General features: G+C 39.3%; 1 protein-coding gene across 2 annotated transcripts; it reads right to left on the minus strand.

The window, feature by feature from the left end:
• Positions 1-3536: 3536 nt before the first annotated feature.
• On the minus strand, positions 3537-58507 carry LOC108930507 (small conductance calcium-activated potassium channel protein 2-like). Of its 2 annotated transcripts, XM_029255191.1 has the most exons (11): positions 57978-58507; positions 57237-57593; positions 34074-34523; positions 30641-30736; positions 29071-29489; positions 15770-15911; positions 14662-14772; positions 12679-12806; positions 11771-11779; positions 5563-5632; positions 3537-4450 (listed from the first exon to the last, which is right to left on the minus strand). In XM_029255191.1, the coding sequence occupies exons 1-11, from the start codon at positions 58485-58487 to the stop codon at positions 4166-4168; spliced, it is 2577 nt and encodes an 858-aa protein (XP_029111024.1). In that variant the 5' UTR covers positions 58488-58507; the 3' UTR covers positions 3537-4165. The 2 variants fall into 2 exon arrangements, with proteins under 2 accessions (XP_029111024.1, XP_018601302.2); XM_018745786.2 differs by lacking the exon at positions 11771-11779 and having other exon boundaries at positions 57237-58507.
• Between the last annotated feature and the right edge of the window lie 13582 nt (positions 58508-72089).

Here is a 72089-nt window from a genome sequence, read left to right on the forward strand (position 1 = left end):
TTTATGCAAAAAAAAAAAAAAAAAAAAGCACAAAAGAAAAGAAAATTTCACAATCTTTGTCATTACACTTGATTTATTCCAGTGCTACTAGATATGCATAATGTGGCAGTGTATACAAAACAGTGATTATACATTTGAAGTATTTATTAATCCATTTTTCTTTTTTAAAAAATTAGAAATTATCTTATGTTCCTACTGAGAAATAATATAGCCTAACAGATACTTACTTGCGTCTTCATTGTTGCATTTTGAATGATTTATTAATTCATTAAATGTTTTACTAGAAATATCAATATTTGTTTTCCTTTCCATACATTACTGTGAATTTTTGGCTACTACAGAAGAGTATGACAAGGTCCTCAAAATCTTTTGTAAATGCCAGGATGGGGCTGGGAAGAAAAAGGGGAAAGGAGAACTGGGAACAAGAGGAACAGAAAAACCAGGAACTAATGTGTCCAGCTTGCATGTAGTATCTATGATACACTCAAGCCCCACTCTCCTGTTACGCCCTCACTGAGGGCATACTCACAGGACTGCAACTTTGTCATGGTTCCAACTGCACTAAACCCACGCAAAAACTGTTTCAGAACACCATGGTGCAGAAAATACCAGACTTGTGTGCAAATGAAAAAAGGGAGACTCTTGCTCTGACTTTTTGGCGCTCTTTTGGTTAACTGCATGTAGCGCTGACTGCAGCACCACATTCCCATGTTGGTAATAAAAAGTTGAAAGAAGTGGCACTAATTTATTATTAATATTAAGGACTGAGAAGGTTTTGGAACCTCAACAGATTCAAATGTAAACAAAGCCCAGCTATTGCTACGTATGGAAGATATACTCATGAACTACAAATGTTAAGAGACAAGAAATCATGTCACAGGTGCAAAAGGTTATTTGTTGGAAAGCAGTTGATAAAAGAAGGCTCCCATTTCCGTAACAGTTACAAGACTGCCACTACATAAACAGACCACTTTCAAAGTGAAAGGCTTTCAGGATTTACATGGAAGAATATTCATGTTTCGGAGAGCTGTTGCAGAACAATTATCAAATATCTTGCAAAAAAGAAAAAGAAAAAAAAAAAAAAAACTATATAATTTGCTAAGAAACAGTATAAGACTCAGTGGACATTTTCCACAGCATGCGAGTTCAAAATGCATTTGTGTGGAGCTGGGACTGTTGCTCTAACATGAATGATATAGGATGTAACGGCAGATACCACTTGCCCTTGTGCTGATGGATTTGTGCACCCTTGGTACTGAACAGCCACATCAGAGATACACAGACCTGTCCAGATCAGAGGGTAAAACCATTTCCCATGTCAAACGTTACATGTCATTTGCAATGGCTGAAAAAACTAAATGGTTAGCTGTAAGAACTATGGCAAGATTAGATTCAAAACTAGGGTAATCAAAGGCAAAAGCTGTTTTTATGCAGCACTTCCCAATTAGTTTAGGCCTTGCACTTACCCCCTTTTAATCTAACCACACACTATATTCCTGGTACATTAATTGTCTTTAAAGCCTGGCCATTCCTCCATTCACTATCATTTTTTCTTTTGCTTAAGTGCAGCCATTCTTATACTAAGTCAAGCTCCATTTATCTGATCATGTTGGTTTGAATGGTGGAAAACTTTGATCAGTCACTGAGGCTTTTTAGACAGGGCAATAATGCCAGATTTAGTGATGGTATTGATTGAGTTGGAGAGTAACTCATGAATAGTGGTGATAACTTCTAAAAAGTTGGTGGTGATTAATGAACTAAAAACTCAGGATTAACTGGACTTTGCCCCGTGTAAATGGTCCACTGAAACACAGCTCAAACACTGCATGGAGTCATGATGCAAAGTCGTGACTGGGGGGAGGGGGGGGGGGTTCTCGTTCTCTGAATGAGTGGGAGCCATGGTGTTTTGAAACAGTGCTTGTCACCTTCTTTGCAGCAGACATAAAAATGTTGCCACTGCAGAAAAGGATCTCAGAAGACTGGCTTTGAATTCAGTCGGTTGAGCCTTTCTCGATAAGGCTCAACTCCTTACATTATTCCATCTCGGCTCTGAGGCCTACACAACATCGTGAACACTCATAACGTAACATAATGAATAACTTGAGAGCATCTCAAATATAGTCACAGTAGTAGAGCGACCACCTGTGATGGTCAGGAACAAACTCAAAAATTAATGTCTTTCATAAGATCACCGACTTTGTAAATGGTATTACAGCTTTTTTAACGAGGCTAGGGTAAAAAAATAAGCTTTTCTCTGAGGCCCATTAAAAAAGGGAAAAAAAAAAAAAATCACATTCATCACACTGACATTTTAATCATAAATGTTGAAATGGGCACTAAATCAGGGACTCCACATTTCATGATAAATTTTTCATATTTTTCATGTCTGTTTTGTGTACTCTGCATGTTTATTTTGTCTGTATATTCTTGTCACATAAGCCATTGACCTAGGAATGCATGTTTCATCTCTTGCCTGCCACTCTGTTGTAACATTAGATGTAACCTACTACCTATAAAATTTTTTAGGCAAATAATAAAAATCCTGTAAAAAAGAAGGGGAAAAGAGAAAGGGAAAAAAAAAAAAAAAACAAAGCCACCACAAAGGTTGGCTCCATCAGTTGCATTTGAACATGCAAGGGGGTGGGGTTCGTCTCTCAGTCCTGCCATAAGGACACCCTTGTCCTGTCGACTCAATGTCATGGCAGAGGAGCGCACTACCGGGTCTCTGGAATGCCAGAAGATCTTTGGAAGCTCTGATGTGCTCATAATCCTCAAGGAGATTAGAGAAAAGATTCATTTTTGCAGTTTTTTTTCTTTTTAACTTTTTTTTTTTTTTTTTTTTGAAAGAGACATCTAATGTTTTTTGGCCTTTAAAACTGAAACAACTTAAAATGACAGCAATGCACTATATGCTGTTTGGAAAAGGCGTAAAAGAATTTGGACTCTCCTGAAGTATGGCAATGTTTTCTTTTGCTTAATATTTCACATAGGAATGTATTTGAGGAAGGAATGCATGATTTGTTTTTGTGACCTGCCCCAGCACACAAAAAACCAGGGCTGGGACCATGGCAGTTTTATCACCACTGATGTACTTTTGTCTAAGGGTCTGATGTCACAATAATATGATGAAAGGAATAATCATATAAATCAGGTGTGATGTGAAAAGTATCTTGCCACAGTATTTTCCGTTATCTCTCTGAATACATGTATGTGCAGATTGTGTTGCTTATACTTATTTTATGGAACTAGAATCAAGAAGACAGAGAATTGGATTGTATATATAAACCTTTTTAAATGTTTTATTTTTATATCTTGAGGAATTAAAACAATTTTATGTATCAGTCCATTCATTGGTCCCAACTGATCTGATATATATATATATATAAATATATATATATATGTTCTATGTATGTACTTATGTCAAAACGACACTTAGTGGCACTTACTGCATATGACACTGGAAATAACACACCAACCTTTATCACAAAAAAAAAAAAAAAAAAAACTGCTTTGATAGTTTTTCCTGATGAATGACAGACAGGTCTATGACTGATCTGCACTGTTTATATACTGTCAGCATTTTTTTTTTTTTCCCTACAGCCTGGGGGGAAAACCACGGCTGTCCCCTGTCCCTGGAGCCATCTCTCCTTTTTATTGCGTTCAGAGAATAGAGTGAGTATCAGAGCTTCCAAAGGTCCCCTCAGCCATTACTAGAAAGAAACCTTTGACACCTGTCATATGAAAGCGGAAGTCCATAGTTTTTTTTTTTTCCCGTTCCCAACTTGGGGCCATAATTCTCCTCAGTTCACTTTCGTGCCAGCAGACCATTGTGGAAAACACTACTCGTCGAGCAGCAGCCTCAATGGGCAGTTTTTTTTCTGTCTTGTTTAAGGACTCTCCGGTGATAGCCAGCTTCACCCCAGCACCCTGAACTCAGTCAGTAACTATACAAGGGCTTTACAAAAAAGCTAACTTGAACAGCCATACAATGGCTAAACATAAACCATATCTCTACCATTTTTATATTGATCTTTTTTTGTCTTTTTAGTTTTCATTCTTTTCTTGTGACTCTGTGTCAGTCTGCACGGGAACCTGGGCAGCGTGAGGGTTGGATGGCAGAGGTGCGGTGCGGCACAGAGGGAGGAAGAGGGAAGGGAAGGGGGGGCTAGCCGCTGTCAGAGGACGTGTGCGGTGCCGTTGAAGGCGAGCGTCGTCTCCGCGTGGGCGTCCACGAGCGCTCCGAACCTAGTGAAGCAGGCCGGAATCGGTGCGCAAAGCCGTCCAAAAAGTCCCGCTGCTGCTGTGTTATGGCTTGAGAGAGGAGGCCGGGCAGTGCCTGCAGGCTGCCCGTGATGGAGTCCAGCTTGTCCTCCAGCGTGCCAATCCGCTTGTCTAGTTCCTCGCTGCGCTCCTGCAGCTCTGACACCAGGTCATACATCACGTTCTGGGTCTGCAAAAGGAGGGAGTGAGCACACACAGTAGGAGCACACCATCCGGCCGAACGCGCAGGAGGGAGGTTCAAAATGTATCCAAAGTGCAAGAAAACGTCTCTCCTTGATTTAATGTGCCACCAACTAACAAAGAGTTATTTTCAGCATCATGTTTCAACATCAGAGATAACATTAACATGTCCAATCAAATTGCTGAGGTATAAGATCTGGTTTTATATAAGATTATTACACTTGTATTGGTTATTCGGTTTATTCGGCTGATAACACGACACAGTTTGTTGGAAGTCGCTTTGGAGAAACGCGTCTGCTAAATATGTAAATATACATAATGTATTTTACAAATGATTATACCAAGGGAGAGATCCAAAAAAATAAATCGTAGAAACGGAATGATATCTAAGAACATGAGATTCACATCATAAAAATTAATATTGTGCTTTGTAAGTTATAAATGCACCTGGTAAACAACACATTTGAGGACTTTTAGGTACTCCTGTGATTTAAAAAAGTAAATAACAGTAAATTCTGTTTAAACATATCATTGGCTAATATGACATTTTACTGTTTTCTGATACCAAGTTATTTTCATTAAGCTTTTTATTTATTAATTTTATATTTCTTGATAATGACAGGTACTACACAGAATACTGCAATGAAATTACAGTACAAGGCTGTGCAGAAGTACAGCAAAACCTCTGAAATGAAAATTGACCTTTGTATTAAAAACTAGAGTGATTCTACACATTATACAAATGAAAATATAAATAACAAAACAGTCTTAATTTTGATTCATGATCTTGAACAATTACTGGGAGCAGATAACATTTCACAGCAAAACATTTTACTGTGTGGTTTGCTCCATTTAACAAGCCATTATTGTCTACTTCAAATAACAGCTTAGTGTGGACATAGTGCATTTAAATGGACTATAGGGACCACACCACAACAGTAACTGATGAAGGGCAGAAAGCAGTGCATAATTCTTACTTGCAGCAATGGTCCAGCAGTTAGTCATTTTTGAGAGTCCTGATTTTTTTGTCAAAAGTTCAATAGTACAAGGTAAAATGGAGCTGATTATTTTATGTAAAAAAAAACACAGCACATCACTCACCTTAGCCAAGTCCACCAGAGTATTAGCCTGGTCATTGAGTTTCCTTTGCTCCATTTTCACACTGCGCAGTCTGTGGAGGGGTGAGGGCAGTAGGGGGTTATGGGTGTGGAGTGAAACGGCGGGGGGGGGGCAGAGAAAGGCAGACAAGAGGGAGAGCAAACAAATTCCCATCAGCTGAGCTCCCCTTGAAATGCGGAAGAATAGTGTCCCACATGCAGAACGCAGTCCAGACTATCAGACCACACATGCAAGCCATACTGGCTCCTGGACTCAGAGAAAGTGAATTAATGAGAAACACGACCCGCCGGCGCACGCAAACACTGCACTGCTCTCTCCATCTGCTCCCACACCCACACAGGCTCGCTTGCTGGCAAGCTGTCAGAGAGCCACGCAGGCATGCCATGCCATGCCGTGCTGTGCCGTGGTGCGCCACACCGGCACGTTTGGGATGAGGGTGGCGGAGGTACAATGATGGAGGCATGGGTGATTGAAAAAACGGCTATATGCGTGTGGCGCAGTAGACAGGTGAAGTAGGGGTGGGATGGGACCTGGGGCCTGGGGCCTACCTCTCAAACAAACCCAAGTAAGACTACTTTGAACTTGAGACAGATATACTTTCCCTAACAAAACAGGGGACATCTGGTTAAATAACACTGGCTAAAGAAAGGTTTAATAGTCCCGCTGAAAAATTATTTTAAAATACACTGGTTAACAAATATAATTCGTATATCTTTTTTCCCCCCCCACAGGTATACAGAGACTATTTTGAAGACAAGACAATGTGTCTCTCTACTGCTTGGATGTGTATATGCATCCAACATTTTTCAGCCAAACAGCATTCAAAATTTTGAATCAAGGTAGAAAAGGAGTGCAACTGAGCTGAAAGTGAAAAGTAAAAAGGTCATCCCATTTATTTATTCCCCCAAGTCATAAATTTAATGCATAATTTATGACATTGCTGAAGAACAGCATGATACTGAATAATGCCTATCGGAAAGTAAAGGAAATTCTGCCACAATTTTACTATGGCACTGTATTACAGAAGTAGGGATTTTGATTTTTTAAACAAAAAATGTTTAAGCAAAACACACAATTCATCATTCCTACTTCAAAACTGAGTTTATAATTAAACATTTCGCAGCAGGGTATATGTTCACAGTCATAGGGGTTTCACTGGGAAGCCCAATAAGCTGGGTCACATCACCAAAGACCACAAAAATAATGCATTAAATACATTTTCTCCCAAAAAAAAAAAAAAAAAAAAACCTATAATTTCAAAATGGTCTTAGGGATAACTATTTTGGGAATGGTGCTGCAATAAAAACTGATTTACTGTCTCAGTATCAAATTCCAGTGACCTCTAACAGTAATAAAATTAACAGAAAAATATTTAAGCTGAACAAAGATTTAGTAGCAGCACACTATATGTGATTATTTATTAAGTTTTTGCTTTTTTGACAATTTCATCCAAAGCCAGTTGCACTGTTTTACTCGTTGGGTATTTTACTAGAACAATTTTAGTTAAGTATATTACTCAAAAAGTTCTTTAGTAGTAGTCAAGAGTGGGTTTGTACTGGCTACAGATTACAAGACCATATTTTTGCTGCATTACAGGTTGCCCAACCGCTGGTGTAATATTCAAAATTAGGCAGTGTAACACACTGCAGTTCAGGTACTAATTTACTAATATATAACAGATAAAACAACAAACGATTTTGGAATGGACTGATGCAGGGTGTAACCCTGCCTAGCACACAGGCTCAGAATCATCACAACATGGACAAGAACAAACAGTTAATGAGTGTCAGAAAGCCAGAGTGAATAGTCGAGAACTGACCAATTAAATAGAGTGGGTCCTCGACTTATGAACTTGAGCAACAAGCTTTTTGCCTTTTTTGGGAATTATTCAGTAATTATTTTTTTAATAAAAAGAGGTAGCCTACAAGTCAAATCACTCGCCAAAGCTTCACCCAATTTGCTGATACACAGTAAAGTGTGTGCAAAAAAGTCAGCAAACACCAGTTTTTTGAAAGAGTGGAAAAGCAAAGAGAGGTGACCCCTCAGGCTTCAGCATCTACCAGTTTTGAGCTGACAGTGAAGTGTCACCTCTTTGTCATTCTCCACCTCCATGTAATACATCCAGCTCTGGGCTAATACACACTTATTTCCTGCACAAAAGAGGTGAACAACATACAACTTTTATAAATTAGAAAAAATAAATTAAAAAAAAAATATATATGCTTTCATTTATCATCATTACATTTGTATTGGGTATTTGTGAATTTTGTGTAATGTGTATGGTTTAAAAAAAAAAAAAAAAAACGGAGTGAGGTATAACTTTCTTGTAACTCCGGCTAAAGATTTTTTTTTTTTTTAAAACCCAGTGTGATAAATAGTCCTGTAAAGGGCCTCAAAATGTTGAGACACATACATAAGGCAGGTATGAGAGAGAGAATGCAAGTTCAGTGCGCTGCTCCGTTCACATCTGAAGAGCCTTGCACTTTCAGCTCCCCCAGAGATGTCCAGGTTGCTGATATTTATATTACAATAATTTCTGTTGCAGACCCTGGTCTTAACTGGTGACTTGTAACTCGGTAAACAAAAGTGCATTTCACCAACAGACCGAGAGATGAAGATCGACACACACGTCAGATTATAGTCACGTAGTAGAACTGAATAAGAATTAGAACTGACAAGCCTCTCGCTCGCTCTGTGCTACATGTGACTGAAGATCTTTGAGTAACAAACCAACTCTCGGTCACAATAAAGACCATTACAAGGGGACCAACTGTATTGCATTTACTAAATTAGTAGTAGTCACATTTTTGCCTTGACCTACTTTTGGAGGATACTGAACCCAACACAGCTTGAAGAACTAGTACAAGCAGCTACGCCTGTTTTTGAATGAAGAAAGACTCATTTATGGCAAAACCTGGAGCAGAGATCTTAAGGCAAAAGGTGCAGGAAAGTAGGGTGTAATTCAAGGCTATTTTACAAGGCTGCAAGGATCTTTTCATGACGGGGTCAAGTCTTCCTGACCACAACTTAACACTGAGCTTTTTCATCACAGGATTATTATAGTAGGCTAAGAAGTCCAGACAAAAACAGAGAAATACAAGTACAATTCATTTAACATAATTTAACTAACTATATGTAGCTTATTGTCAGGGTTAACAGCAAGCACACAGACGTGGACAACTCCAGATAATGCTCAAAAGCAAATTTTGTGCGTTGCAACTAACAGTCAAGTTGGCATACTTTTTCAGCAAAGAGCGGCTCTCAGAACAATAAAGCACTAAATGAAAAACTGGATTAATATATTAATGCAACACTCAAATGACCTGCATGTATGCATTTATTCAAAAAATTAAATAATCAAAGACCCTCCATCAAACAGATTAAATTCTGTACCGACACAATCTACCTTCTACCTGAGACATTTATTACCAAGAACCTCATCTCTGAAAAGGGATGGACATACTGACTGGCAAAGGAGAATTCTGAACGCCTTGGTCTAAATTCATTTGTCACACTGCAAGTAAAGTCAGCTGAGAGAATCACCTAGGAGTTTCCAGCCCACTGATTCCAAATGGAATTTCTGAATACATGTTAAATGTGACATTATAAGTGGTCAGAAAAAGATCCACAGGCCCCATAGGTTTGCCTAAAATTCTGCATAGCCTATTGTTCTCAAACCTTGATTTAGCAGATTTGCTATAGCTGTAATCTTGAAAGCCTTCCAGTGCTTGCAAAGACTGAAATACTAGCAGAATTTGTTTTGTGGAAGTTGCATTTCATCGTTTTCGCCATAAGGACAATAGAATCACAACGCTTGCGGGGAAACCTTTTTCGGATGTCAAGATGTATGAAGAGGGCCCACAAAATCATGACCAGAGTGTTCTCCTGTGGACTAGATCGAGACTGCATTCTTGTATTCAAAGTCTTTTGGGTTTTTTTTTTTCTTTTTTAATAAAAGCTGATTTGAAAAGACTTGGTGCAAGTCACTTGTTGTGTGCCACCTCCTGTGCAAAACAATAAAAACAACAGGTCTGCAGACCTTTCTAAAACGGCATCATACTGAACTGAACCACTGGATTTCCACCATAGGGGTTGGCTTATATAAACTACCTACTTTGCCTTAAAAAAGCAGAAAACACTAAAGGGGGGGATGGGGGGTTGGGGAATTAACCCTTCTTTTAATACAGATTCTTCCTACAGCTTATTTTATCAGTAAACTAACAGCCACATCTGAGTCCTTGCAGAATTTCCCAAATAAAAAAAATATACATATCCTGAATGTTCTTTCATATTGTATATTAAAGTAGTTTTTTTTTTTTTTTTTTTTTTAAAGAACCTTCTTGAATAACATTTAGTGAGTATCTTTCTCCCAGGTGATTTACAAAGCTAAATACAATACAGTAAACTTCCTACAGTCTTTCACACATTTTATACAGCAGTGCAATGTAACACACACACACACACACACACACACACACACACACACACACACACACACACACACACACACACACACACAGGGCAATTTAGTGTCACCAATTCATCTAATATATGTTTTTGGATTGTAGGAAGAAACCAGAGAATCTGAAGGAAACGCATGTAAAAATGGGAAGAACATGCAAACTCCAGACTCAAACCCACATCCAAATACAGAGCTCGGTTGCTGTGCTACACCAGTATTACCCTCTTAACCACCATGCCAATCATTTCAACGTAACTGGGATTTAGTCCTAAATACATCTTCTACATGGTGAAAGCAACTGAATTGTATGCTACTACTTGTCAGTTATCCATTAAATATAATTTACTACATATACAAAAGATGGTGTGCCAAAAACAGGGGTTACATTTGTTTATTTTTTGCATTATAAAATAAAACATAAATGAATACAGCAAATATTAAGCACATTACTTTCATAATAAAACTTGTAGAGCGGGGTAAAGCATGCAACTAGCTGAAACCAGCTCCGCAAAGGCAAAATGAACTGATGCTCACTGGAGTGTGGCACAATGCCAGAGCAATTGAGAGAGAGCATCCAAGAAGTATGCAATTACATGCAGCAGTGCAATCGCAATATAGTGCCACCATTTACCCCCCTCCACCCCACATCATTTACTTGATAATTACCCAGAGGTAAGAGTACTTCCCAAGTGTATCTGCCAACACAAGCATCAACCACCAGCCTCTTCCTTGCCATACCATCCCCTCCATGCACACTGCTTAAGTACACAATCCAACCACTCCATTCACCCCCTCCCCCCCACCAACCCCAGCCTCATCCCTCCCACCCCTTGCTCCTCCACAGTGTTTTCACAATGAGCTCCCAAAACTCCTTGCCGGGTTTGGGAGGGCCAGAATTGGTCAGCATCTTGCTTGAGCCAGATCTCCATAACATCTTGCATTTAAGAATTGCCTGGCACTCACAGCCACACAGTGATCAGACTGCGTGCAGGTCACAATAGGGAGAGCGCAATATCTGAAAGGTGTGGACTTGTATTTACTTAAATTTACAGACATATGCATTAGGTTAAGAGTTTTTTATGGGCTTCCATTACACTCAAGTCCAAATGTACTAAACCTAAATTGATGTTTTCAGCAGAACATTTTATCTCCAGTCAAAATACACAGTGTTATAGCTGTCAGGACCCTCAGCTATGAGGGAAGTTTAATGATACGGAAGGAATACTGTAAATCCATTTTTAAGTGACCCTTCAACATCATTATCGGTGTTTTATATCAGATTTTATGAATGATTGAAGGCTCTGTACCAGGCAGATTCTTCTACTGTAAATGATACTTTCTTTGATCAACACATGGACTTTGAGAAAATTTTGGAATAGATTTTCATTTGACAGTGGAATACTGGTCAAGGGGTGGAGTTGGACTATCAATGCAATTTGTTATGGAAATCTGGAGAAGCTTGTTGATGAATGGATTCTGGGAGCAAGCTGACACATTTGAAGCTTAAAAGATGCTATATCTTCTTTCGCTCTCATTCAGGCACCCTATTACCATCACATGAGTTGTATTGTTGTCACTTTCTCATTCCATTCAGAGAATGGAATTCATAGAGATAAAAAGGCAGACTTTCAGTCAGCATCCAGCTTCAAACCTCATGCAAATTAATCATATCCGGTTCATAGAAACAAAAGAAATAGAGAAGAGGAGAACAGAAAAGACGCAACTTACTTCTGAGCTCTGCAGTGATTGAGCACAACAACAAAGACAGAACACAGTACAAGTTTAAGAACCCACAGCTTACACAAACAAGTTAACTATTACATTTTCCACTGCACTTGAGAGAGTTTATAAGGAAGGAAGAAGACTGTATATCCTACAGTTCAGGTGGGAAGTGTTAGTGCAGTTTCTAAAACACAGATTTGGGTTCAAAATCCATTCAGGTGCGTAACTCGGACAAAGATTTTAGTATTTGTCTGCTACAGTTCTAAAAAAGGAGCTTATTTGTGCATCTTCAAACAATTCCTCCTATATAATTACAGTGATGTTTTTTGACAAGCATCCTGTGCAGCTGCTGATCTTTTATACTGGACTGTCAATAAAATTACAGATGTGGCATATAGCTTCAAATATATTCCTTTGCCAAGTTCCCTGAAGTCACGTAGATGTGGAGGGAAATATTAGTCACAACAGTACAGACACAAAAATAACACCAACCCATAAACTGCACAGAACATAGTAGGTGTCAGAAATGAGCTTGCACGGCAGAAACAGACAATCCCTAATTGCACATCTTGAAATAACTCACAAGAGGATATATAAACAGAAAAACTACAATTTCAAAAGGTCTACATTTTATAAAACCCAAAATGAAAAGGCTCTGCCTTGTGAATTTAAGGATGGCACATGCTATGAATTTAAGAGGTCATTTATTTTCTAAAACAACTTAATCGTTGAAATATAATACACAATTTCATAAAAAAGGTCATCAATGCCAACAGATTTACTACTATGATCTCAGGAACATTACTACAAGCTAAGGTGTTAAAGCAAAGCTGAAATGTACTGAGTAATTTATCAAGAAACCTCCAGTATTCACATGGATGGTTGACAAGGGCATCTTGGCTCATGGTACTTACTGGTGAATGGCCTGCAGAAACTTGCGCTGGTGTTTGCGCACCTTGGCATGGTCGATCTTCTTTACCAGCTTGGTGTGTTTGTAGATTAGCCATGTTTCCCTGAGTACATTAGCAGCCGTGTTTTTGACCTGGGTCCCAGCGAGGAAACACATGTACATTAATAACAAGCAGCAGGAAGAGCTTTGATTATAGCAGCTCTCTTATAATCTGAAGGTACCCTGTTGGAATCTTTGCTCCAGCTGTTCAAGGTAGCTACCCTGAATTAATACAGTAACAATACCGTGCTGTATAAATTGGTAAATTTTAAGTTGCCCAGCAGGTAGTGTTATAAAATGCTATGGTAAAAGGCATCAGCTAATTAAAGATATAATATAAAGACTAATATAAACTGAAAAGTATGAATATTTTGCATTTAATACACACACACACACACACACGTTCAATGCAATCTATTTGTACAAGGATAGTATATTACGTATCCACCAACAATAAACATCAGGGAAAGAAGTTTAATTCTATGATGCATCTTGTCATCTAACTCCAAATGTAGTAAATGATGTAAGTACTCTGCTAGATGTATAACTGTTCTTCAGCACTTACTAGTATGTCAGACTGTTAATGATATAGGAAAGCAGGATAATACTAGGATATTATTTGTTTACTATGTTGTAGCACAACTGGCATGTTCAAAATGATAAAAGTCAATAAAATTACCAGGTGAATACTTTGTTGTTTAAAGTGAGAAAATTATATATTTTTTTGTTTTAACAAGGAATCTAAAATAATGTTAATAAAGGCTATTTAAAAAAAAAAAAAAAAAAAAAAAAAACTTATTGTACCAATTGTTAGCGTCATTTTCGAAGTTAACGACAAACTGATAACACCTACTGAAAAATTAACAAATGGAAGTTTATTCAAATTAGTAAGAAATGGAGTAAAACATTTTCTCAGCAAATAAGATGTTTATTTGCCATATTTGAATGCACCTACTCTGTCCTCCATATGTTCTGCATGTAAAGATGGTTATGTTACTGCTATGTTACTATGAGGTGAACAGCCAATATCTTGCTCAAGTATGGCCTCACAGGGTCATCAAAGAACAACATGGACTAGTTTTAGTGGACAATCACTGACATTTCCCATCCAAATAGCTCCTCCACCGTAATACGCTGATTAATACAAAGTGTAAAAGTATAATTTATGACAATTTCATGACTCAAATGAATGTTGAGCTTTAGGCATAAAATTACTATTTTCTTTACTAAACTGGCAGCTTTTCCCAAGAAAACTTAAAATGGAAGATTTGTCCAACAAGCTACTTAAGATGATCTACAGTTTTCTAGAGCAGGGCATTTTTACTTGAACAAGGTTTTCAGTTGTGGTGGAATGGCCTCCCCCTCTCACTCAGAATTGCTGATTTTCTATCTACAGTCTGTCCAAAAGGGTCTTAAAACTCACCTTGTCCATGATCTCTTAAGTTCATGTAAGGTGTAACAATCATACACTATAACTTTAAGATCATGCTGGGATAAATCTTTACGCAGCTGCTCCTGTAATTAACACAAATGTTTATATGCATTTCCAAAAAAAAAAAAAAAAATTACCAGGAAGGTGATCAGGAATCGTGGATATTCTGATAAAGTTTTATGCAGCTACTCATGTGATGAACATAGTTACTTTCTGCCAAATGAACCAAACTGCACTTAAGTATCACGCATCTGCATCTATGTCTCTCTTTCTGCCAAAGGAATGCATATATTGTATTTTATATGAGATGTATGTTGCTTCGGAGAAAAGCGTCTGCTACATGAATACATGTAAATGTAACAATTCAGGTAAGTACCTCGATCAAGAGTACTACAGGACGAGTCAGGTTTAGGCTGGGATTAAGATTACAAGGCAGGGGCGCTAACCTCAACACTACACCACTTGGATCCATGTGTCTATTCTTCTTTGAAAAATAAGGCCAAGATCTTTACTCACTCGTTTGCAGAGTTGTGTGTCCATCATAAAGTTGTGAACATGTTTCTCGGCCTTGGTCAACTCCAACTTCCTGGCCACCACGGCAACCACCAGGGCAGTGCAGCCAGCCCCCTGAGTGAGAGATAAGGTGGTCTGGTATTCTGTAACCCCTCACCTGTGCTTGACCTGACCAGTTCATACCACCTTAGGAAATGGCAAACAACCAGATTCTCATGTAGTGATGTTTCTGTGTCTTATGCATTGTTACAAAGAACCCCATGGCTAAGGAGTCCATTATATGGCTCGGTACACTGGCAGGTGTTCCTGTCACTATCAGAGAAGCAGTGGTTGGTGGGTTACCTGTCACACAGCAAATCAGCTATAAACAATGGCTCAACTACAGGCATTGATTCGTTTTATACAATTGCAGTTATATTCCCACAATTCTTCTATTACTATTATTACTATTACTGTTAAGTTCATGTCCTTATCCAAGGTGCTTAACTCCATCACACCAACATTAAAATATTGTCCTGAAGACATTAACCTTAATTTCACACAGGGATAACTAACATGATACAATAATAATCAGTCCTAAGCTCTTTCAATTACTTTGTTTACAGAAAGGACTAATAAAATGCCAGAAACAGTCAGGTGTGAGCTGGATCATTGGATTACTGCTCTCCTAGAGTTTTAGTGTGTAATGTATTCTTCCAAGTGTCCCTAAAAGTCCTATTGCTCGTTCTTCTGTTCCAACAAGCCCTCGTCTGTATGCCATCTGGATATATCTTCTTAATTATTAATCCACCCTTATCTGATTTTATAACAGGCCATGAAACAGTACTATAGCCTACCTAGGTAATTTAACACCAACAGAACAGCTGGAAAGTATAACACAGCAATTACTTCTTTCAAAACTGTTCCAGTTAGCATAAAACTCCATAATTTTTCTATCAAAGTAGCGCTTACATACAAACTCAACCAGAATTCTCCTGAAGAACATCTTCTCAAATACAACAGTTCTTTCACCTGGTTTTACAACTTCTAGACTGATTGTGAGATTAAACAGTTGTCAAAACAACATTTTTCCATTTTGATCACATGGAGTGTTAAGAGATAGAAAACATACCATGATTCCAGTAAGCAGACACACACCCTTTCCACAGTATGTGTGAGGCACCATGTCTCCATAGCCAATTGATAGGAAGGTTATAGAAATTAGCCACATAGCTCCAAGAAAGTTACTGGTCACTTCTTGTTTGTCATGATACCTAAAGTGGTAAAAAAGAGAAACAAAAAAACCCAAGTCAGAAAAGTATCACATCAATGACAAATGACAGAGTGGACTACGACTTTAGTGTTATGCCATGGTGGAGACCACGGTGGACAGGAGTTTAAAATTGCACTTCAACCTAATATTTGAAAGTCATAAAATTACAGGATCCTGTATTATATTAACAATACAAAAAAGCAAAAACTCAGAAAAAAGAAAATGAAGAAATACGGACAAGACAAAACTGTGCTAAAAACTGACTTCTGTGATTTTCATCAGAAACCTTTATACTTTTTAGTGTCAAAAAAATATGGGCAACGAAACTCGGGAAAGTTTAAACCAAATTAAATTAATAACTACTGAAGTTAAACTGTGATCAGCTATAAACAATCACACAGGGAACTAAAATTATGATCCTTAAAGCAGTGGATATGTTCTTCATCTCTTGGGGCAAATGTAGATGCCAACTAATAACTTTGCTAGCAGTTGTACAGAAGCCAAAGTACATTGTAGCTTCTTGACCATCCGGAATCTTCAGCAAAAATTTCACAATTCACTGTTACTACATTAACTGCCAGAGAAGTTAATTCAGTCAAACCTAAAATTCAATTGGTGTGTCCAAGTGAACAACACTCACCCATATTATTCCTACAATGAACCTTTATAATACTAATTATAACAAACAAAATCAGTCAAATATGGTTCATACCTGTCAAGAATTTATTCATCATTGCAGTTATAAAAGTCACAAACCAATTAAAATGTGGTGAATTTGAAAAAAGAATAAATTAAAGAAAATAATTACATGAACACATAAACCAGAACAATTAAAGAAATACCAGAAAAACCTAAAAAGGAATGCAGACATCAGCAAAAGGCTACAACTATACATGCATTTTAAGCATAAATTTATCAATAAATAAAAATATAGTCAAGAATATCATGTAAAATTTCCTTTTTCATCTCTTTAAATAAATAATAATAAAAAAAAATTTGCAACAGCAAAAAACAATGTCACATGGAAACAAAGCTCATCTCCCCTTGCTTTATATTTCAAGGATACTGACACATACACAATGCACTCATTGAGTGACCATGCCAAACATCAAAAGGCTGCATTAATCCATAAAATTAAGTTAGGCATCAGATTTGCACAAGTGGCCATTTCCTGAAAATCCCTGGTAAAGGATTTATTTTGAGGGGCATTTTGGCACAGCCTGAGAGCTGGCACTACTTTCCCTGCAAAGCGGTCACAGCTCCGACCTTATGCTGTAATTAACTGCCAGTGTGACTGGGATAAGATGATTAACCCATTAAGTGTCAGTTGATTGGGGGGGGGGGGGGGGAGATTGTTGGGTCCGACCATTTTGAAAATAAAAGAACCCTTACTTAAATTAATCCTGTCACACTAGCCTTATTGATTACTGTGGCAAAGAAAACTTGTAGTTGGCTGTAGAACCCCATGGACACCAAGCACTTTTTTATTTTTGTGCTACCTAGTACTAAAAAAAAAAAAAATTTGTTATTCAAGGAAAATTCTAAAATCACCATTCTCCACATTTAAGTACATGTTGGGGGAAACAAATGACCACAACATTTTTTTTTCAAATTAAAAAGCATTGCTTCAGACTAGAAACAGTAACAATGTGGATTAAAAAACTGAAATGAACAAGCTGAAGGGTTTCATCATGGTAAGGCGTCTAGCTGTGCACTTTTTATGTGAAATGACTTATGATGACCTCTTGCCTGAAGTGACAAATGAAAATGGCATTTCCCCCCACAAAGAGTCAAGAGCAAATGGGTTGGAAAACCAGGCACTGAGAAAGATTGAAAACACTACAACATAATATGCAGCATCCATCAATATGCCAATATTATTAAGCAAGAGGGCTAATAAATGAACTGAATAGCATTATTAGTATATTTCCTGGATTTATAATACTTAGCCCTCTGCTCTGTGTCATCAGTAGAAAAAGGAGAGTTGAAGCATTTTCTGTTTAAAAGCTATTCCTAGACAGATCACATTCTACTCATAGTAAAACATGTGCTTATGCATCTTATACCAGCATATTCATAAAGATTACAGGAAACAGTAGCTGAACCTTTGTCTCAAGAGTACCTTCTGGTGTTTGCTAATCATTGCCTAGAATGGGCCACCTGCTAGGCAATGGAAATCACTGCAGATTCATTTTTACATGCTGACAACAGTTTTGAGGGCAAACAATGTGTCAACGTGATGAAAGAATGAAAAGCACTGCAGTGCCAAGGTTCTCTTATGGGTTATGGAAATGGATTTCCCCATGACCTGCCTAACCACTAACTGCTTTACATTGAGATGAAGGTGGTCTTCCTGGATTCTTGAAGCATATTATAAGTTGCCTCGGACAAAGGCATCAAGGAAACAAAAAGCAGTAGTAAGGAACAATTGTCAGAATTTTTTAAAAAATGTTTCACTGTCTTTTGATGTGTAACCCTTCTATATCTCCCTTGAAAGTTTGAAATGTTTTTATAAAAAAAAAAAAAAAAAAAAGTCATGCCAATAATGCTAAAAACCACAGCCTGATTTCAGTGATCACACAAGTTCATGTATTCTGGATTCCTGCCAAGACTGGAGAAAAGGCCTTGGTTGTCAACTGAGTATTGGATGGCACACTACATTTTCTCATGCAAAAAAGCAATATATAACCATGCTGGCTGAAGATTTCCACACCTTGCATGCTGATAAATAGTACAGTATATTGAGAGCAAGAGGCATTATACAACCACCACTCAATACTAAACAATAAGATGTCTCTGTACCCTAATTTATGCATAGAAGCCCATGTTTTCCTTCATCAGCATACAAACTAAGCCATACTGAAAGTGATAAGGTTTAAGGGCTACGGCCCATATGAATGGGTCTGCAGTAAAGCCTTCCAGCAACATCCAAATGAGCAGCTAAGAAAGATTGTCTGGAAACTGTTGATATCCAACTAATAATTAATCTATACCTTAATTTCATAGGCTGTACTTGAATCACTTTTTAAGAACGCTTTCCATCAGCGCTTTGATGTTATTTTTGAAAGCCACTTGCTGGACGGACATCAGAATGTTTCTGCCACAGCAGGAGGGTTGGTATAGCTGCCAGGTTCTTAGAAGAGCATTTCAGAAAGCCCCATAGAAATTGACATGCTAGAAAAGTCATGTGAGGGAGATCGATGACCAAACTCTTTGCTGCTACCATAGCACAAAGAGTCATACAGTCACAAGGAAAATTTATTTACATCCAAAATAGTATCATAGTATCAATAACAGAGGTCAAGTTCTGAAGCCTTCAGGTGAACTGACTAGCTGAGAATGTCAAGAGTTTGGTGTGGTGCTCAAAAAGGATAAGCAATTCTCCATTAGATTAAAAGGACACTTTAAAAGATAAAATACCTGAAAGCATGACATTCACCATCTTTAAGGCTTCAGTGATTTAAAAAAAGAAAAAAAAGAAAAATCTATGGAGATGGTTTGAGTGACAAATTCATTAGCAGATTAGTAGAGATGGAGTCTGGATCATCAGGGCAAATTAATCTAAAGACAATACAACATCTGGATCATCAGGGCAAATTAATCTAAAGACAATACAGCACATATTACACATTAGCGCATATTAGCTTTACTCTTCCTGGGTTTGCCATCTTGTCCACAGTCCCTCTCAGTCGAAACATGCAAAAGTCAATACAAAAAAGGATGTGTAAAATATGGCAAGGCCAGAAAACCCTCCTCTCCGTGTTGGCACAACTGCCTGTTATATTGCTAATTATCTTGTGGAACATAAGTTCCACTCAATCAGCTCTTTTCATTAGCATCTTTAGTTTGTTGTTTACACAGTGGAACCATCTCAAATGCAAAGAGGTTCATGGCTCCTGTAATTACTGCAACCAAAGAAGAGCACTTTTCCACCAAGTGCTCTTGTTTTCAAGTCATATATTATAGTCCATAACTGGTGAGGTAGGATAAACCAGCCTTCAAATTTCCTCTACTGCAACATCATTAGTTGTGTGTGTCCTCTGTGAATGACGAATGTACAGTAGTCAATTAAGAAACAGAAAGAGAGCTTTGTTTTAAAAAACTGTTTTATGGGCTATCATAGAACGATAAGGGTCTACCTATTTTAAACTGACTTGGAATAAGAATATACACACTTTGACATAAAACAAACAATTGCAGACTTCAATTAGCTTCAAAGCTCAGAGGTTTTAGATGTTCAACTCCCAACACCACAGTGTTCTCAGCAGCTAACCAATCCACCACTACTGGGGGTGGTAGTTTAAACAGTGACATGCATGGTTACTACAGATCAGCAGCATTGGAGGCTCTCAATATACTGTTGACTGGCATGGAATGGAATAGAGCTGGCACCACCGTAATGTTACAGCAAGACTAGGGGATTTGTCTGGTGGAAAACTGTCCAAATTCTATAGCTCCTCCAAGTTCAATGGCTCTGTAAAATTGCGCCGAATTCCATTTGTATCTAGATCATCAGGGAAAAAGAGGGAGGGGGGGGGAAAAAAAAAAAAAAAAAAAAAAAAAAGTTGTTTTTGTATGCCCGCTTTCTACAACTCTATTTGTAGGAGACAATGCCCAGCTGACCCAATTAGCTGGCCTCCAGAGTGTGAGATGGGGGAATACTCCTCGTTCTGAAGCACTCAGTCGACAAGATCACCTGTTGTTCTCCATTATGACAAAATAATATTTTCAAAAATGCAGCCCAGAAGGAGAGTGCAATATGTAATCAACATTGTTTTTCATCAACAGTTGAAAACATTGAGTGATGAATAGAACAAATCCTACCTATCACTTCAGCAGAAAAGTAAGTATTAGGCATTGTTCAATTTTCACCTTTTTGCTTGAAAAAAGTCTAATGGGAATTACAACTAGAAACAAAACATATAGCAATACAAATGCCTTCCCCAAGACCCTTTCTTGGGTGGAAGCAAGTTTCTTCATTATGTCCCACATAGTTTGCTATACTGGCTGTGCACGCCTCTATCCTCTCTCCATTTTCATTGTTTGTGAGTGAACGGAGTAAAAGAAAGGCTGTTTAGGCCTTAACAGTATATCCTGTAGTCATGCACACCAGGGTATGAGGACTCAAGCCAAAAAGCAGCTGTCAGGCAAGCTTGTTGTTTCTTGGCCACATTTTCACAATCCTATCATAAAAAAAAAAAAAATCATAACTGCCTAGGCAATAAAACATAAGTTCCTCATGATGCAAATACAAACTTTCATGAGTGAACAAGCTCTGGCCTTGTCATGAAATTTGACTTTTACATTTTCTAAAAGCAACTTCAGGCTATTCAAATAAATTGATGTCCATTAGAAATTGTAATAATGCTACATACAGCATTATTAAGTGTTGAGATATGGCATGCAAATAGGCTTCCTGAAACCGGAAGACTGGACAGGATGTGATAGGCAGCTAAGTGAATTTATGCATAATTTCCAATCCAGCAGGCACATCATCACGATGACCCAAAACACACACTTGCTGAATACATTTACTCCTGAATTGCTTTTAGACCAAGAAAAACAAAGTAGCCTTTTTCTACTTTTTCCTCATGATGAGCCCAATTTTTAGTAATCCCTGATGCTCTGCCGTTTGCGTGTGCCAAGACGTGATGAGTGCAGGGTGTGGTCATCCTGCATACTCTCTTTTGATGATTAGTTGTCTGCAATACTGAGAGACAGACTGTGGCACGAGACATCATGCCTGGAAGAATGCACATGGCTTAGCGCAAACATCCGGCAATTTACAGGTGCCCAACAAGTCCTAAAAAGGACCCAGCAAAGTGGTCAGCCAAGACCACTGACTGACTGACAAATCCTTTAAAACCATGCAGACTGGTGCCATTTACATTCACAAACCATGCATGACATGATGTCACTCAGATGCAGAGAATCAGCTTTGCTTTCAGGGTACAGCATGTTTACCTAAGGCTAAAAGTTATTCAAAAATCACTTTCTACTACGCTCTTTGACAACATTGCAACAACAGTGCAAGTTTTCCATCTTAATTTACCATTGCTTGTTCGGAAGACCATAACAGTCATTATATGCCACTCATTTTTTTCCCAGTACACTTCTTTATAACCCCTTATAACAACATCACATTCAGTAACATTGTGAAATTAGATGTATCATACAAAGAACAATTTTACTGTACAAATCTGTAAAGGTTCTTTAATATGTACTGTATACATTGTTTCTTCATTTTAGCACATTAAGCTATAAAATTAATATAAATCATGTTGGAGCAAATGCTCTTCTCTGATCACATAAGCTGAACACAAAGACATTCCAAAGACAGCAGGCATAAATCCCCTAATTTAAGTGGTTGCTAATTTGTAATGTCCCACTTTTCCCAAAATAAATATTGTGCTGTGTCTTTAAGAGAGTTGTTTGAATGTTGATTGTGTTGTGCTGTTTGTTCATGTAGACTATCCGTAGTTATTCACTGAAGAAAGTTTAGAAGCAAAGCTGTGGTATTCCACTCCTCACTCATTTATGTTTCTCTGCTGAACTCTAAGGAACATACCTCTGTAAGTAATACTTACTCTTAAACTTGCGTGTAGTGGTTATATGCAACGGTTGCTAAGTGTGTGGTAAACAAAAAAGAAAACAGGTGATGCTAACGGCGTTAGCCTGTCTATGGCATTTTCACTGTTAAGTTAGCATTAAGTTAATCGCTAGTTAGCAGCAGTGGCTAATGAATGATACTACTACTACTAGCAGCACGTTATGCGTTTTTGTGTTGTATATGACAATTAATGATTCAGTGTTTGTCAATGTAAAAGAAAGAGTTAAATATGTTGTAGGTTGTAACATTTTATTTTTGTTTTCTGTTGTAGTTTCACAATCACACAGTGCTTCTGACAGAGTAATTTACACACTTACACACTAACTTAGTCTTAACTTAGTCAGTAACTAAGTCTTACGTCTTACCAGTCAGTGGCACTCTCTGGTAGTGGTTTACTCAGTTGTTTACACTGAATAAACATCTAGTAAGTAAACATCTTCAATCAACGTACATTGTTGCTGGATGTTTTATTGAGGAACCTGTTTTTATCTGCCAAGCTTGAAATCATCACTACATTCTAGCGAGGGCAGAATAAATATTAAAACACACACACTTTCTGAACCGCTTGTCCCATGGGGTCGCGGGGAACCGGAGCCTAACCCGGTAACACAGGGCGTAAGGGTGGAGAGGGAGGGGACACACCCAGGCCGGGACGCCAGTCCGTCACAAGGCACCCCAAGCGGGACTCGAACCCCAGACCCACCGGAGAGCAGGACCCGGTCCAACCCACTGCGCCACCGCGCCCCCCTAAATATTAAAACTTGAAATTAAATTATACTAAAAACAATTAGTCTAATTAAAATGATTTAATTCACAAATATTCACACTTAAAATACGTCATAAAAGGTTCTTGAAGTGTAGAGTGTACTTACACTAACAAAAACATTACTTCATATTTTAATGTCTCCCCTTCATAGAAAGAATGCTTGACTCTGGTGCTACCACCAGAAAAAGTATAGAGTGCAAGCTCTTTTCATTGTGAAATGCAGGTAGAGATTTATATCCTTCATTACCTTTAAAAGCTTTTAAAACCACACCATAATTCTAACTTTTTTAAATGTCTGTGCGGATTTATCATCACTCTGTATTTTACTGAAATAAAAACAAAAAATTCATCCATCACATCCTGGAGCTCTCATTTCATCTTTCTATACCTCACTGTCCATATAGTTTGTATGCAACAAGAAGCAGCTGTGCTGTATACAAAACTAGTCATCAATTCAGCTATGCACAAAGCTTTGTATCTTCATCATAGTTAGGGGTGTGATATCTGTGCATATGACTGCATATTACAATAATTCTGGCATCTAAAACATGATCATGTAGTAAATGACAGGAATTCTTTATTGAGGTTTTGCATTATTATAGATGTGTTTTTATAAATTTCGTAAGGACTAAGTAGTGAACACAGAACTTATACAGAACTTTAGTTAGCATGATATCTTTACATTTCTAATACAAGTATAAATTTAGATCAGTACAGGTCTCAGCCAGGTACTTTAGATGGCTAAGTTATGTACTATGAAACACGTGTACCCAAATAACCATAAAACTTACAGGTACATTAGTTTGTGAACCCTTTGATATTATCTTGATTTCTGCAAGGATTACTCCTAAAAAGTTATCCAACTGATATTAATAAAGACAGTCTTACTTAACCATGCACAGTTAATACTGCCATATCTTCACTGAACAAACAGTTTAAACAATCAAGGTCATCAACTGGAAAAGGTATGTGAACCACTAGGATATTTGGAGTCAGGTTTTCAATCAATGGGTCAATCAGTTCTGATGTAGGTTTGACCTACCCTGCCTTTTTCAAAAACCACACAATTTTGGTTACACAAGAGAAATGTGTTAAAGTGCAATATGACTTGATCAAATGTTATTTCATAGCATCTCAGAAGAAAAGCTGCTGAAGCTCAGAAGACTATAAGGGGTTAAAAAAACGATTTATAAAGACTCGATCAGAATCCAATTTTTCCCCACAGTCAGGCAGATAGTTTGCAAATGGAACAAATTCAGCACCATTTCTACTCCCCCTAGGAGTGGTCATCCTATAAAGATTCAGGGCAATGGCACGCCATGCAATTTTCAAACATGTTACTACAAACAACCCAAGGATGACAGCTAACAATCTGCAGGTATCTCTTGCACTTGATAACATTTCTGTTCATGAGTCTACTAAAAGAAAAAACTGTGAACCTTAGTGATGAACATGGGAGGCTACAGCAGAGGAGGCCCACTGTTATACAAAAGACACTGCTGCACATCTTAGGTATCCTAGTATCCTAAAGACCATTTGGATGTTCTGCAACACTACTGGAACAATGTTTTGTAGATAGGTAGACAAAAGTAGAACTTTTTCATGAATGTACACAGCGTTATATTTGGAGATAAAACTGTATACCAACACCAAAAGCTCATCGCAGCTGTGAAGCACAGTGGAGGGAGTATAATGCTGTGGGGCAGCACCACAGCCTGGATGGATTTCAATTACTGAGCAACCAATATTACTAAGCTGTATCAGGAAATTCAACAACACAATGTCAGTGTCTAATCTAAAACTTAAAAGCAACTGGATCATGCAACATAACAATGATCCAAAACACAGGAATAAATCAACAAAGTGGGTGAAACAGAAGAAATTACATCTTTTAAAATCCCCCACAGTAATTTGAAGGTCTGTTCAGCAGTTACAGAAAGAATTTGGTTGAGGTTATTGCCAATAAAAAGTCCTCTAGTTACTAAACAATGTTTCACAAATTTTTCCACCATTAATGACCTTAATTGTTTACATCTTTTGTTCAATAAAGATATGGCAATGTAAAGTTTTGTTTGTGTGTATTATGTAATAATGACTCACTGTATTACTATGACTTGAAGATAAGATCACATCTTTGGAGCCATTCATACAGAAATCCAGATAATTTCAAAGGACCATACTATTATTCTCATAACTTTATACACAATACTGGAACATTTTATTTTCATCATGTATTTTTGTGCTTTGTAATATAGCTATAAACTGGTATGCATATTCAGTAAGTGGTTTTTGCACATTTAAGCAACATGTACATTCTACTCAAAGGCTCATTAGTGTTATACAACAACCCACTTCTACTAACACTGCCCTTCTGACACAAGCAATGGTAACTATAAGAGTGAAAAACAGGGAACAATGAACAAAAAACGAATACATGAGCAAAGCAAAACAAAAGAATGCATCAAACCCCCGTAATAAGGGAACAGGCTATTGTATCGTTTCTTGGTTATGGACATTTGCAGTTCAAACCTATTAATGTTTCACAGGAGCAAATCCTGGATGCAACTTAGAAGCATGTTACGGCTCCCGAAAGCTTTTCTCAAGATGCTAAAAATGGTGTCATGTTACTGTGTCAGATTTCATGAATGTGGAATAACTTCAAGGCTTGCCCTTTGCAGCTGAAACCTTGTGGACTGTATGTGTGTGTGTGTGTGTGTGTGTGTGTGAAAATTTTGACATGGGGCTGTATCAGATGCCAGGCCTTGAAAAATTATCCTGGTATTAGTAAGGAGACAGAATAGCATGCTGTATTAGAGAGGAAGAGTAGGGCACCTAAATGGATCATGAAGTTGAAGCAACAAAACACTGAAGAAAGATGGACTGGAAAGAAGAGCTCAACCTGTTCTATAGCACAGCTCTGTCTCAGCTCCCAGACTACGGGCATCTATCTAGATCTCTGCCAACTCTGGCCATGTCTTTTATTTTTATACCCGCTGGGCAAATAAGGTCCAGGAGAGGCAGTATGGGACTTGTCCAATTACAGGCCACATAACCAACTCAGGGGCGTGACTACGTGTGAATGTGTTTGCAAATCCCAAACTGAGCACTGCTTTGGAGATCAGGGCCTCCCTGAAGAAATGAGAGTACGGTAAACATGAAGACTCTCATGCTGTCTCACTGTTTACCAAGGCTGGGAATTTGACACTTCCCAGAGTGTGGGAAGAAACACCTCATACAGACTAGGCTCTTATCTCCATAGCCCATTCTTAAAAAGTGGATGTGCTACAATGGACAGCTTAATCATACACCAGATATGTTCAACGATGGCCCTAAAGAGGCAAGTCCAAGAGGTTCTTCAGTTCAGACTGGGAGATAAATTGGCTCAGACAACACGGTAAGTTGAATATTTTGACTGGAAATCAGGCTGGAAAAGGAAACTACACAGACTACACCATCCAGGACCATAGCTGAATGCCCAGTCATATACCTCCAGGGTGACTATGCAAAGAATTGAAATCATACTAGATCTGAAACCAATGGGTCTGGCAAAAGGGAAGTCAGGACCCTTAATACCATTTAGAATCAGGCAATATATATTTCTAGTTTCATCTTGTCTCTCAGCAGAAAAGCATCATTACTTGTAAGGTATGGTCAAATTGTGGCCAAAGCCAATTTACTGGGTATTCCAGTGTTCATTTTTGAGTCATATTTCCACTGAATATGCCCGTCTATTCATTCATACACATTTTGAGTATGTATTCACCTCTTTAATTCTGAAACAAACTATTAGTTTATTTCATTGTTAAATCAGATGCTTTTATATGGACAATAGCCTTACAGAGATTGGTAGTTTTAGCAAACATGTCAAGACGACTGAAAGTGGGAGTACAGTAAGAATCTATAATTATTGAATGAGAAATAACACCAAAAAATAGACCTGCCCTGGGGCTTGTCTGTGAAGGTGATTTGAAGGAGCTGTCCCATTTTAGCACAGACACCTTCCCCGCTTACACTCTAAACAGATAAGAGATGTCTCTTCAAAGTGAGGCTCAGATCTCGGGTGTTCCCTGTATTCTGACTGACACAAAGCATAAATCAAATTTGTCTCATCTTACAGTTGACACAACACAGGTGTTCACACTACTCTTAGGAAGAAGCCTAATAATGTGCCTGCCAAAAGTTGTTCTGTTGTATTTTGCTAGGAAAGACTGAAATGTTTTGAGTTTTGTTTTTTATTCTTGTTTTGTTTGGCTTGTCTGGCTGCCCCCCTCATTCTCCCCCCTTCACAGAGCAGTAGTGGCGCCAGCTCAGTGCAATGATGGCTTTTCCCACGGCTAGAGAACAAGGACTCACATGGTCTCCCTATGGTGCAGCATAGTGGGGAAATAGAAAGCACAACAGTGAGTTACAGATACACACAGGTTATTCACCAGACGGACCAAGAGGTGAACAGCGTCCTGGCATGCATGGCGACTGATTCGCCTGACTGTAGGGAGGCTCGCATCCTCCACATAGCTGAGGCTTTAATCTTCACCCTAGTTCAATTTTTCACAACCCAGTTATAGCACAACCTGCCCAACAACCCAACAGACAATACATCCTGATGCTGTGTGCAGTGCACAGAATCAATCTTGATTTTCCTAGTCAATAGAAGATCGACTGGTAGCACAATGACTCTGCCAAAGCAAATATTAGCAAGGACCCTTCCCTTACTCTTTCCTCTTTTTACTTAGATTGATTTCAGTTCCAGGTAAATTTGAAGGAAAGCAAAGCAGTCCAGTATAAAACATATCCAACAAAGAAGCTTTGTGAAACCTGGAATAATGATTTTTAATTATTTTAAATTTGCAGAGCAAGAAGGAAAAAGACATGATAAGCTAAACCAGAAGCATTACAATGAAGCAATATCTCACCACACGGGTCAGTCAGCCGCAATGATATGCGCACTAAAAACAGCAATTTGACAGAGCCGTTGCTGCTGAGCCATCGATTTCATAAAACCTCCACTTGTGCTTTATCCCTGCTTCTGTTCTTAAAGTCACAGATCCTCCATCCCTGTGCTGCTCCTATTGGAATGCTGGAGGTGTTAAACGGAGGGAGGGAATTATTAACATGTTAGCCTGGGAAGGTGACACACAGGAGAGAGGCACTGAGAAGCTTGTGCAGACAAAAACGTGAGGGCTGAGGTCAAGGAGCCACTGAAGGGCAGGAGTGTCCACAGTACCCCACTCATCCATCCTAACACGCTTCAGAGTTTCAAAGTAACAACTGCCACTGCACTAGAAGTCAAACTCTAGGCACTTTACCTTAAATGTATAAAGAAACAAATGCTTCTCTCACTCCTAAAGAAGGCTTAAAATAACAAAACAGATGATAGGAAAACTGGTATCAGGAAATTAATGAAAAAGCAAAGTAGGGGATTAGAGAAGCAACCACAACACGTTATTACTGTAGAGCAACGCAGATTTGCTGTAGAAAGCATGCGTTACTTAGAGCTTTCCGAGTTTCTTACTTTTTAAGCTAAGTTTTTAAAAAGCTGAACTCAGCCTTTTGAAATGAGGTGTAGCATTTAAGATCCAAGGGCTGTCAAATTTTGCCTAAAACTAATCATTCTCTAAGTAATTATGCATCATATGCAACAGCTGCTTAAACAGCTCATAAAAACTGTGTGGAATCCATATTGGCCAAGAAGACTGTTCTCTGAATGAGGGAGAGGGAGACAATCCACGCATTCCTGGGGACTTCAAAGGAATTTGGCAGGGACGGCCACAAAGAGAGACATACCTCTCGCAGACGCGTACTGTCCATGCAGCTATGATCCAGGATGAGATGCTGAAGACCAGCAGCACAGTGCCTGGGCAGATGGTCATAAGGGTCTTCATGACGAACCGGGTATTGAAGTTGATCTTGTTGAGGGCACCGATGCTGCGAGACGAGGCATCTGTGAACAGCTTACTGTGCAGTAGCATGACACGACCAATCAGGTACAGGCGCAGGAACATTGGGATGGAGAGGATGATGTCCACATCGGCGTTAGCCACTGAAGGCGTGTAGGTAAAGGCCAGCCGAGCGGTCCAGGTAAAGACATACTGGCCCGGGATAGGGTGGATGGCGCACACCAGTAGCTCCAGGACAATGAAGAAGATCCTCTCATATGTCATGGCTATCCTCCAGTCATCTGCCCCGTTGTCCACCATGAACAACTGTGCCAAGAGGAAATATTGAAAAAAGGATATTACCAGGTCATTAAGAGGAAATGAAGTGAAAAGAAGATAAAGTTCAAATATCAAGGAGGAAAGAGATTTCATCATGTCTCTTGCCTTATAATTTATTAGTTTTGATGAGAAATAATTTTCCTGCATGCAGTATAGGGTGAGAAAGATGTGATAATTTTGAAATGGTGTCTGTTTTCACTTTTTTTTTTTTTTTAAATAATAATAAATAATGGTTGTCTACCAATCTGCCAAAGATTTTCCTGTATTCACAATTTACTTTGCTAAGATAATTTGTCTGTTTATTGCTGTGTTCGACTATGCACACTTATGTGAAGTTTGTCTTATGCAGTGAAACATTGCTCTGATTAATCATCCAAATCAGTGAAGCAGTATGTTGCCGTCAATTTAATAGATCATTGCTTTAAGCATTGAAACACAAACAGAATTAGCATATCATTTATCGAAAATGCTATGGGGGGGGGAAAAAAAAAAAAAAAAACCCTTTGTGTCCTAAGTAATTATAGTGTAAAATTCACGCAAAAGACCATTTAAGCATCATCTGTATGTGACTAATACATGAAAGATAATCATCAGATTTTTTTTTTTCCAGAACCGCTTGTCCCATACGGGGTCACGTGGAACCGGAGCCTAACCCGGCAACACAGGGCGTAAGGCCGGAGGGGACACACCCAGGACGGGACGCCAGTCCGTCGCAAGGCACCCCAAGCGGGACTCGAACCCCAGACCCACCGGACAGCAGGACTGCGGTCCAACCCACCGCGCCACCGCACCACCGCACCCCCCAATCATCAGATTAACAAGGCTAATTAGTTAACAACTCTGTTTCATGTGGTCATAAATCACTTTCCCTTTTCTTCCCACTTAGAAGTCACTGGAGTTATTCTCAAGTCAATGTCAGAAACAGAAAACCTTCAGCAACAAATTTTGTAAAAGCCTTCTTTATAATGCATTAGGACCTTTAAGAATAAAAATCTTCTCCATCTTACTTTGCTTTACTATCTTATATCCCTGACAATGCTACAAAATTCCAGTCACCGATGACCTAAGTAACTGCACACATGTACCAGTAATTACTTTGCATTCTACAACAGCCACTGAATGTACTCTCAGACACTCACCTGGATTTCCCGGGCATGGTACATTATAATGAGACCAAGCAATATAACAGTGGAAAGGCTGATAAGGCATTTCAGTGCAAATGAATATGAAGACTCCTGCAAAATGAGAGGGGGGAGAGAAAAGGAGAAGAGAAAATTTAATACATGAAGATAGGTATATGACACCAGGCCTCTCCTACAGGACAGCGTACACAAACCATTTGCTAGAAACAGCAACCCATAATGTTTTTTTTTTTTGCATATTTGCCAGCAGCAAAGTCTTATTATATGTGCTGTGAGAACAGAATGAACAAACATAAGTAGAGGGGAAAAAAGCAGTCAAACAAGAAATGACAAAAATCCCTGGACAGCAGAAAACTAACTTTTGAATTTTTTTAAAAAATAAATTCATTTAGAAGAAAAAAAGGTAAATATACCCCAAACAAAGTTTGATTACAGCGTTTCAGAGGGGTTTTGATGGTGCAAACATGTATAATTGGGATTAATAGCAGGGGGAGCTGTGCAGCTGTGAGACTAAAGGGCCGCAGTGCTGGTGTGTGTGGAGCAGAGCTGCTTATGACAGAATGGCAGCTGTTTCAAAGCATCCTGTCATTCTCACCCCTTCTTCATGCCAGACATGCACACTCCCCTCACAGCACGCCCGTTTACAGTGAAATCTGTGTGTGTGTGTGTGTGTTGGGGGGAGTTGTATTCAGTGTGCTTCTCCTCCTCTTAATGTAATGCATAAATTGTACTTTTGCTAAGATGTTTGTTGCTTTGGACAAAAGCATCTGCTAAATGAATAAATGTAAACGTAATGTAAATGTAGAGCACAGGGGAACCATCTTACACTATCCCACAGGTCTTTTCTGGGCTGCCAAAGGTTACTTATTAACCAGACCATTGGAACTGTGACTTCAGAGGATGATTGTTCACTCTTTGATTTGAGCCTAACTCTCCCAGACCAATTCAGCAGGTGAGCATATGAAATGTCTTTTCTATTTAGGATGTACGGTAAATAAAAACTACATACGGCTGAGTATTGAGGTGGAAAGTTGGACACAGTAGACTGCCAAGGCAGCACCTTGCAGGTGACAGAAGGCCTTTAAGCAACTTTGCCTGGAAATGCTTCAACACACACTAAATTTAGTTTCCATTCCCTCCCACTCCCCACCCTAGGGAGACTTGTATTCTTCATATCACTTATTGCTGTAGCATTTGGGTTAGAGGCCCTTGCCACAAGGCTGATCTGCATAGAGGAAATGTAGCATTCCCCTGTGGAGGACTGGCATCCTATCCAGGGTGTACCCTTAACTAGCCCAGCACTCTGTTGGTCCAGGATAGGCTCTGGACCACCATGACCCTCACTAGGTCAAGCAGTTACCAATAGTGAGTGAGTGAGGGAGGTACATTTTTCTGGCAGAAATGTCTTGTTCATCCTACAGTCTGGAACATCTTGTCCTGAACTTCTGACCTGCTACATACACCCCCATTGCATACTAGGTATAAGGGAATTTTACATCCTTTGCGAACTGGGGGACACATATCCCACTTTATGTGGGAAATTTATTTACTTAAGTAGACTTTGCTATAAACTGTATTCAGAATGAATACAGCAGGAGCATTTAAATCACTGGCATTTTTCTTATGCACGTGCCAGAAAGCAGCTGTGGCATTTGAGCCTTTAGGTAAGAATCTGGGGTGTACAGCGTTATACTTAATGGTTCCCTCAATTATTTATTTATAGGTGGATACTAAGTCAATTCAGGTTACAAATGTGATTTATGGGGCATGCTAGCAAAATATGCCCATCCAGTACAGTTGATGAAGGACACTAAACAGCACCACAACTCAGAATCAGGTCTTTGTGATCTAATTATGACAGGCACTCAAATTTTTGTCTTAAAATTTGCCACTTACACTTTCTTCTAGTTCCCGCTCATAATTCAACACTTCTGTGAATGCATCAGAAAGTATGGATGTCAGAGTATGTTCCACTCTGGTGCACTCCCATCACCTGAAGATTTTGTCACATGGTCATTCAAAAATCACTGCGAGGGCTGTCAGAGGAACAGGACACTGAGGCACACCTCAAGCACTCAACACATTCCTAGGAAGCCACGCTCACCCGAGCTAAAGCATGGCTGACGCAAATATCGTTACCCAGATTACAATGGACAAATAAAACCTACTACACCACATAGTCATGGACAATACATCGGACACAATTGTTTACATTTAATTATTCAGCTGGCACTTTCTTCAAAATTTGAATGTGTTAAGCTACTTATTCAGCTGTACAAATGGGTAAATAATTGTAACTTTATTGACTCAATTTAGGATAAGTACCTTGATCTAGGGTACTACAGCATGAGGTGAGAGTCAAACCTGCATCCTTTAAGTCTAAAGGCAATGGCTCTAAGCACTATGCCGTCTGCTACCACTCTGTGATGCAGAATAAATTATGCGGTATGTGATAATGCAATGTTGCGCAAAGTCCACGGAAAACGGCAAAGTACTGCTGGGTAAGTTACACGTCCATGGTAATACTCTGTAGAGTAAAATGCTGTAATGCAGCGCAGTACACACAAAGTGCGGAATGGAAGAAAGTGTGATAGCAGCAACGCTGTCAAAATGCAGGAAAAACATGCATCTGCTGCAAATGTTCAACAGACAAAACTGCAACTGCTTAAGCTCTGAGTTCTGTCTGCGGAGATCCACCCTGGTGCTCCACTGCTCTTCTAACCCAGGGTTGCATCTGGCAGCTTCTGATAACATTCTGATCAGAGATGTAACCCTCACCCTGAGATGTAACCTTTTCTGCTGCAACACTGAGAACAACAACAAGAACAATAATACTAACAGCAAATTTTCTTTTGGATGCCAAGCTATTAAAGCTGTTGTATCCCCCACCTTGTGGAACAGTAAAGGAATTAATTCACCAAACATTTAAAATTCTTGAACCATTTTCTTAAAAAGCACCTTTTCAGAGACTGAATCCATCAAAGTTACAGAAGTTTAAACAAAGTCTGAACTTGAAATTTCTTCAGAAGTCCTTACTTTTTAAGCCAGTGAAACAGCTGAGTCAATACACAAAAATGTGAATATCTTACATAACACCCTGGTTTTAAAGAACAACCTGTACTAATGCTAATCAGTGTCCAGTAAACGGCAGAAAATATAACATATTATGCAGGAATTTGTTATTTCTGTTGCATCCACTGCTAGACAGCCAATTCTTTCAACATTCAGCCACCCTTACTGTTCAAAATCACACCAAAACTGTTGTATTATTAGTTCCAGAACACATCACAATTACAGTACATATATATTGAAATGTACTTAGAGTATATGTAATAATCAAGGTTACAATAATGAGCCACCTTAGTATTCCTACAATAAATTAGGTTACAAGCACCGTGAGAATAGAAAAGTTTACATCATAACTACTTACCTTAGTGTAAACTCCCCAGGAGAGCTCTGTTTCAGTAACCATGACGACAATGCCAAACATCCCAAAGATCAAGGCATAATCGCTTAGTCGTTTTCGCTTTTCAAAGAGAGCTCTCCGATGGCCCAACTTGTAGCCAATGTCCTTGTTCTTTTTATGTGGTGCAGTGACTCCCTCCCTGGCCAAGCTTTCATTGGACACCTTGCTAGGGTCCTCGCCGTTACCCTTGGAGACCACCACCTCCAGGCCTGAGCTGTGAAGGGTCTGGAGGGGCTGCGTCTCTGAGTCAAGCTCTGCAAGGTTTCGCCGTGATGCCCCCAGGCTACCCAGGGGTCTCACAACGCCCCCATTGTACTTGCAGCTGTTCATGGCTATCTCAGAGAATGGGTAACTGCTCTCAGAGAGGGAGGGCTTGGATCCAGCATGGCTTAGCTTCTTGGGCTCCGCATTTACCTGCCAACAAAAACAGAGCAAAAATACAATGTTACAAATTCATTCTGTACTTGAATCTTATGTCTCCTGTTGCTCATGGAAACAAGAGGACACAAGAAAAACCCTGGCATTCCCAGCATGCTCACAATCATATTTAAGAAAAAAGTGAAGGAGGGGGAGAACATTCCCATAACGACTAGCACATTGTCATACATACTGCATATTAAAATTAGATCTTGCTCAGTTACAGCTCTTGAGTAGTGGAAAGCAATTTTCCCTCTTCATTACCAGAGTAACTTCACTTTGTGCTTGTGTGGCAGAGCGTGTGTGTGAGCATACACACATACGTAAATCCTTTCAATGCTCTTTCAGCAGTCAGACTCACCAGGGTATTTTTAAAAAGAGTTGAGTCTCTGCAAGTTAAGAAACGATTGCTTATTTCCTTATTTACTGAACCAGAGCTGCATTATATCAGTCCTAAATTACAATTAAATAAATAAGCAATGAGCGTGCACAGCGTATTTGTGTTGCATTTGTAGTTCTTGGGCTGTGGTTTTCAAAATATGTCCATGTGGGGTCTGCATCTTCTCCCTCTGTTTGCATGGTTTTCTCTGAACACTGTGGTTTCAGGGTTAAAAGATGCGTTTCGGGTGAACTGGCTGTTAAACTGACTTTAATATCTGCATGTGTCAGCAAGAGTTACACTGATCCGTTGTGTGGATGGGTAAATCATTTCAAGCAGCTTAGTGTACTGCATCCACCATTGCAAGTCCCATTGAACTAAGGTGTCACCAAAATATAGATTAATAATAGTACTGCATAAGAATCCTTGTTTATTGAAACCTTCCAATGAACAAATGTGAGAGAAGGAAACATGCAAAGACAACTATGTAAGACAGAAAGGACTAAGGAAGCTTTATCAATTAACTGCCAGAACTAAAACCTTTACTTGTGGCAAGCAGGGGAAACTCTTGACAGAATGCATATAATTCATTAACCAGATCCAGTCATCATGCCTCCCGACACTAAATTATTCATTTTAACCTGCATAATCATTTAATACACAATATGGGAACATCAGAAGCTACATTTTAACAACAGAATTTTCTGCGAGGCACATATTTTAAGTGGAATAAATTGCACTTCTTGAAGGAAGACAAAGTTAACATTTTGTGCCCTGGATTCATATCCATTTCACCTTATTCTTATTTACGTTCACATTCTAAGGGAAGTCAAAGTTAAAACTAATGTAAGTTTTAGTATCACACTAAAAAGATTCTCATTTAAATGTCCATTCAAGTGAGGAAGCAAGCTTTACACACATTCATTGCTGTCATCAGCTCCAAGAGCATACAGTATAACATGGCTGGAAGAACCCAGAATAACATCTTCCCACAAGAGAGATTATACTAACACTGATCGCATCCAAGAACATTAGGCTGTTAATTCACACCTGTTGATTCTTCCTGTACTGTGCTATAAAATAAATAAATAAATAAATAAATAAATAAATAAATAAACTCATGACCCACCTACTCAGAGACTATTCCTTACCCTTGTAATGTCTTGCAAAGAAATCTGGAATTCCTTCGTACCATATCCACCATCACACAGAACACCATATCTCAGCAACTGAAACACACCATTTTTCCCCCCATATGTATATAGAATTCTGCAGTTATGTAGTGGGCGTGTGGTGGCGCAGGGGGTCTGGCCTGTGCCTGCTCTCTGGTGGGTCTGGGGTTCAAGTCCCACTTGGGGTGCCTTGCGCTGGACTGGCGTCCTGTCCTGGGTGTGTCCCCCCCCTCCAGCCTTACGCCCTGTGTTGCCGGGTTAGGTTCCAGCTTGCCGTGACCCCACTCGGGACAAGTGGTTTAAGTCAATGCGTGTGTGTGTGTGTATTTATGTAAGATTTTTTGGAAGGTCACTGTGTAGCGCAGCTGACCAAGAAAAACCACAACAATCAATGTCATGAACCCTTGAAGTAAAGTCATAGCAAATTTGAAAAGAGATCCAATACTTTGGATTTGTATGCAATCATCAAATACCTTCCCTTTAACAAGTCCCGCTACTCGTGGCTCAAAGGGGTACACGTTTGAGGTCAGGCAGAACACTGCCCATAGCTCTGAGGGCTGCCTGCAGAATGCTGTACTCTAGAGAATGAGTTTACACCATTCACACACCGTTTCCTTGATGGCACCATTACAAAGCATTTTAAGGTTGCACAGCAACTGACCGCTTATGACCGCTTTCATCTTCACAATAAATAAGATATGAGTCTTTTACAAAGTGTGTTTTTACTCTGACTTAAAATCATAAACCACCAATTCCAACTATGCAACTGTAACAGACATCACAAAATAGAGTAATATGGGGACTCATTAAAAGAAACACTTGAAGAACAAAGCAAAGGGTTCATTATCAAGTGGTTTTTAAAATGACAAAGTATGTGAAACAGCAAGAGGGAATAGCACTGAATTTGTTCGCAAGCCTGCATTTGATTTGTTTTGTTAGAATTTAAAAGTTAGCAAAAAATGTTGAGTGACCTATGTTTTCCATGCTTTCACATGTTAGGGCTATTTTATAATTAGGGCTATTTTTTCTCATGTTTATAAAAGAGCATCTAGAGCATATAAGAGGCAATGAACAGATTTTTTTTTTTTTTTTAAAATGGTCATCTTTACTTAACCCATTATGGAGGTTCTCAAAGTCAATCTTTTATATAAATGTTATTTATACATTTTTGTAAGGAACATACAAGCGTTGCTGAAATAACATACTACAACCACCCAGCACAAGTAACTTAAATGAAATCTGCACATACTGTAAGGAAAGAAAACCAGTTTTTTTTTTTTTTTTTTAAAAAAAAAAAAAAAAAAAACTGAATCCTGAATTTCACATACAGAAAACAAAAATCTGTCAGAATCTCTTTTTCCAAGATGAAGAAAAAAAACTCAAGTTTTACCAAGTAGTACACCTTTAAGGTTCTATGGCATAGAAAGGAAAGCGAATATTACAAGAGTATTTACTCGGCAGTAAGCAATTTGTGCTATGCAGTCATTTTCCACATGGCTACTTGCTTGCTTGGCAACAAGGAGGAAGCACCAAGCTATTAACCCACCTGCTGCCTTGTGTGTCCGTGGAAGCGGCTACTCCAAGTCTACCAACTTTTCACAAGTATCATGAAAAATTCAGCCACAAAGACAGACATCCAAACACATTCACAGGTGGATGCTTCCATCAAGTGCAAAGTAAGAACCTGGCCAAGTCCAAACCAGCACAAAATTACAAGCAAAACGACTCCACCTGACAGAACGGCTTTTCTCGATCTCAGCATAGCTCATCCCGCACTCCTCCTTATTCCAGTTGTGAATTTCACGCTACATTCTGCCCTTACGAGCTGGGATTCTGCTCACGACGCAGAGCGGTTTCAACGAAGCACTGCAGCACTTTCATGCCCTGGCTCTCGCTCTCACTCCCTTCCCTCTCTCACTGCCACAAAGGCTTCAGCGTTTTACAACGGATTTTCTTTGAGAGGTACGGTACATTGCTGCTGGAGCACTCTCCGACTGCAACCGGTCAAACTCCCAGTCAGAGCTGCGGTGACTGCTTTAAACAAGGGCTGTCTCTAACCAGGACTCTGGCAGCCAGAGGGAGGGGGAGAAAGACACATGGAGTGATGAGGGTGGAAGACAGGGAGACGGATAGAGCAAGAGATACAGAGAAAGAGAGAGAGCGAGGGAGAGAATGAGTGAGAGCGAACTAGACTTTCGCAGGCATGCAGCACATTCAGTAGCAACTCACTGTCAGATGGAGAAACCCACACAGCCCATCTTCCGTCCATTTTCCTTGCTTTAAATACCAGCATCCCCCTCTTCCTCTTTTCAAAAAGAGCACTGTTTTTTCTTGGGACACATTTGATCACTTTCTCTGCTCTGGCCCACCAGCACCAAGAGCTGCTCACAAACAGGGGTTCTTATATTTTCCTTTGAATAGAACCTGTGTGCCCAGGCTGGGCTTGAGCTGCTGCCTACAGCAGCCTGCACTGACACAGTGGAGAGATGGAGAAGGAACAGAAGAGAGAGAGAGGGAGAGAGAAAGAGAGAGGGAGCAAAAGAATGGGAGGGAGAGAAGGGAAGGAGAGAGGGAGGGCAGGGGGAGAGGGGAGGGAGAGAGAAAAAGAAAGAGGAAGGGAGGGAGGGGGGCCTTAAGGAAGAGATACAAGCAGCTACTGCAGAGTTGCAAGCTGTACCAGGGATAGTCTGTCATACTGCAGAGAGAAAGTGAGACAAAGGCAAATATGTACCACTGGTTGTCTGTCTGTACATCTGCAGAGCCAAAACACAAGAAGTCCTTCATTACCTGTAACAGCCAATGGTCCTGAACATGCTGCTCACAAGCTGCATTAACAAAGCTGAGCTCCAAAAGGTCCCCAAAGCAACACTAGTCAGTCTGTCACTGCTGCATTTGTTTACAACTTGAACCATTTTTTTGCCTGTACAGAGAAACAAGACCACCTACAGTCATTTTGTCCGAAACCTCATAGTTTGTGTGTCCATAAATATATCTGTACATACAGTATAGCTGCATAACAAAATGTGACAACTGTACTCAATACTTTTAAACGCCATCATTTCCAAGCTTACATGGTGAAAAAGTTCAGTAAAAGCAGAAAAAAACAAATATGAACGGTGTAACATAGGAATTCATTGCTTTCTTCTATACTGCAGTAATTATGTACAAAATAAATCAGAAATGTAACCCTTATTTAGTTTGTACCAACTTCCTTTCTCATCAGCAAGTAATTTATTCATTACTGGATGATGTAATTTGTTAGTATAATAATAATAATAATATTATTATTATTATATATATATTATTATTATTATTAAGAGCATAACTGCAGCTGCTACAAAATCCATTTCTATAAATATCTATATATTTCTATATCAATTTCTATAATCCTTTTTCTATAATTTCATCTATATATTCACTATTCCTTTCAAATTAAGTCTATAAACATAGATGGATTTTGAAAATTACCATTTTTCCTGAATGTTAGTTGCATTGCAACTCCCATTTCTCAGAGGACTGAGCAGGGTATCAATCTTGCTTAGAAGTAATGCCAGTGAAGATGATGCTATCTGCCCCTCTCACTGTGGCACCAAGCCTATTGTTAACGCCAACTGCAGAAGGCGAGTGCTGAAACATTCAGCAGCCTCAAGGCCCATTTCTATTCATTTCAATTCCCCTGGTGCCTGTTCTACACTGATCATTCACATGCTCAGTTATGTTAACACAGCCCTCCTGCTGTACTTAACCATGCAGTCTCTCTGTACTGGGTCACTCAGTAAAATAAAAACTTTTCATTCTAACAGTTTTTTTACAAAAACTTTTAAATTTTTATTATTAAAAAAAAGAAACAAGTAACACAAAAGACAAACCGCAACTATATCCTGCCATTTGATACTGACAAACTAATTTCCCAGAATGAAAAACTGGATGGATTTTCCAAATTTAATGTGTGTGTCTGTATTAAACACAGAACAAAGTAAGACAGTAGAACTGTTATTCAAAGACTAACCAGGTTTACTTAATAATGAAGTAATAACTAAAGTCTGATCCTACACACAGGACATACAGAAAAAGGCTTTAACATGTCAGATGCAACACAAATTCAAACAGCCTTAGCCATGGAGACAGCTGAAAAAAAAACTATACATAGACACAGCAAAGCATACTCAACACATTCCCTTAGCCAAAAGCATACCGATACAGCAATTAATCCTTTTTCACAGAAATTTATTCTCCAACCGATGCACTGAAACAGAACATGTTTTCTGGTAGGAAAAATAAAAAAGAATCCATGTCTTGCTGTCCAAATATGCAATGAGTAAAAATGGCCTCTAGATTATAATTATACTGTTAAAACAATAATAGACACTAATTCAGTTTTAACTAGAATTAAATATTCTGGACGAGTCATGCAATTCCATTAACCATCACTTTGCCGCATGTACTCTTAAAAAAATAATCTTTATGTTTAATTGTGCTTTGCGTTTATCAACCAGTGGACAATATACAGCAATGAACGCTAGAAAGTGATCCTCCAGTGAAATTCCTACTGCAGCTGATATCCCGAGTTTGTTGAGGCAAAAAGCTACATGGGTTTATATACATAGCTATAATTTTCTAAGTTGCCAAAATCATAAGACAAATCCCCACATGCCTGTAGTGTACTGAGTCAATCTGATGTGTGTTGCAAAACAAGCTATGTAGTTCAGCGAGTGACATGAACTGCAAAAAATAGCATGTACAATATATACATTGTTTTGTTGTTGCCCATGTGTGTCTGAACACATTGGTCTGGGGTGTCTCCCTCACACCTCCCATTTCTCCTTCACCCTCCCAGCCAACCTCAGTCTATACAAATCCAATTTAGAAAATCCATTCGGGCATTGAATTTGCACCTACTCAGATCTCCTATCAAGCTTTCTATTTCTCGCCCCCCCTCCGTGTAATGAGATGTCCATAGCAAAAACATTAGGGGTTATGACGCGCGCGCGCACACACACACACACACACACACACACACACACACACACACACACACACACACACACACACACACACACACAATCCCTCCATACCACTCCCTCTTCTATCAGGCATTTGTTCACAGCAAGGTTGAATACCATTACTGTCACAATGTAATAAAGTGTCATACTGCGACGCTTATGACTTAATATTATATGGAAAAAAAAATTTCTAATATGTAATTGAAAAAAGAGAACGAGGTAAAACCAAACCGATCAACCACAGTATTTATTCCATCAACAGATATGTACCTGAAGTTCCTAGTTGTCAAAAAAGGGACACTCTCTTATAAGTTTTCAGTCTCAGTACCAAACAGCTGGACATCTATGAAAATAATAAAACATCTAAAAAAAAAGCACGCAAGACATACTTTATCATATCTTATTGCATATTAATTTTTGTGTACAGTGGAATTCAGCTGATTGATGGTGATGCACTTTTAGGTCTAGACAAACTAAGAATTTATATGGTGAATAAAACTGACTGCAAACTCCTGCATAACTTATGACTTCAGCTGTGTTGGCAAAAAAAAAAAAAAAAAAATCCTAATTTTAACTATTTTCTAAACCATCATTCAATTAGTTCATTCATTAACCCAAAGCATTCGTTTAAGCGTTTAAGGCATAGATTTGTCAAATACGACCAAGTGATTCACAATTATTTCCCTATTAATACCCAAGTAAATTTAGCATAAATTTCACAAATTTAGCCACTTTTTATTAAAAGTAAAAAAAAAAAAGAAAAAAAAAAAAAAAAAAAAAAAAAAAAAACTAGGTGTACTGTATGGCATAATTAAAGAGATGCAGTGCTATAACTAATGTTAAAAATGGATTATGCTTTAAAAATGTAAAGATGCTTTAACTGCATTGACATACAAGAGGAGTTTGATTACTTTAGAATCTTAATGTCCAGGGTACAACAATGTAATCTTAAAGCACACCGGCACATTACTTGCATTGTCACTTAAGTATTCTAACTTTTAGGTATTCTGGCTGTCTATTGTTATTCATTGTTATTGTTACCAGCATTATTTATTGTTTTGTTTTTGTGCAGCACTATATTGTTTTTTGTCCATAGTCTGTGGAGAAGCACTCAGACAAGAATTTCATAGTACTTTGTACCCAGTACTTGTACTTATGACAATAAACCTTGAACTTGAAATAGATACTTCTGACTTCTCTGACACACTGACAATTCCAACCAATCACAAGTGAACATCAATTAAGACAAATCTAATCACAACTGAAATAGAAAATTCAATACAAATATCAAGTCATTTAGAGGACAGTTGAATTACAACATTCAGTTACTTGTACGGTGCAGCTTGAAAGTATGCGAACCCCTAGTTTTATCACGAAGCCAATTCCACATGTTGGTAGAGGAAGTCATCCGTGTAGTAGAAAAATGGGACAAGTGTGGATGTAAAAATAAGTAATTCATTTCATTGGTTGCAGCAAGCAAGCAAGCAAGTAGAATCAAAACATTTAAGATGAAATTAGCTTTTATACATTTATTGTATTGTTTTACACAAGAATAATTACCTTCCCTAGAGGGTTCACATACTTTCAAGCAGCGATGTTTACCCAATCATGCAGTAGAGTAATTTTCATACAGTGAAAAAACCTTACTCAAAAGTACTACAGTGGAAGCAGGATTTGAATCCTCATCCTTTGAATGCAAGGCAGCAGCTCTAACCATTAAACACTGCTCATTTTTAATTTATTATAAATACACTATTAAAATGTACCTATAAAATCAATTATTAAAGTGATAAACTACTTTAACAACAAATAATCTTACACATACAATAAATTACCTTAATTCTGATGTCAAATGACTATCTAGCGGCAAACATTTGTGAAACAAAACAAACGGCCCCTAACCGCATGGTAGCTGTATGCTTTACGGAATGTAAGCTATAAGCAGTGAGCCATCAAACTTTATTTCTTGATATCATAAGCATCTACAAGAGAAATTATAAAAATATCCCCATTCAGGGTATAACCTGTTTGGCATTCTATACTTCCTGATTGAACTCTGTATTGGACAAGTGCTTATTAATAAGCAAATGAACAAAATTATAAAATGTAAAAGGCAAGCTAGAAATATTTTATTTTTGTAAGTGTATTACCACTGTCATGCAAAAAGACTTATTTAGGTAGTTTAATGAATTTTAACAGTTTGTGCCATATTTCTTTTTTTAAGAAATAACAGTAATTCAACCCTCTTGGAACAGGAATTAACCTAATGGGATATATTTCATGGAAGGAAGTATGTGAAAGGTGTATATGGCTGATACTTAATGGGCAGAGATCAGGTTATGTATAACCCAAGGTGAGTTCAGTTCATCCAAGTATTTTCCACTTCAGAGGATGAAATTACTGTAAATGACACCAACTACTTATTTCCACAACTCATTATAAGCAACTGCATTTAAAACCACTTGTTAAGCTCTGAAAAGTAAATGTAATCTTGAAGTGCCATTACATTTATTTATTTATGTTTTCTCCAAAGCAACTTCCAATGAACTCTATGTAGTGTTATCAGCCCACACACCTTATTCATTGTGGTGACTTGCACTGCTAGATACACTACATTCAATGGGTCACTCATCCATACATCAGTGGAACACACACACACTCTCTCTCTGTATCACTCACACACTATGGGTAAACCTTAACAGCATGCCTTTGGACCGTGGAAGGAAACCAGAGCACCAAGACACAGGGAGAACACGTAAACTCCACACAGACTGAGCGAGGATCGAACCCACGTCCTCTTGCACCACCCAAGTGCTGTAAGACAGCAGCACTACTTGCTATGCCACTGTGCTGTATATTCTAATACTATGGGAATATCAAAATATGACATATTATTCCATATGCCGGAAGTAAAACTTGAGTTTTTTCTAGATGTTTCCTTGTACTAAAGTCATTTATAGACAAGTTGTTTCCATGCTTCTTTGACATTAATTAATCACCATATATAAAGTGCAAGCTGTATACAGGCTTAACAGGTGTTCAATAATTCAGAAGACTAATTAGTGACTGCTGTTTGAGTTTTGTGACCTTGGGCTAAATTCTGGCCACCTGGATCCAATATGTAACCATAAAAATTACCCTGTCAAAAGTAATCTTGTGTAATTGTCCCACTATACACCTTGGCTCTCTACTAAGTATTTTGACATTGTCCTGGTTTTGAAACTTTCAAACACTGTGGTAAGCTCTAGCAGTTGTTCCCAACCTTTTTCCCAAGTGATCTCTAAAAGAAGTAAAGTACTGCTATATAATTACACAATTCACTGGTGACTTTTCGGACTGGAGAAATATTTTGTGGTGGGTGTGATTTCCAGGACATTATGGATCACTTCTGGGAGTTGGGTGGGACACACTGATTTCTGAGAGATTCATAGAACTTCCTAGAGACTTGGAATGTCTGTATGAATAATTCCTGAATCTCCTTTTCTGAAAACAGACATGAAGTATGTATATGAAATATTCAAAGACATTTTTAATTATACCACTTTTTTTTTGAACACCCTTCAAATTAAATTGCCCAGGCTAACCCTGTGGGAAGTCTGACAGGCTCCTGTGGGTATCAAAACTTCGTGGCTGGGAAACCATGATCCTTCATGTGTCCTAATTTACACGCATCCATTGATTTACAAACTTTCTTAATCTGAAATTTCAGCTTGAAGGCTCTTGTCTTTTAAAAATGGCTTTTTGATATCCTAAGGGGGGGGGGGATAAGTCATCCGAAGCATGTCAAAAAAAATTTTAAAAGTAATAATGAATTAAAAACTACACATTACTCTGCAGTGATTAGATATCCAATATTTCCTAAATAATTTTTAAAATCAAATTTTTTTTTTTTTTTTTTTTAAAAATTGCTATTGCAAGGTCTTCCTCACTTCCCCATTTTCATTCACCAGCTGTCCAGTGCAAAGTCACGGTGGTCCAGAAGGAATCCAGAAAGTAGAGGGAATGAGGCAAAATACACCATGGATGGGCTCCCAGTCCCTTGCATGGCAATGACACACACACACACACACACACACACACACACACACACACAGATAAGGTTTCATTCATTATCCCAGCATTAAAAGGTGCAAATGGAAAGTAACTGTATATTTACATTTATTCATTTCGCACATTTACTTTTATTTATTTAGAGGGTGTCTTAATCTCCAAGCAACATGCAAGGTGACTTACAGCACCCGACAACCATACACCAGAGCAATGCAATACACATCCAAACATGCACACTTTTGACTGTGACAGGAAACCAGAGCACCAAGAAACCTACGTGAGAGAACATACAAACAGACTGCTGAATACAAAGTCAGATTCAGTTTCACAATTCTGTGCTGCTCTCTTTGTCATTTGTTGCGTTTTAGTTTTGACAAAGTCTTTTAGCATTTGTCTCGTATAAATGGGTGGCACAGCAAGTAGCGTTGCTGTCTCACAGCGCCTGGGTGGTGTAAGAGGACATGGATTGGATCCCTGCTCAGTCTGTGTTAGAGTTTGCATGTTCTCGTGTCTGCGTGGGTTTCCTCCGGGTGCTCTGGTTTCCTCCCACAGTCCAAAGACATGCTGTTCAGGTTTCCCCCAGAGTGTGTGAGTGACACAAAGAGAGTGTGTTTCACTGATGTATGGATGAGTGATCCATCGTAAGTAGTGTATCTAGCAGTGTAAGTCACCTTGGTGAATAGATCAGAACCCTGATCTATTATAAATAGAATTCCATCAGCATTACTATCAATAAGTCTTACGGTAAGAAGACTGATTTACACTGGTGATAAGTTATTGCTGCTGCACTTTTTCAGTGCAATTATTCAGAATCTCCACTGTCTCGGGTAATCACAAATTTATTCAAACTGTGGTATCCTTTAGTTTCTCACAGTCACTGCTGAGATTGAAAGCACTGAGGTCTCAAACTCAAATTAAAGCAGGCTGCGTTACCCTGTAAACGCAGAATTAATTATCCATTACCAAGCCAAAGGGCCACCAAGGGGCCAAAACCGTGACCACTTGTTCACAGTAGGCTCATACCAAGCAATGTTTAAACATGCTTCATACCTTACATACAAAATCTAACAGTGTAACAGAAAGCACAGGTCAAGATGTGTGGCTAAATGATGCAAGTCCAAGCCAGGGTAAAAATGCTCTTTCTGTCTTTGACAATGAACATTACCTTGCCTTTATTGCCATTTAAATGAAGTGTTCTGTCCCAGTATCGGGGATCACAACAGTCCTCTGAGGAGTACACGCAATTACTGTAGATGCCCCATAAAATCCCATGGGTCTTCAGACCTTCTCAGACACTTCATCTAGAAAACAGATGACTAGTATTTCATTTTTTTTTTAGAAGTAGGACATTAAACATATCACTCAAGGCTTTCCACAAATGTATACCAAAAAAGAGCAGGATTGAGTGGTTCAAAGGTGAAAACTGGACACTTTCTTTTACAGTGTTCTGTTTATTATTTTTTTATTTATAAAAACTTTTGAGACTGGTCATTTGCAACAGTGCTTGCTCATAGACACTATCAACCTTAGAGTGAAACTAGTCATGCACCCTATTTCTTGAAGTCAGTTTTCTTTGAAGACAATGAAAACAGTAAAGCCCCTGAGGAGCCATTCGTTTACCTACCTAAACCGCATCCTATTTTTTGAACCTTGAAGTGGAGGAAATGTTCCATTGAGATTCTGAGACAAACTATACTAATATAAAGATACATTCCATTAAGCAAATTAATGTCCATTAATTTTCCCTCAGTGATGCATACTCTAACATTTAAAGATAGGAAGTCATACCACTAAGTCATACAACAATTAAAGTATTCTCCTACATAGTACTGAGCTCAGGCTAAAGAATGGATTTTATCAAGAAGTAAAGACTCTAAAACAAAAAATTCAAACCAAATGCCACAATTACTTTTTCTAGCTCTTGCAGAATCAAGAAGTACCTGTAGACAGATTCATCTCTGCTATACTGGCAAAGAACTGTGTGCTATAGAAAATCAAATCACCCTGATTTGATTTAAGTTTGAAACCACATCTCAGAGCATCCCATTTAGCAAGAAAGATGATGTGATGATGGATTTCCAAGCAACAGCAAAGTACACAGAGAGCACTTGCCACATGTCAGCAGATACAAAAATATTTTCAATGGCAGAAATGTAAGTCACACAGCAATAAATATTCAAAAAAAAAATCTCAAACTTGGAAAGAGTTAATTGTCTTCAGTGATACAGGTACTGTCTGAATCTCATGAAGTATATACAATTATTGCTTTTATTAAAATTGTTAATTTGTTGAGACAAGGCAGTAAAATCCAGGGTATACCCTATGGTGTGCCTTATGCTTTCTGTGATTGGCCTAGATCACCATGATCATGTGCTAGATAAGTGGTTTCTGAAAAAAAGATGGCTAGTACTATTTACATTTTAAGGCTGTATAAAAAAAAAAAAAAAAAAAAAAGTAACATCTAACAGATATGACTAAAGTTTGGGTATAAGCCTTTTCTTTATTTCCTTTCTACAGTATATTACATTCAGGTTAATACATCAGATTTTGAATACATTTGCTTTCTTCACATTGAAACAAAGCATAAAGCATAGATTTAATAATGAATACTGAAACAGTTTTCTACTCATTTACACCATTACTTTTAAGCCATGTTTGTTAGGAAATAAAGTAAATTGCACAGTTTATGTTATCACCTTCCAAGGAGGTCTCATTCAATTCACTCCCCTTTGGTGTCTTCCCAGTATCACTAGGTACAAATGTAAAGACCCAATGATTCTGAAAGGGCAAACAGAAAAGGGGGGGTTCCTCATCTGCATGATTCTGCCCATTATTTGCACTGCTTCAGCTGTTGGGGGGAGATATAGAAGATACTCCTCATACCCACCCCTGTAGAATTTTCTATCAATACAAATAAAGTTACTGTCTAGCTTGATTGTGTTGTATAAGGGAAAAAAAGTTCTGGATATTATGCTGGCAGCCCCAGCTATGGTTTTCCTCTGCAATGATTTTTTGAAATGAAATTAACCGTGGTGCCTGAATTTCCTCAGGGGCCTCCGGTGTAAATTGACTCCATTTAAATGTTTTTTTTTTCCTGTTAAAAAGAAAAGAGGGGGCAGTGCAATGTGGAGGACAGCAGCAGAGAAACTCCTCGTTTGAAGAATTAAAAGCAGGAAAAACGGACCACTCAGTCCACTCCTATGCATATAATATATAGCACCGTGCTGCATTACATAGATTGCTACACAGCTTTCTTCCACCTTCTACAGTATGTCTGATCACTTCCCAGTAAAATTCTCTTCCAGTTCTCTGACTTGCAGCTACCAATGTCCATGATTCACATTTGCATTTAAATGGAATCTAATCCTGTTACTTTCCTGTCTGTTTCCTGTTGATTTTCAAAACAGTGTAGTGCATGCTATTTTTTCATGGGCATGATAGTATAATTTTGCCATTTCCCTCCATTTAAAACCAAGATCAACTGTATACAGATGAAGATACATTTGTATTGTTGTGCTGGTAATGTGAAATGAAAAGAAAAGCTTGCATTAAAAAAAAAAAAAATGGGTTGGCAAATCCAGGAAACTCAAATTCCAACAGTAACAGATTCAGATTACAACACAAGCAAAGATTAGCAGTCAAATATCAATCTTTTAAATTTACATTTACCTTTTTCTTAAGCTTTTGATTAATTAACGTCCAATACTTATTTTACAAATTGCATTTTAAGTCTTACCTTTTGTTGACTTTTAATATTTCTTTACTCTGTTTTTACAGGGTTCAAGATGTTCACCAAGAAACATCTATCAGGCCACGGTACTGTGTTATATAGAGCCGATAGTCAAAACTATGGTATCTCAATTTGCCACCCTGCCTTAATGTTGACAAAGCCTTTGTTTGGACAGATTTTCTTTGCCTTCAACATCTTGCCACCCATTTCCTTAACAGTTCATTTTCGACTCCACCCCGGAGGAGAGCATGGCAGAGACAAGAAGCTGAAACTATGTGGGCTTACTGAGTGCTTCAATCAGATAAACTCCAAGACCAGGCTTTCCCTTCCAAGAATTCAGTACCACTGTCCAGGAGAGACATTTCTTACCTTATTCCTCATATATCCAATGCTGTCATGTATCTTTGGGGGGGAAAAAAAGCTAGCTAGCTTTTACAACTTTGAATGCCCACATATCTAAAGTGGCTTGCAGGAAGTAGTTTGCACAGCAGGATATTTCTGAGACAATTTGGGTTGACTACCTTGCTTGAAGGGAAAGCACCAGTGCTGTACCTTAAACCTTCCACATTCCTATCAAGGTAAGGAACCCAGCTACTGGCTGTTCTCTAATCCAACTTTTCTAAAAGCATTTCTTGGCAAAATACAGAGACCGTTCATTTTCGAGTAGTCTTATTTCTTTCAGCAATCACAGCCCATGCCAACAGCAGTAACACCACAGCAGAATCACTAACCAACATAGTAGGAGATGAAAATGAAAGAGTATGACTGAAGCCACAGCAAAACTCAACCACCAAATTAATAATACAAGCTGGTAAGAACAGTGACTTTCCCCTGGAGATTTACCTAGGCCAACAACTGTTTTAATGGCAAAACAAAGTCTTCTATGAGATTTTGAAAGCAGTTTTAATAGTTACTCTTTGTATTAGAAATGAGAGTAAAATTGTACCAGTATGTAACAGAGCTGGGAATTCAGTTTGAGTCATTCATAGTTCATGTTCAGTTGAATACACAAATACACAGTAAATTAACATACTTGCTGATCTGAACAGAAAGTCAAAACAAAAAAAATACAAGTAATTTCATAATTCAAAATTTTTTACATTTAAAGACAGGAGTATAGAGTATAAATCAGAGTTAGTCTACTGTGAAATGTGTATGTATTAAGTCTTACTGTTTCTATTTGTGTTATGCAACTGAAAGTTAATTCACTACATGAATTCAGCTATTTAAGGATTTTCAGTTAGCAGATGGGATAATGAAATCTAAAAGTCTCTGAGCACCAGCAGAATAATGTATATGATGATTATAATTCAAACTTATGCTAATCAAAATGCTGATATTGTCTACAAAATATAAATGTAATTTTTATTTTGTGCTTTGAAAGTTCAGCTTCACACAACAGAAAATGCTGCAACAGCTATGGAATCATTTAAAAATTTAAATGTCCATATGTCCAAAAGTCAGAAATTGCAAGATAAAACCAAATAGCACAGATAGACAAGCTCACAATGACAATACAAACAACCTAAGATTTAATTAAGATCAACAGTTACAGCACTTTATTGAAAATACCTCTAAGACAGGAAACAAATACCATATATTTTACTGGTCTCCCATGATCAAAAGCCCGAGTTATATTATATACCAGCAATATTACTCACCTCATTTTAACAAAAACAGTTCAACTTGTATGGAACCCTGACCACTTTCAGCTACTGAATATTACAGCCCTTGACAAAAGAGAGCTCAAGGCAACAAAGTGATTAAGGACATGGGTTTCAAACCTGAAGTTGTCAGTTCATGTCCCAGAGGGGCCCTTCTGTAGCATCTTTGAGCAAGGTGCTCAAACGAACCACATAGGTGTTTGAGCAGGAATAAATGTTTATTGTAAATAGTTTTTTTCCACAATTCCCAATCACCATGGGGGTTGACAGGGATTATGAAGGGGTGAGTGCTTGTTGGGGAGTGTGGAGGCTGGCTTGAGGCGCAGGTCCTTGAAGAAAAGTGGTCCTCGGACCAAAAGTATTTTTCCCATTGGTGTGTGTAGATACCTCTCGTGGTGTGCTGTGTTCTAACAAACATTCATAATGAAGAGTGCCCACGACTCCTTTGCCCCATCCAAACCCAGAGTGCCGTGCACTACATTACATTTATTCACTTAGACGCTTTTCTCCAAAGCGACTTCCAATGAAGTTCATGTAGTGTTATCAGCCCACACACATTATTCACCAAGGTGACTTACACTGCTAGATACACAACTTACAATGGGTCACTCATCCATACATCAGTGGAACACAATCTCTATATCACTCACACACTATGGGGGGGAACCGGAGCACCTGGAGGAAACCCACACAGGTACGGGGAGAACACGTAAACTCCACACAGACTGAGCAGGGATCGAACCCACATTCTCTTGCATCACCCAGGCACTGTGAGATAGCAGTGCTACTCGCTGTGCCACCGTGCCGCCCACATTACATATCATACTGCTCTAATACAAGAACCAACTGCATAAGTGGGTAAAATATTCACTTTGGATAAAAGTATTTTGCTGAGCAAATAAAATTACTGCAATTCTTGAGAACTGAATACAGGAACTCCTCGGTTTATGAACTTTATCAGAAATTTCAGTATAATGGCTCTTGGCTTTTGATGCCCAAGTTCAATTTATAGAACAAAACCACTACGATGAAATTTATCCAAAGCGTGTCCAAAAGATGCACATCATGCGAGCGAAGGGGAAGTGCGGTAATGTACTATAATTGGGGCATCTGCGAGATCTCTATCTGCTAGTGTTAGGAATGTGAGCAGGTTGCTTTAAGAGAGTAGAGTGTTATGTGGAAGTATATGAAATTGCACAGGGATACCTATCAGCCATATTAGGTGTGTTATTTAACTGAATGATTCCAGAGACAGCAGAGCAATTAGCAGGAAAAGTTTACCTGATGGTTCTTCCAAATATCTATATGCATTTTGGCAAGTGTGAAGTTTTACAGAGCTGTTCACAAACAGTGGATCCCTGCTTGATTTATTGCTCATCCTGCAGAGAAGTGATTAAAAAGAAGAAGTAGAAATTACCCCAAAGCAGTAACTCCAGAAAACTGCCATGGGTTATTTAAGCATTGTCTGTAAGCAAAACAGCAAAAAGTAATTTTTGTGCAATGCACTTTTTATCATTTCCTGATGTGTGTCACTTTGTGGGGAGGGGGAGCATCTACTAGACGAATAAATGTTTTACACTGTGCTAAAATCATTGTACAACACCAATGATAGCTATAAACCAATGTTTAAGTGATATTTGGGAAAACTGGTTTAGGGTTTTTGGATGTGCTGGGAACATATTACCATTTTTCTCATTAAAATAATGCAAAAACTTTCAGTATCAAATTTTTCTATTCACACTTTTCAAGAATGGATTTTTTTAAATTGAAAGATGCATTTACTTCATTTAAAAGAACAAGAAAACGTAATGATTAACTTGTCACATAAAGATGCCCGTTATTCTCCACTATGAAAAATATCTTTTACAAACACAGCAGCGACTGGGGGGAATCTGTCCCGGGGTTTGTAACACCCTTGAATTTACTGCTTGTTACACTGTCATATTGCTCATCCAAATAATTATTTTCAAACTTGATTTGACCAAGTTTCCTTCCCATTTTTCCCTAAATTAGTGTAGAAATTATTCTACCACAATGAACATGAGGACTATCAAGGGGCAACTTCCCAACACACACACACACACCGAAACCGCCTGTCCCAAGTGGGGTCGCAGCGAGCCGGAGCTTAACCCGGCAACACAGGGCGCAAGGCTGGAGGGGGAGGGGACACACCCAGGACATGACGCCAGTCCATCGCAAGGCACTCCAAGCGGGACCAGCTTTCCAAAATCATTTTGGCCATAACCACCACAGTGATTCATATACAGAATATGCATAATTCAAATAATAATTAAATTTACATTTATTTATTTAGCAGACACTTTTCTCCAAAACAACTTCCAATGAACTCTATGTAGTGTTATCAGCCCACACACCTTATTCACTGCGGTGACTTACACTGCTAGATAGACCACTTACAATGGGTCACTCATCCATACATCCGTGGAACACACTCTCTCTGTCACTCGCACACTGTGGATGAATCTGAACAGCATGTCTTTGGACAAATGCATGTGTTTTGTGTTCTGTCACATGAATGCATGAAATATATATCGAGCTCAAGGTTCACTTCCCAATAAAAAGTAATATAAAAGCTAAACTGACTTCCACTTTAAATTTTCTTTTAGCTCTTCTTACCAATAGCCACTATAATAGTCACACAGTTTAAGGGGGGGGGGCGGGGGGGGAGAATTGCTTCAGAAGTACTCCTATAAAAATCAAAGCAATACACATGTACAAGACCATCTGAAATTCATAGAAAAAGCAGTGTGGTCTGCAAATGTGAACAGCTTCAGCTACAAACACACAGCCCACACACTATGTATTTGAGTTACACTGCATTGAAGACAATCCATACATTACAATAATAATAATAATAATAATAATAATAATAATAATAATAATAAATATACACTTAAACCACACACAGGAATAGAAAAGTTTGTTCATTTGTCTCAAGGGACAATAAAAACTTTAGCAAAAGGTCTTTGCGAGCTTACGGTGCAAATAACCATCATTTCACTGACAGAAGTACACAGCAAATAAACATTTTTCAGCTTAGCCATTTAAACAATGGAAGGCCAGGTAGAACACAGGGCCAGATTTCATAAGACAACTTGTTACTGCCAAGCAACTTAAACTTGCAACACTTATGACACTGACAGATGGTACAGTTCAGCTGACAACTGATTCTTGGTAGCAGTCAACTACTGGCTCCTGTCAGGCAGGTTCATAGTATTTACAGCATCACAGACTCAGGACTTCCAAATATTGCATAAACTACAGAAAAACCAATTTACAACAACTACATTTTTGCATTTTATTTTTATATACATTTGAAGCAGCATTACTAATATACTGTTCTTAGAGTGGTATAGTGATTCCAGGTTTGAATTCAGACAAGGCTTTGCATGGGTTCCACCCACATTGGCATGGATTACCTCTGGGTACTCTTGTTTCCTCCTGCATTCCAAAAATTTGCTATTCAGGCAACTTTAAAATTTACCCTTAGTCTGCAATTGTGCAAGTAAATGCATATATGCAATTAGCATCCTCTCCAGGTGGAACCTGCATTTTACACAATCTGTGCTTTCTGAAGTAGCTCTGGATCTTTCAAACTAACTGAGGAAGCAGTTATCAAAAACAGAGGAACATATCAGTCGTGTCACTATAGTCTTATCATGCATTTTATAACTTCCAGCCAAGATGAAAAGAAAAAGGCTGAAATATTCCCTTCAAGGTGGCGCAGTGGGTTGGACCAGGTCCTGCTCTCCAGTGGGTCAGGGGTTTGAGTCCCGCTTGGGGTGCCTTGCGACGGACTGGCGTCCCGTCCTGGGTGTGTCCCCTCCCCCTCCGGCCTTACGCCCTGTGTTACCGGGTAGGCTCCGGTTCCCCGCGACCCCGTATGGGACAAGCGGTTCTGGAAATGTGTGTGTGTGTATTCCCTTCAAAATAATGAAGATTTTCTGGCAGAAAATCTTCATGTCTAAAATACTGAAATTAGCCAGATTAAAAAGTAGTAAGAGATTTAACGGAATTTTACAATCATACCACATATGTGGACTGAGAAAAACTGCAGAGGAGCTGAGAAAAACTTAGCTGAATATGTAAGTTGTTGATGCAAATATGAGCCCAATGGCCTTTTTTTGGAAATGCTGCAGACATCTAATGGTTGCAATAAAGCTGCATGATCTGCACTTTGATGGACAGTATATTTATCACAGCTAAAAGATCAAAACGATGCAGCACAAGGCTTTGAAAGACAATGTATAAATAAATGTGACTCAGAAAAATATAGAAAGAAACTGAGCGAGAACTTCTCCAGAATAACCGGTGGCAGTATGCCTGAATATAGCATCCTGGATTTGGCACAGGACCCTTGCTCCTCAACAGTTTGTAGAGGAGCCATTCCACCTGGTGATGGATGCAGGAAAGGCCTGCAACCTGAGTAAGGCCTATGACACTGTATTGGGTTACACCCTTTCCTATAAGTGGTGAGGACGTGAGTAATTACATGTGAGCCACAATAGCATAGGCTGTGTACTCTTACATAACATCACAGCACACAGTATCTGTCTTCAACGACTTTCAGTCTTGCTAGGGCTGTGCAACTCATCTGCTGAAATTTCACATCGATTTATGTATAATTTAGCAACCGGTTATCAGCCAATATGTGATTTGTGTGAAAATATACATTAAAACAAAGAGTATTACAAAACAAGACTATTAATATAAACAAGCACCATCACAGAGCATGCTACTGATAAAAATAATAATTGTTGCTTTCAATTGGGGAGGGGGGGGGGGAATCAATGAACACATTAAACTTATAATGGATAAAATGAATCACTCAAAGCCATGACAGAATAAAGGGATTATTATTTACATTTATTCATTTAGCAGATCCCTTTTTCAAAGTGATTTACACTATCAGGTATATGCTACTAAGCTACTTGCTCATTATGGAACTCAGTCTTAAAGATTTCAAATTTAGAGTAAGCAAATTGCTGAAGGATACAACAGCAGGAGCTCAATCTAGGTGCCTCAATACGAGATGATGGTTTGAATGGCTATGTCACCTGCTGCTAAATTATAAAAGGATTTATGTTTTGCAAGCAAAAATCAAATATGATCTTGCAGGTGAAAGCTTAGACATGTTACTTTTGCCATGAACTCTGTTTTATTCCTTCATTTGTTCCTCCCTGGGTCATAAACCCAAAAACCAACATCAAAACTTCTTTGCTTCATTATTCCAACATATGAATAACCATTTTCTTCAAATATTAATTTTAACATTAAAAGGCCAAGGTAAAGTACGTGTGGTAAAACTATGATTCCGTGACTAACAGTTCTGTCATGGAGATTTCGGCCCGTTGAGTCAATATCTCACTGCTCCAAACTGATAAGGATGTTAGCCAGCTCCTTCCAGATAATTAAAGAAAGTAAAAATGCATACATTTTTTAAAAAAAAAAAAAAAACCAAATCCATTTGACGAAGAGCTGCAAAAATCTTCATGTGGAACAAAATCCAGTGTATTGGAGGCTTATTATTATGAAATGCTGCACTGATACACTAAGACACTATGACACAAACAGTTTGAAAATACCAAAATTAGTCACTGTTCCTTATCAGCCTATTTCCCTGCAGAAATAATCAGATCAGAGCACACACTGCCGTACAAACTGTAGCAAGTACAGTATTAAAGGTACATTCAAAGTGCAGTGTGTGTCCTTTTAAACTAAGAACACAACCTGTATGCTTGATTATATTCATGTTGTTACATGAGGCAAAAAAGATGCCAGAATGATGCAAATCTTACAAGATGGAAAATTTGAATTCAACATCTGATCAATTGCTAGAATATCTTGCAAGCAAAATAATAAACCACTGTATGCTGTTAATGCACACCAGAGAATTGTTATATTTCAATATGAGAAATTTATATCCTAACATTATGGCAAGTCACATATAAACACCAGTATCAGATTTTTTTCCAAATGCATCCACTTACTTCATTCCTTTACTTACTAACAATGTTTAGGTGCAGGAAAGGGGCCAAGCGGTTTCGGCAACATAACGCTACTGCATATGACAAAATTCCCAAATGCTCTCTCCATTTCATTTAAAATGTTATTGCATACTGCAATTATGACAGGAAAAAGAAAAAAGTGAAAACTGCATGTATTATGGACCAAACTGACTGGAATTTGCAAGAAATATGGAAAACTGCATGGGCCAAGCAGGCAGCCACTGGAGCCACACTGAATAACTGCTTGTGAAGAAGCACATGAATAAACCCAACAACACAAGATTGGTGGGACCATCCATTAGGGAAAGATTATTCACAACTTCAGCATCATGCCAGGGGTTTCCAGGGGTTCCACTATGGCCCTACAATGTTACCAGGGGATTTGCCCTGGATTACCCTAATCTACCCATCATGTGGAGGTGTCCCCAGCAGGTGACAGTAACTCATGGTTCATAACACCAGCTCCCCAAAGCGGAGACACGTTCCAGATGGCAATAACTTAGACTATGACCCCAGCGCACACACATCAGCTGAGTGTGTGTCTAGGAACTCAACATCCAGGAGTCTCCCGGTCTACCTTTCCCCCGACAACGCCGATCACCCCGCGGGCATAGTGGTGCTGAGCAGCCCTGCTCTCTCTCGGCCATCATCTCCCCAGCCAGGCGATGCTTTTGGAAACGTACCTGCTCTTCCACCGTCCGGACGCGGCTTCCTTCCTGGGGCTGCTGCTCCGGCCACAGTTGGCTGCCGGACGAACACGCAAGGCTGCTTCTGTTGCTGCTGCTGCCTGCCGACACGTTTCTCGCCAACAAGGGGCGGACGGGTGGTCTCTCGGAGGGCTCGCTGCTGCCCTGCTGCTGCCGCCACTGCCGCCGCTGGGAAGGGCTTCCGTCGCCGGACGTCTTCTCACAGCTCCGCTCCTGCTGCTGGTTCCTGCTGAGCTCCCCGGAACCGCTGCCGCAGTAGCTGTTAATAAAGCTGCTCCCAACCAGCCGCTGCTGCTGAACCTGCAGCTGTGGCGTCTGCTGCTGCTGCGCGTCCTGAGGTTGGAATAAAAACAGCCGCTGATTCACATCGCTCGGCTCACAGACGTTCACGCGCAGCGCACGCTCCCTGTGCTGTGTGAGCGCGCCGGAGGAGGGGTTCGGGTGCCCTAACTGGAAATGGTCACAGGGCTGCTGCTGCGGCGGTTGCAGCGACCGGTCAGGCTCTGGCAGCCCTCCTACACCTCTGCAGTGGCAGGTGCTGCGTTCCTGGGGGTTATTAACGCTTTTCTTCAGATTGTCCCCCCTGTTCCCGTTCTGTGAAAACAACAGCGACGACGGCGGCGGCGGAGGAGGAGGAGGAGAAGAAGAAGGAGGAGGAGGAGGAGAAGGAGGAGGGGAGGGCTGCGGGAAACCGTGCGGCTGCCGAGACGCGCTCACTTGCTCAGAAAGACTGCAGTGGCAGCGCTCGAGTGCGGGCTGCTCCGGCTGCGCAAGGGAGCCGGCGGCCCCAGCGTTCTGCAGCAGACGTGCAGGCTGCAGGTCAAAGCCGGGCGCCTGGTTCGGGTCTGTCTGTCTGGCTGCGTGGCTAGTGGCTGGTGGTGGGGCGCAGAAAATGCCCGGGGTGGGCAGCTCCTGGTGATATAAGGTGGAGGAGCGCTGTCTGCCTGGAGGAGGAGGCGGCAGGCTGCACACTGCGGCAGCAGTTCCTCCGCTCGGAGACGGTTTTTGTGAATGAGCCGCAGCGCTGCGGGTGCTTCTCTGCTCTCGGCTGGCTGTTTGTTGCTGGAAGACAGCGCCCGAGTAGCGATGCTGCATCCCCTCTACGGCTCCGTGCTGCTGTAGCGCATCCCTAGCGCTGTGATGATCCACCACCCTTTCATCGCGAACAGCCCCGGTGGAATCAAGGCGACTCGTCTCATTGGTGGGTCTAACCAGGACCAGCCTCATGACGTCACCGTGGAGCTGCTGAAGACTCCCCCTTCGTGAACAAATACACCCCCCCCCCACCGAACACAGTTTTCCCTGAATGAATCAACAAGGAAAAGCGGAGTGTGCCGATCTGGTTGGGTATGCTATGTGGTCATGGCTTCCCAACGAGGCTCTCCAACTCCATTTGTTGTAGTTTGACATTTTTCCTCACACTTCGAAACCTTCGAGTTAATCCGTGAAATCTGACGAAAAGGCGCGAGAAACAATTCGACTGTTATTTAACTATGAGTAATTAGTAACTAGTAAATCCTAAGTCAGGTTTTTACACCTGCTTACACAAGGTTTCTCGGTTACTCCGGACATTATTATTAGCAAAGTATTTCGGTAGAAGTGATGCGCTTGACTGAACCACACTCCACTCGTGTCCTTCCTTGTATTTGCATCACAAGATCCGTAGCCCCCAAATATCCATCCTTTTGCGCCGAGTTGCTCATCACAAAACGTGTGGGGTGATGATTCAGTGAAGTCCGTCGTGTTTGTCACATCAGCAGCCCGCAGCAGTAATAGGAGGACCTGTAATGAAGGTTATTTAAGAAAAACTGTATGAGGTCTGACGCAAGGCAAACTATTTGAAAATGTAATGAGTGGTTAATCATGCGAAAAAGCATCGCAATCCTCTAAAACTGTGATACTTTCATGTTTCATGTTAACAGGTACGTGTTAAATATTTAAGGATGGGTCGCCGGTCGCCGTTTAATTTTACCTAGTCTATTCAAACGCACCATGAGAGATTAATAAATAATCCTTGGTTAGGTATGCTCCTCATAGTACAAATAGAAACCCATCTGAGAGTGAGATGGGTAACCACCCGAAACCATACTGTGATCTAAGGCGGGTGTGTGTGTGTGTCAATAACCACCAGTGATGTGTAATGTGAAGTTTTTGTACTGACACATGATTACTGATACATACAGTATATTCATATACATGGATTACCGCGGAAGCACTTTGGTTTGCACGTTTTTTCCAGTTAAGAACTGGATTGAGTTTAAAAAAATGTTGCAGACAATGCATAATTAATTACAAAAGATCGAAAACGTACATTTGATGTTTTAAATAACTCGAAATAAAATATAATTGTCTTGTATTTTAAGCTTAGAATGGTAAAGCACAGTGTATTTTGTAACTGTTGTTGTCAGACTCAGTAGAGACCTAAGGCCATTATCTAAAACAGTCATAACCTATGAAGACAGCTAAATGTAAACAGATTACACTGTTGTCATGAGATAATTGATTGTTCTTTTAAGAATATTGTATACTAATTACAATCAAGAGGGAATTATGTCATTTATAAAATATAAAATTGAAGACACACTGTAACTTCCCTCTGAGTGGATGTAACCGTGAAAGTGGAGTTAATCTGACAAATATATTTAAGCATAATGCTGCACCCCTAAGACTGGAAATTCAAATAATTGGCTACATTTATTGTATTAATTCATTTATGATATGTATCTTCTGCCTGTTTAAACCTGTCTCATTTGCAGGCGCTTCGGAGCAAAGAGCTGATGATGATGATCCGAGCATTACATATGAAGGTTTTGAGATGAACTCAGACAAATTTTACCTCTAGGTATGGACCACATTAAGTTAAAGGAGACAGGATAACAGTCATTTTAGTGAGCTGTGTATAGAACTACTTTGACCGAACAAAATTCATTAAAAACAGCTGGCTGTTGGAATAGTCTGGAATAGAAAAATTAAATGCAAGGACATAAATTACAGTATGAGCAACTGGGGTAGGTACAATTTATTGGTTTCTGAGTCATTAAGGTCATTTCTATATAATGTGACGGTTGGCTTTTGGAATGGAGCTGAAACACAGTTGCAGAGGAAACCTGATAATTTTCATTAAGTAATTAGTCTCTGCAACCTGTGTGTTTTCCTGGGCTGGATGAAGTATCATTTGCTTGCTAGTTTGGGAAGTAATGCTACTTGCTACCACATCAATTATTGACAGACACCCCCCCCCCCCACCCACATACATACACACATTGAAAAATGCTGACCAATATGTACAAAAAGAGACTTTTCTGACTGCTTACAGCTCCAAACACAAACCATAGCTCTAAATTTTATCATTGTTTCCTTTCCTAGGTGTTGGTCATATATTACTCTTCTGATACTTGTATTACAATTGGAAATAAATTATTTTGTCTTTGCCCTTCAACCCTTCTACAGTTCAACTCTTAACAGATGTACTCTGTAGGGATTCTCATTTCTCATCAGCTTTACAGCACCTTTACATCTTTTTCAGTCTCTATTACTGTAGAATAAATACTGCCAAAATACTGTCTTATTTGAATTTCTTCATAATAAGACTTCACTGTAATTTATCTGTTAAAACACTGGGATTGAAAACACATGCAAGTGACAGCATGGAATTCTCATAGCACTTTCTTCTGTTGCATTACCATCTTTTAGTGGGCAAGCCACCTTCTGATAGGTGAGCCTGAATTAAAGGTAATATCTGGCATGTACTAAGAGCTAATGTACTAAGAAACTGAAGTCACAAGTGCTGTCTCATGTTATCCGTATATCAGGCTACCAAAAAACATGCGTTTGTCAGCATGTCTTTCAACTTACGTGGTGGGAAGCGGTTCATTCCTTAAATGAATCCTTAAAGTAATCCATCTCACATGTCTTATATAACAGCCTACCTATCTCAATTATTGATACTAGCAGAACATATATCCTTACTGCCTTGTCTACCTGTGCATAAGAAACACCTGTACCTACACAATATCACCAATATAAGAAGGGAGTTAACAAACACAGACAATTATAATGAAGTACATAAGCAGTTTTTAAAAAAGGTAATTTAATCCTAGGGAACTATTCAAGAACAAATAAAGAATGGATAAGCAACAAAAACAGAGATAAAAAATGATGCTAAATTATTAATGTCTCATATCATAAATTATGTATAATTTCTAAACAAATTTATTTGTTTAAAGTAATTGTTTTTTCATTGCAGAAGTGTTGACATGAAAGAGTGGTTTCATGTAAACAATAATCAGTATATCTCAAAAGGTCTTATGTCTTGGTTTGATTAGCACACAAATGAAAACTTGAAAAAAAATGAAATATTGTAAGGTATTGTAGTCTGATACTATTTTATCATTTAAAACCAAGGTTTATTCTGTGTTACATACACTGCTTAATGAAGAGCAAAACATCGCAAAAGGTCAATTAATTAGAATAATGGAGTTTGGGGGGAAAAAAGTAAAAATGGTCCACAGGAAAAAAAAAATACTGGGCACGTACAGAAAATATGTGAGAAAAAAGGACAGACCGTTTCAGTGGTTGTGTGTTATGTATGGAACCTGACAAAAAAAAAAAAAAAGGGAAAAATAAATTTAGGTCAAGTAATGTGATCGGGAGATTGAAGAAAATTTGGGCCTCACTAAAATTGGAGACAAAATTGACTAGAGAAAAACTGGAAGTAATCTATAGATTGAAGTGGAAGCAACTGTGAAAATATCGGATTGAGGTGAAAAGTAATAGAAGAGGAAAGCGTAGGGTGAAGGTTAATGTGTGTTTCAAAATAAGACATTCAAAATACTACTCACAGGCATGAAGCATTTATTATTCATGACTATATACCAATTTATATTAAAATAAAAATATAATGTCCTTGTAATGAAGTCTTATAAAGGAAATAAGCATTACAGAATAAGCAATTGGTTGCTGTAATAAGACATGCTACATTCTGTGCTCTTTCTGGGTTGTTCTTAGAGATGTACGTCACTTTAGAGCAAAGCATCTGCTAAACAAACAAATGTACAGTATATGTATGCCACATAACATGGTAACTATGTCTAAATCTTCCAAATATTCATGTGAAACATTATATACAATAGCTGCTGTTTTCTGTATTTTGAAAAGAAAATACAAAATTATGTTATGCATTTTTCATTACAGGAAAAAACCATCAATGTAAATCTATGCAGAAATACACAATTTGTCCAGCAGTAACTGAGTTTTTTGTTTGCAATTCCTCCATCCTTATGAAAAAACCAAGGGGTGTTAAACCGTTCTATGTTGCTAGATTCCTCTGCTCTATTACAATTTCATTGAGATATTTCTCATATATATTGACCAAAGATAAAAGATACTTACCTAAAATCTTCATGCAGTTAATTCTCTTGGGAGAAATAAAATCAAAACTTGGATCCAGTCCTTGTCAATGTGGAAAAGGGGCTGGTAGACAACACTGAAAAATCAGATTCAGACAGCAGACAGTCGCTTTGCAGTTGCTCACTATCTCTCTTGTCGGAGGTATGACCGGCTTCCTTTGAGAGCGTTAATTAGGATTCAGGCTGAAGAAAGGGCAGCTGAGCTTGTTAAGGGCTGGCATGCAAATAGATAGGGGACAATGCATCAGGCAAGAGTGGGATTGAGAAGAGTGACTGACATTACAGCTCGTAGAAATGTGGCACACACTTCAGGTAGCGTAGGATACACACTGACTCTGTGCAAAACATGCATGTGTGTGTGCTGGAGCAGGGCTCATGATATGTGATGCTTCCAGTGTGGTACAGGCAAATGAAGAGAAATCTGCCATCAATGCATGCTAGTTCAAAGGCCCATGCGAAGCCTCTTATCTCCTCCGCCACAAGGGCAGGCCAGACAAAGCAGTAACTCACATCAGAAACTGCACACTTATGAGCGATCGCAAACATACTCACCATGGAAACCAGCAGTTGCATAATTAAGGACAACCTCGTAATCTTAACTCATCACCATCTTCATAAATAATGAGATGCTGAGAAGCAAATTTAGACCTATGCACACAAACTTTTTTGGAGTTCTCATGTTTTTTGGACTGAATGACACCGCCTTTGCCACTGACATGAGACTTTAGCTACTTTATAATGGAAAGAGCCTTAGAAAAATCAGGAATAATACTAAAGTAGGAGAAGGAAGATTGAGGATTTAGGAGATATTTAGTCTGTTTCTTAGGCTGCCATGATTAACACAATGTGTTGTAAAAAGTTTGAGTGACCTGAAGCAGGTCTTTGGCCTTTCCTGTTGCTGTTAGTGTGAGAACAGAGTACATAATTTTTTTAAATGAGAAAACATATTAATACATGTTCTGCTGTTGCATCCATAATTATGTTGTGACTAAGTGAACCAAAGGATTATAAAATCAAGTTCTATTTTAGTGAAACAATAAACCAATAATGAACAATAAAATACTGCTTTATGCTGCTGAGTTCTTTTAAATGCCTTTAATTTCAGTGGAACAAAAAACAGGTTGCAGATATGTTGGTTTTGCACAAAGAAATTTGGGGAAAAATACACATACATACTTTCTGAACCGCTTGTCCCATACAGGGTCGCGGGGAACCGGAGCCTACCCGGCAACACAGGGAGTAAGGCCGGAGGGGAAAGGGACACACCCAGGACAGGACGCCAGTCCATCGCAAGGCACCACAAGCGGGACTCGAACCCCAGACCTACCGGAGAGCAGGACCCGGTCCAACCCACTGCACCACCGCACCCCCTTGGGGAAAAATGTATATTTTTTTTTACTATCCAAAAACACAGCTGAATATTAAACCCTAAGCATATTTACTTTAGATTTGGAATATATCTCTACATTAAACAGGCACAAGAAAACAAAATTATACAAGTGAAAAAGTGTAGTATGACCATCCAAACCCATTTCAGTTAGTAAAGAAAGCACAGCACAGCATACAATATTTATATTTTATTTTCTTTTTTAAAGTAAAATTGTCTTATATATTGTGAAATTCAGTGGTAGTTTTAAAAAAAGAAAATTATAATTCAGTTAAGAAGACCCATGTATTACGCACTGCACAAAGATCTTCAAGTAATTCATAAAGTTCATTTGAGTATAAAACCCCTAACAGTTGTCAGGATTTTGATAAAACCTGTAATTCCCCAATATCAACATTTCCATTGCCACTTACATAATGACCAGGCCAATATGAAGCAAAGTCAAACCAGCAGGCAGCTACAGCAGATCAGTTTCTGAGCTAGATATCACAAAATTCAATATTTCACTGGATCTTCCTGCTTTCGTTAAAGGTGAGTAAGCTGTTGATAGTCTTGTAGGAAGGTTCTGGATATGAGTGAGGGCTAAACATGAAATGGAATGCAGGAATTGCCAAATGGTCAGCAGTAGATGAACAGACACCCTAGGAAAAGAAAGGTTATGAGATTGAAGGTGTTATGTGGAAGGTTCATTTCGATTTTTCTTGCTTTATGCCTGTGTTAAAGCGCTCTGTGTCACTATGTGAGAAGAGCGCGCTATAAAAAAAAAAAAAAGTGTATGGTAAGTGGCAGCATTTGGTGGTTTACAGGCTAAGAGGTGTTAGTTGCCCCCTTAACTTATATATTTACATGAGGCAGCTTAAAGTGACCGACTCTGTGGTCTCTTTTCATTAATCAAGTTATTGTTTAACTTACAGTACATGTACAAATATATTCAGTAATCGTGTTTGTTCTGCTTTAACTTATTTGAAGATCTGTAAGTTGGCGTTCCTCCCGATTAACTGTGCTGCTTGCTTAATACAGTTTACACAAAATTTGCTAAAACAGAACTATGGAAATGAAAATCACCCCTCGTGTATCAGGGACCATGCGCTCAATCTGTTTACAGAGCATTGTCATTTGCTGCATAAGTGTTTCAGGGCAATGTGTGCGTATCCCATTTGGCACTCATTTTTTGATGTACAGGTATCTAGGGAGAAAGGTGGAATAGTCTGAGGAACTACGTCCATGCTGTCTGCAGCCCGTATTCTAGAGTACAGGAAGATTTTCAGAAATACACTTAATCGTGTACTGCCCGCAACCCTCACCAGGAAAAGCAGAAGGAAACTGACTGACATAATCTTGCATATTTCAATTCTTTTATATTCTAGTAATTATATTCTGATCACACACACACACACACACATTTTCAGAACCGCTTGTTCCTTACGGGGTCACGGGGAACCGGAGCCTACCCGGCAACACAGGGCGTAAGGCCGGAGGGGGAAGGGGATGCACCCAGGACGGGACGCCAGTCCGTCACAAGGCACCCCAAGCGGGACTCGAACCCCAGACCCACCGGAGAGTAGGACTGCGGTCCAACCCACTGCGCCACCGCACCCCCTATATTCTGATCAGAAATTACAATTATGTTTGTCATTGTGTGTACAGCTTATTTGCTAATAAATATTTATTTGCTGTTTGTAACCTTCATTTGGTTTTGTCAGTAACTGTTTGATAGGTCTAAATGTCTCAGAAATTCACTGTGTGAGGGGTGGAGTGAGGGCCAGACATAGCTGTTAAGTGTGGGGGGGGAGGTATTTGCATGTTTCATTAAAAAATGGAGGGGCTAATCAAAAAACAGTCCTCACTTTAACCTCATTATCATCTGTTAGTCCCCATTTTCATGCCCAACACCACACTGCCTGACCACATATAAAAGGAGCCAGTCCACCACTGTCCCTTTACGGAATCTCACTAGAGACAATCATTCTCTTTGCCCCTAAGAAACCTACCGCATTCCATGTCCTGGGCTCCTGAACCCAGTTCTTCCTCTCCCCGCTCCTGACCACTCACCTCGTCTCTTGATCTTGACTTTGGCTTTTTGTTCCCACCCAGATTGATAATCGCCTGACCATTCGCCCGTCCCCGACCACGATTACCAGCCTAACCCTTCAGAGTCCAATAAACAAACTTGCACTTGGGTCCAGCCTCCTTCATATCCTCTGTTTGGTCTGACATCCATGGGTTCTATTGCTTCTTAGTATTTCAGGCTGAGAAGTGTAAAATTTTTCTGCTTCGGTGTGTGATCATATGACAGTGTCCAGATTCACAAGTCTCATACCTGAAGCATGACAGAAAATGGCTATGAGCGTTAAAGATTTTTAATGTTTTTTTATAGGCTTTTAATGGACATGTTCATGACTTCATAGATGTCTTCTGCCTCTATTAGTTTCCACCCTATAATTATGCTGCAAAATCATATAGAAACCATTTTTACAAGCCTCTGATCAATATAGCTTTTATAATTGAGTCTCTGTGTTCAGTCCCTGAGAACAGCAGCACATCAACTAGTGGGGCTTGCATTGATCATTTCTGTGGAATCAAAGAATTGTACTAAAATTACATTTAAATTAAATAATTTGGCACCACATATAAGAAAAATCTAACCTTAAAGTCTGAATTTTTGATGCTTCTATCAGCTCATACTTTCTTTTATGCAGTGACCTGTTGATTCCATACATGCATTCCTCAAAATGCATTCTCTAAAATATGCAGGGCTGGACACTGGAGCATTCTATATTCAGCTGCATCAGAACCTGAAACAAGATGGCTTGAATATGCAGTGGTAATGGGGGACATACGGCAGATATTTTTAAACAAAAATGTAACTACTAAGACACGGTTAGAGTAGGGAAGGTTGATATAACTCCAAGTTTCTTAGCAATTCCAGAGAAGTGTCACAGAGATGTGGACAGGACATACAGCTGCAAACTGAAAGAAAGGTGCAGAAGCTCCAATTTATAGAGGTTCAGTTTGTGGTAGTATCAGGTATCTAAGTGAATATCACCAAGAGTCAAGTAATGTAAGAGAAGACCTTAGTGTACAAAAATGGACACGCTTTACAATAGGTTTCAGAATTATTAGAATAGTTTTTTTGGACACGCGTGCAAAACTCCCAGCCCAGTGTTTCCACACTTATTCTACAATTAAATTCTTCATACTGTTGTAACCAAACAGTTTACAGAAGATGTTTTATGTAGAAAGAGGGAAGTAATGAGTCATTTTTAAGGAGGATGGGAGAGAAAAAAAAAAAAGAAGGGGGGGGGGGGGGGGGGGGGAGGAAATTTCCCAGGACTAAAAGCAAATAGAATTTCAGCTTGGAAGTTTTTTTTACATGATAGCAGGTAATGAATCACAGTGAGCAATAATGGAAGACATCTTTGAGTAATGGAGGTGGCACACTGAGCATGGAGCCAAGGGCAGGAACCTGGTAATGGCAAGAAATCAGAGAGCAGAAGGCTAGGGTAAAGAGGCTGGGAGGTGTGGGAGGGTGCAGCAGTTAGGTGGCAGGTAGGGAAAGACAGAAAGTGAAAAGAACTGGTGAAAGAGCTGAAGGGCCTAACACATTTTTGCACTGAATAGGAACCGTCTGAGCTCGATTCTTCCCAATAGATTCCAAAACAATGTGAAATACATCATTTGCAAATTATTTTCAGTATTGCTGTGAAAAAATTATAGCTCAAGTCTTTTAACTAACAAAAGTCAAAATAGGAAGCTTTGCAAAACAGGTTTTCTGGGGTGTGTTATAAAACCAACAATGAATTTCCTTCACATTGATAGTTATTATGAAGCATTTAATTTGCACACAAAGTAAATCACCGGTCACTGCTGCATAAAATATTGCACTCACATTTTACATGAGCTACTTTGTTTATTTCTCAGATTTCTTGCTCGCTGGGTAACACTGTCAGAGCAACCCTGCAATGGATGCACAGAGAAGATGGCGGATAACAGCAGGTCCTCGAGGCCCACACTGCAGTCAATGCGGCAAGGGGGTGTGGAAGGACAGTGCAGTACAGTACAGTACAGCAACCCAGTGTATTCCCAACAGCAACTCACAGGCAAACTGGGCCCATGTGATTTAGGCCTGCAGGCTGCAGAACTTCATTTTACTATTGTTATTATATTCATGCAATATTTAAGCATAGCGTGAAGTTCGAGCGTGGCGTGTCACACAGTGTTGCTGAGGGACCAGTGCAGCTGCGGATGGACTGAACTCTCTCACTGACACCATTTTGTTGCTTCATACATCAAACCAAGAAAAGATAAAAATAAAAGCATTTCCCAGCCAAGCAGCATTTCATGTAAATATGACAAGATCATGGAAACATGAAAATGCAGGAGCAGTGCGTGCGCACATGTCAAAGCTGACTGGGGTGGGTCCACTCGCGTGTGTGGAATCTGTGGAGAGGAACAACACTGCCGTGCGTTTAAAATTAAAATTAAATTGTAAACTATAAATGCAAAATGTGTTATACGTGTTGATACGATGTGTTAAACTTAATACGTTAAATATAAAAGAGCTAAACATGCAGCTCTACGTTTGCTCTGGGTTTGAAGCTCCCCGTTTTCTGTAACAGCATCACGACGAATCAATAGAGGAACAATAATTCTTAATATTATTGCACCCGTGGGGCAGGAGAACACAAATATCTGCGAATTTTTCAATGTTGCTCCAGGGTATTCTCACACACACACACCCGAATGCCGCTCAGTCACACCAGCACTGGTTCAAAATGCATTTTATAACGCTTGAGTCCATACCTGAAAAATATACACATAAAAAGGAGGAGTCTTCAAAAAACGGAGTATAAAAGCATTGTATGGTGCTGTGGGTTCACTGCAGCAAGTATAAGGCTATTGATCTAATCATGAAATGGAAATGAGGAGTGGGGAGTGTCGTGACCTTGCGCTGCCGAGCTCCATCGATGCGGGGATTCCGTTCTATTTTTAGCCGTTTTCCCTCGCGGAGCAGCGGGGGTTTTCCCAGGGAAACGCGGGAAGGACCGTGCTATGGCGGGATTCCTCGAGCTCTTTGCGGATTACGGCTTCTTTCCTGTTCAAAATGACTAAACCACAACACACGAAAGGAAAGTTAACACGCGGGGAAAAAAAAAATAAAAGGAAGGAGAATTTAAACGCGTTTTATCCACGAGCGTGTCACTTGGGCGCAGCAGTAGCCATTTCGCGTCCTGTTAGGCGGTGTGTGAATGATCCGCTGCTGAGAGATGTTAACCTCTGCGTGTGTGGAAGAAAGGCGCGTTACGCGGGAATGAGTGTCACGAAATAAAAACTAAACGCTCTGTCATAGATGTCTCGTTGCAAATTTCGGTTAGAAGGAAAACGCGAAGTTTTGAATAAACAAATACCAATAAACGAGTGAATGAAAGGCGGACATTTATTGGGAATTTACACAGAGAGAGGGAAAATGTCAGATAATAAATGTATCCCATCCACCGTAAGTAACATGTAGCCGTAATCAATTATTGAACAAGAAAAATTTACAGATAAAAAGTGGGTCTACTAAGACTGTGTTCACCAACAGTGTGGTGTGTTGCTGCTTTTCGATTGTTTTCCTTTTTTAAATTAAAGAGCGTTTTAGAATTTTAAAATGGAGGAGAGATTAAAACATGGAAGAAAAAAACTTGTTGTTTCAAACTCGCAATCTTTCACAATCAGGCCTTAAGATAATTGTGTCTGTGATTGACTACATTAAATAAATTAGATGACTGTGCCATACAATTGATTGATGAGTAATTACTTAATCGATTTGCTCAACTTGGCTTATTTCTTTTTCCGAGCTCCGCTCCGCTCATCGCGAGTACAATACTAATTCAAGGATGTAGAGCGTCCCTAGAGCAGTCGAGCTCTCGTCAGCCAGACAAAAAATAATGACCGTTTTTTTTTATTTTCTATTTCCGTGCATGTGAAGTGAGTTTCGACCCAAGGAAGGACAAAAAAGTTAATTTGAAATGCATGGTTTCTAACGTTAATAGTCTGTTTTATGTCTCCCATATTGGAGTCTTACTTGAGGACGATGTTGCTCCTGCGTTTCATTGCCCTCTAGTGTGAGTCTCCTGCTAACGGCCTATTAGCGACGCTCCACACAGCGAATTACCTAATGACTTTACCTTAATAACCGAATGACACATCCGCGAGGGTATTGGGGATGAATGTTGAGCTGCGTTGTTTCTGAATAACGCTTACTGCTATTATTTAAACAAGTGGACACGAGATTTGTGTCTTTACAAACGAATGATTGCTGAAAGATGAATAATTCCACTGAAGTTGTAATATGAAATCATGGATCAGTGGACGAGGGGGAGGTATGGTGGCGCAGCGGTTTTGGCCCGGTCCTGCTCTCCGTGGGTCTGGGGTTTGAGTCCTGCTTGGGGGTGCCCTGCAATGGACTGGTGTCCCATCGTGGGTTTGTCCCCCCGAGCCCTGTGCCGCTGGGCAGGGCTCTGGCTTGCCGCAACCCCACCTGGGACAAGCAGTCTCAGACAGTGTGTGTGGATTATAACGAAATCTACATTTGCGATGTTTTCTGAAAGGGCTTGATATTGTATTCCTTATCGCACGATTTAGCTACCCTTCTGAAATTCAAGCATTAAATGACCCCTCATGAGGTATGATGTTTGTCTGTATTTGCATGTCAGTACTGTGATTGTGTGTCTTGGTGTGTCCTGAAGTTTTTTGATAATACATTCCACGCACATTCATTGCAGCCCAAGTTCGAGATCACTTGTGTTTGTGGGGTTGGTTAAAAAGGAAAGCAAAAGAATATCTTCATCATATGTAGTCGGCGTGTTGATCAAATACACACACACATTTTCAGAACCGCTTGTCCCATATGGGGTCATGGGGAACCGGAGCCTACCCGGTAACACAGGGCGTAAGGCCGGAGGGGGAGGGGACACACCCAGGACGGGACACCAGTCCATCGCAAGGCACCCCAAGCGGGACTCGAACCGCAGACCCACTGAAGAGCAGGACCCGGTCCAACCTACTGCACCACCACGCCCCCCATGTTGGTCAAATAATAAAAGATGAATGCAGACAAGGACATTCTAGACATCTTTTTAACATTTTGAACATTTCAGACTCGCAACTGAGCAACTCAACTTGAATAACGTCACGCAGCTGAGCTAACCTTCTGCTATAAATGCATTTATACACTTCATAGATCCCAATAACACAAACATAAGACAGTTCTGTCACCTAATGTAGTTAAATTATGGATGAGTCCTACAACTTACCCAATTTTCTGAGTACTGCTGCACGGGGATAAAAGAAATACCTCTGATAAAATTAATCTCAGGAATTACCATTACCAGAAGCATGATAACAATAACATTAATAATAATAATTCTTTTTTACTTCCCTCTTCCATTTCATATTCATTTGATATCAATTTCATTCTCATTTCCATTCCTCATGCACTGTGAAGATCATGTCCTTTCATTTCTCCAGTGTGTTCAACACCATGCAGCCTGGGCTTCAATCCATGCAGATGGACCCATCCATTGTGTCCAAGATTCTGCTACCTGCAGTGAGAAGTAAAAGGACAGAGAAAACTGCAGTTTGTTGTGTTGTGGGGCTGTTTGTAGAACATGACTATGAGCAGCACAGGGGCCCTTCAAGGGACAGTCGATTCCTTTCCTGTTCATCTTTTACACCTCTGATTTTAGGTCCAACAATGAGCCATCTCATCTCCAGAAGTTTTCAGATGACAGCAATTGTTGGGTGTATCAGCTTCTCAGCTTTTACTAAATGACAAATTATGTAAAAATAAAATTAAGAAGGACAAGCAGGACAAGTACAGGAACCTGGTGAAAGACATTAGTGTAAACTAAATCAGCTGCAGCTGAACATCAGAAAGACTAAGGAGATGATGGTGGACTACTGGAGGTTCAAGGGTTCAGTCAACAAGAATTGATGGAGTGGATGTGGAGGTATTGGGGACGTAAGTACCTGGGGGGTACACCTGGACTA

This window comes from Scleropages formosus, chromosome 9 (genome assembly GCF_900964775.1).
Source record: "Scleropages formosus chromosome 9, fSclFor1.1, whole genome shotgun sequence".
Taxonomy (NCBI): Eukaryota; Metazoa; Chordata; class Actinopteri; order Osteoglossiformes; family Osteoglossidae; genus Scleropages; species Scleropages formosus.

Bases quoted from the DNA above. Each gene is read 5' to 3' on its own strand.
- LOC108930507 (XM_018745786.2), bottom strand. From the start codon at position 58,487: ATGAGGCTGGTCCTGGTTAGACCCACCAATGAGACGAGTCGCCTTGAT. The intron at 34,524-57,236 runs GTACGTTTCCAA...TTTTGTTGGCAG, and splicing joins TCCGGACGGTGGAAGAGCAG to GTAAATGCGGAGCCCAAGAA. The intron at 29,490-30,640 runs GTGAGTGTCTGA...CTCTTGGCACAG, and splicing joins ACCATGCCCGGGAAATCCAG to TTGTTCATGGTGGACAACGG.